At 44.1% G+C, this 72,089-nt stretch overlaps 3 protein-coding genes across 4 annotated transcripts; 2 read left to right on the top strand and 1 right to left on the bottom strand.

Moving 5' to 3' along the window:
* Positions 1–19,040: 19,040 nt before the first annotated feature.
* LOC123447785 (BTB/POZ domain-containing protein NPY4-like) lies at positions 19,041–25,688 on the top strand. 2 transcript variants are annotated; one of them, XM_045124459.1, is made up of 5 exons: positions 19,041–19,257; positions 20,483–20,963; positions 22,853–22,922; positions 23,558–24,742; positions 24,830–25,688. In XM_045124459.1, exons 2-5 carry the CDS (start codon positions 20,902–20,904, stop codon positions 25,412–25,414), a joined length of 1,902 nt encoding a protein of 633 aa, XP_044980394.1. In that variant the 5' UTR covers positions 19,041–19,257; positions 20,483–20,901; the 3' UTR covers positions 25,415–25,688. The 2 variants fall into 2 exon arrangements, with proteins under 2 accessions (XP_044980394.1, XP_044980395.1); XM_045124460.1 differs by lacking the exon at positions 19,041–19,257 and adding an exon at positions 19,549–19,767.
* Positions 25,689–57,984: 32,296 nt separating this feature from the next.
* LOC123451142 (LOB domain-containing protein 37-like) lies at positions 57,985–59,940 on the top strand. Its single transcript, XM_045128149.1, has 2 exons — positions 57,985–58,528; positions 59,302–59,940. Exons 1-2 carry the CDS (start codon positions 58,345–58,347, stop codon positions 59,802–59,804), a joined length of 687 nt encoding a protein of 228 aa, XP_044984084.1. The 5' UTR covers positions 57,985–58,344; the 3' UTR covers positions 59,805–59,940.
* A 5,691-nt stretch (positions 59,941–65,631) lies between these two features.
* On the bottom strand, positions 65,632–67,252 carry LOC123451141 (ethylene-responsive transcription factor ERN1-like). Its single transcript, XM_045128148.1, has one exon. It carries the CDS (start codon positions 67,020–67,022, stop codon positions 65,877–65,879), a length of 1,146 nt encoding a protein of 381 aa, XP_044984083.1. The 5' UTR covers positions 67,023–67,252; the 3' UTR covers positions 65,632–65,876.
* Positions 67,253–72,089: the final 4,837 nt, after the last annotated feature.

The following is a 72,089-nucleotide window of genomic DNA, read 5'->3' as shown; positions in this document are numbered from 1 at the left end:
GTGTTAATTACTCTTTGTAGTTGATACTAGTTGTATTACTTGGCGGAAGATTATATGTTCTGATCCTTGATGCTACTCATTACCTCTGTGGTCATCAATATTATTATGCTTTGTGAGTAGTTACTTTTGTTCCTGAGGACATGGGATAAGTCATTCTATAAGTAGTCATGTGAATTTGGTATTCGTTTGATATTTTGATGTGTTGTATGTTGTTTTTCCTCTAGTGGTGTTATGTGAACGTCGACTACATAACACTTCACAATTATTTGGGCCTAGAGAAAGGCATTGGGAAGTAGTAAGTAGATGATGCGTTGCTAGAGTGACAGAAGCTTAAACCCTAGTTTATGTGTTGCTTCGTAAGGGTTGATTTGGATCCACTAGTTTAATGCTATGGTTAGACTTTGTCTTAATTCTTCTTTCGTAGTTGCGGATGCTTGAGAGAGGGGTTAATCATAAGTGGGATGCTTGTCCAAGTAAGGGCAGTACCCAAGCGTCAGTCCACCCACATATCAAACTATCAAAGTAACGAACGTGAATCATATGAACATGATGAAAACTAGCTTGACAGAATTTCCCATGTGTCCTCGGGAGCGCTTTACCTCCTATAAGACTTTGTCCAGGCTTTTCCCTTGCTACAAAAGGGATTGGGCCACTTTTCAGCACCGTTGTTACTTTTGTCACTTGCTACTTGCTACGAATCATCTTACCACACAACCACTTGTTACCGATAATTTTAGTGCTTGCAGATATTACCTTGTTGAAAACCACTTGTCAGATCCGTCTGCTCCTTGTTGGGTTCGACACTCTTACTTATTGAAAGGACTACGATAGATCCCCTATACTTGTGGGTCATCAAGACTCTTTTCTGGCGCCGTTGCCGGGGAGTGAAGCGCCTTTGGTAAGTGGAATTTGGTAAGGAAACATTTATATAGTGTGCTGAAATTTATTGTCACTTGTCACTATGGAAACTAATCCTTTGAGGGGATTGTTCGGGGTATCTTCACCTTGAACGGAAGCACAAAGAGTTGCTCCTCAACCTGCTGCACCTACTGAAAATATTTGCTATGAATTTCCTTCGGGTATGCTTGAGAAACTGCTGGCTAATCCTTTTACAGGAGATGGAACATCACATCCAGACTTGCATCTAATCTATGTAGATGAAGCTTGTGGTTTATTTAAGCTTGCAGGTTTGCCCGAGGATGAGGTCAAGAAGAAGGTCTTTCCCTTATCTTTCAGGGATAAGGCGTTGACATGGTATAGGCTATGTGATGATACTGGATCATGGAACTACAATCGGTTGAAATTGGAATTTCATCAAAAGTTTTATCCTATGCATTTAGTACATCGTAATCGGAATTATATTTATAATTTTTGGCCTCGTGACAGAGAAATCATAGCTCAAGCTTGGGGGAGGCTTAAATCAATGTTATATTCATGCCCCAACCATGAGCTCTCGAGAGAAATTATCATTCAGAACTTCTATGCGCGTCTTTCTCATGATGATCGCACCATGCTTGACACTTCTTGTACCGATTCTTTTATGAAGAGAGATATTGACTTCAGATGGAATTTATTGGAAATAATTAAACACAACTCTGAAAATTGGGAGCTTGATGAAGGTAAGGAGTCAGGTATGAGTTTCAAGTTTGATTGCGTTAAATCCTTTGTTGAAAAAAATACCTTTTGTGACTTTAGCTCTAAGTATGGACTTGACTCTGAGATAGTAGCTTCATTGTGTGAATCTTTTGTTGCTCATATTGATCTCCCCAAACAGAAGTGGTTTAAATATCATCCTCCCTCCGAAGTCAATGAAGTTAAACCCAATCCAGTTGAAGAGAAAGTCATTGCCTATAAAGATCCTATTGTTCCCAGTGCTTACATTGAGAAACCACCTTTCCCTTTTAGGATAAAGGACCATTCTAAAGCTTCAACTGTGATACGTAGGGTCTACATTAGAACACCAACACCCCGTGAGCAAATTAGAGTTGAACCTAGCATTGCTATTATCAAAGATCTCCTGTCCGACAATGTTGATGGCCATGATATTCACTTCTGTGAAGATGCTGCCAGAATTGCTAAACCACACGCTAGAGACAAACATAGGCCTATTGTTGGCACGCCTGTTGTTTCTGTTAAGATAGGACATCATTGTTATCATGGTTTATGTGACGTGGGTGCTAGTGTTAGTGCAATACCTCAATCCTTATATGATGAAATCAAAGACGAGATTGCACCTGTTGAGATAGAGCATGTTGATGTCGCTATTTAGCTTGCCAATAGAGATATTGTCTGCCCTGTGGGAATTGTTAGGGATGTTGAAGTCTTGTGTGATAAAACGAAGTATCCTGCTGTTTTCCTTGTTCTTGCTACCACACAAGATAGCTTTTGTCCCATCATATTTGGTAGACCTTTTCTCAATACTCTCAATGCTCATATTGACTGTGAGAAGCGAACTGTCACTGTTGGCTTTGAAGGTGTGTCACACGAGTTCAATTTCTCCAAGTTTGGTAGACAACCTCATGAAAAAGAGTTGCCTAGTAAGGATGAAACTATTGCCTTAGCTTCTATTGCCGTGCCTCCTACTGATCCCTTAGAGCAATACTTGCTTGAGCATGAAAATGATATGCATACGGATGAGAGAGATGAGATAGATAGAGTTGCCTTAGAACAATATCCTATCCTTAAGAATAATTTGCCTGTTGAACTGCTTGGGGATCCACCCCCACCAAAGGGTGATCCTGTGTTCGAGCTTAAACAGTTTCCAGATACTCTTAAGTATGCTTATCTTGATGAAAAAGAGATATATCCTGTTATAATTAGTGATAGCCTCTCAGAACATGAAGAAAAGAAGTTACTAAAAACTCTGAGAAAGCACCGTGCTGCTATTGGATATACTCTTGATGATTTTAAGGGCATTAGTCCCACTCTATGCCAGCACAAGATTAAAAATGATCCTGATTCCAAGCCAGTTGCTGATCATCAACGGAGATTAAATCCTAAGATGAAAGAGGTAGTAAGAAAAGAAATACTAAAGCTACTGAAAGCAGGTATTATCTATCCTGTTGCTCATAGTGATTGGGTGAGTCCGGTGCATTACGTCCCTAAGAAGGGAGGCATTACCGTTGTCCCTAATGATAAGGATGAATTGATCCCACAGAGGATTATTACTGGCTATAGGATGGTGATCGATTTTAGGAAATTGAATAAAGCCACTAGGAAAGATCATTACCCTTTGCCTTTTATCGACCAAATGCTAGAAAGACTGTCTAAACACACACACTTCTGCTTCCTAGATGGTTATTCTGGTTTCTCCCAAATACCTGTTGCACAATCTGATCAGGAGAAAACCACTTTCACCTGCCCTTTCGGTACCTTTGCTTATAAACGTATGCCTTTTGGCTTATGTAATGCACCTGCCACCTTTTAAAGATGTATGATGGCTATATTCTCTGACTTTTGTGAAAAGATTGTTGAGGTTTTCATGGATGACTTCTCCGTTTACGGGTCTTCTTTTGATGATTGCCTCAGCAACCTTGATCGAGTCTTGTAGAGATGTAAAGATACCAACCTTGTCTTGAATTGGGAGAAGTGCCACTTTATGGTTAATGAAGGCATCGTCTTAGGACATAAAATTTCTGAAAGAGGTATTGAAGTCGATAAGGCTAAGGTTGATGCAATCGAGAAAATGCCATACCCCACAAATATCAAAGGTATAAGAAGTTTCCTTGGTCATGCTGGTTTCTATAGGAGGTTCATTAAAGACTTCTCTAAGATTTCTAGGCCTCTTACCAACCTCTTGCAAAAGGATATTCCTTTTGTTTTTGACGATGATTGTGAGGAAGCCTTCGAAATACTTAAGAAGGCTTTGATAACTGCGCCTATTGTTCAACCACTTGATTGGAACTTACCTTTTGAAATCATGTGTGATGCTAGTGATTATGCTGTTGGTGTTGTCCTAGGGCAAAGAGTTGATAAGAAGTTGAATGTTATTCACTATGCTAGTAAAACTCTAGACAGTGCCCAAAGAAACTATGCTACTACGGAGAAGGAACTTTTAGCAGTCGTGTTTGCATGTGAAAAGTTCAGGTCTTACATAGTTGATTCCAAAGTCACTATTCACATTGATCACACTGCTATTAAGTACCTCATGGAGAAGAAAGACGCTAAACCTAGACTTATCAGATGGGTTCTCTTGCTACAAGAGTTTGATTTGCACGTTGTCGACAGGAAGGGTGCTGATAACCCCGTAGCAGATAACTTGTCTAGGTTGGAGAACGTTCTTGATGACCCACAACCTATTAATGATAGCTTTCCCGATAAGCAATTGAATGTCATCAATACTTCACATAGTGCACCGTGGTATGCTGATTATGCAAATTATATTGTTGCCAAATATATACCACCTAGTTTCACATACTAGCAAAAGAAGAAATTCTTCTTTGACTCGAGACATAACTTTTGGGATGATCCTCACCTTTATAAGGAAGGAGTAGATGGTGTTATTAGACGTTGTGTACCTGAACATGAACATGGACAGATCCTACAGAAGTGTCACTCTGAGGCCTACAGAGGACACCATGCGGGAGATAGAACTGCACACAAGGTATTGCAATGAGGTTTCTATTGGCCCACTCTCTTCAAGGATGCCCGTAAGTTTGTCTTGTCTTGTGACGAATGTCAAAGAATAGGTAATATCGGTAAACGTCAGGAAATGCCTATGAACTATTCACTTGTCATTGAACCATTTGATGTCTGGGGCTTTGATTATATGGGACCTTTTCCAAAATCCAACGGGTATACTCATATCCTAGTTGTTGTTGATTACGTCACTAAGTGGGTAGAACCTATCCCCACTAGTAGTGCTGATCACAACACCTCTATCAGGATGCTTAAAGAAGTTATTTTCCCTAGATTTGGAGTCCCTAGACATCTAATGACTGACGGTGGTTCACATTTCATTCATGGTGCTTTTCGTAAAATGCTTGCTAAGTATGATATCAACCATAGAATTGCGTCTCCCTATCACCCTCAGTCCAGTGGTCAAATAGAGCTAAGTAATAGAGAGATTAAACTGATTCTGCAAAAGACTGTCAACAGGTCTAGAAAGAATTTGTCTAAGAAGCTCGATGATGCACTGTGGGCTTATAGAATTGCCTATAAGAATCCCATGGGCATGTCCCCGTACAAAATGGTGTACGGTAAAGCATGTCATTTACCTCTTGAGCTAGAGCATAAAGCTTATTGGGCAATCAAAGAGCTCAACTTTGATTTCAAACTTGCTGGTGAGAAGAGGTTATTTGATATTAGCTCGCTTGATGAGTGGAGAACTCAGGCATATGAGAATGCCAGGTTGTTCAAAGAAAAGGTTAAGAGGTGGCATGATAAAAGGATACAAAAGCGTGAGTTCAATGTAGGTGATTATGTCTTGCTATATAATTCTCGTTTAAGATTTTTTGCAGGCAAGCTTCTCTCTAAATGGGAAGGTCCTTACATTGTTGAGGAAGTATATCGTTCCGGTGCTATCAAGATCAACAACACGAAAGGTAATTGTCCGAGAGTGGTAAATGGGCACAGAATCAAGCATTATATCTCAGGTACTCCCATAAATGTTGAAAGCAATATTGTCAATACCATAACTCTGGAGGAATACCTAAGGGATATTTATCAGCCTGTTTCAGACTCCGAAAATGAAGAGGTATGTGTTTCGGTAAGTAAACAGACTCCAAAACTTTTCCAGTAGGAATTTTTCTCTGTTTTGGAATATTTAGAAAAATAGAAAATTTTGAAGTAGTCCGGAAAGCGCACGAGGAGGCGACAAGCCTGCCAGGCGCGGGCCACCCCCCGGCCGCGCCTGGGGGGCTTGTGGCCACCTCGTGTGCCTCCCGGACTCCGTTTTCTTGCAGAGTACTCCTTCTGGTCAGAAAAAAATCATTATATATTCTCCCGAAAGGTCTGACCCTCGTATCACGCAGATTTCCTCTGTTTTCGTTTCAAGTCTGTTTTCTGCAGCAGATTTAGAGCAAGATGTCGTCTCAGGAATCTGTGGGGGAGAACAATCTCCCTCAAGTCTATGGAGAAGTAAATGTTGATCTTAAAAGAATGGAGGTCATGGAGGCCAAGGAAAGAATACCTACAGAAACCAAGGGCAAAACTAAGGAGAAGAATCAGACGTGGGACGAAGCACAATATGTGTTCAACAAGGAACAAGTTGAAGAAGTGGATTTCCTCCAACCCTACCTCCACCTATTTTCTCCATCCTTGATTGAACTCTTGAGGTTTTGTGAAACAACTCGTGCTCACAGTACTTATCTCACTTGCGAAGTTGTTTTGCTGGAGAAACATACCACAGATCTCCAAGGTATGAATCAAAGATTGATGGCCGTCTTGGAATCAAAGGGCAAAACAACTCCACCACCATCACCGCCAAAGGAAGACAACTAAGCATGGGTATGTGCAATCCCCTTGGCTTGTGCCAAGCTTGGGGGAGTTGCCCCGGTATCGTATCACCATCACATCTTTTGCCTTTACCTTTGTTTTAGTTTGTTCCTTTTCAGTTTTCTCTTTCTCTAGTAGAATAAAGGTCTTAGTGTTTTAGGCTTGAGTTTTGCTTTGTGTCACCCCCGATGTATTCGAGCTCGTGAGCCATATAATAAAGAGTGTCTTAGTTAAGGGCCTTGCCTCATGCCATGATCCAAAGGATGAGAAAAGAACAAAAGCATGAAAGATCATGTAATGATCTTATGGGAACTGATGGATTCACATATAAAAACAATGTTGATTGAAACTTGTTGAGGGTAGACAAACGTAGACCTTGGTCATTGTTGCAATTGATAGGAAGTGGTAAAGAAGGAGAGGTTCACATATAAATAGATCATCTTTAACACCATCTATGATTGTGAACACTCACTAAACTATTACATGTTTAGAAGTAAATGTTGGACAAGGAAGACAACATAATGAATTGTGTTTGCTTGGTTTTGAACAATGTTATATGATTAGAGATCCCTTAGCATGTGACGATTGCTTCCACCTCATATTAGCCAAAACTCCCGCACCAAGTAGAGATACTACTTCTGCATCCATAAACCTTCAACCCAGTTTTGCTATGAGAGTCCACCATACCTACCTATGGATTGAATAAGATCCCTCAAGTAAGTTGTCATCGGTGCAGGCAATAAAAATTGCTCCCTAATATGTATGATCTATTAGTGTGTGGAAAATAAGCTTTGTACGAACCTGTGATGAGGAAGACATAAAAGCGACAGACTACATAATGAAGTTCTTTATCACACGAGGCAATATAAAGTGACGTTCGTCCACACTAATAGGACACACATCCAAACCTCAAAAGCGCATGACAACCTCTGCTTCCCTGTGCGAAGGTCCTATCTTGTACCTTTACTTTTTGCCCTTGAAAGAGTCATGCTGATCTTCACCAATTCCTTATTTCGCCTTTATCTTGGCTAACGTCATATGCTTGGGAAAGGTCTATATTCATATGTCAACTTGGAAGTAAGTATTCATGAATTATTATTGTTGACATTACCCTTGAGGTAAATGGTTGGGAGGCGAAACTATAAGCCCCTATCTTTCTCTGTGTCCAGCTGAAACTTTGATCTCATGAGTACCACGTGAGTTGTAGCAATTGTAGAGAACGAAAGGATGATTGAGTATGTGGATTTTCTTTACAAGCTCTTATTTGACTCTTTCCAATGTTGTGATAAATTGCAATTGCTTCAATGACTAAAGGCTATCGGTTGTTAATTCTCGGTAAGGTTCTTGATCCATGCTTTACTTTGTGAAGGAATTGTCACTTTAGCATAAGAGATGATATGATGATATTGTTGTTCTGACAATGATCATGATGCCTGCATGTTCGTATCTTGTTTTGTCGACACCTCTCTCTCTAAACATGTGTGCATATTTATTGATCTCGGCTTTCGCTTGAGGACAAACGAGGTCTAAGCTTCGGGGAGTCGATACGTCCATTTTGCATCATGCTTTCATGTTGATATTTATCGCTTTTTGGGCTGTTATTATACTTCATGGTACAATACTTATGCCTTTTTCTCTTATTGTGCAAGGTTTAGATGAAGAGGGAGAATGCCGGCAGCTGGAATTCTGGCCTGAAAAAGGAGCAAGTTTGAGATACCTATTCTGCGCAACTCCAAAAGCCGTGAAAATCAACGTGGATTTTTTTTGGGATTTATAAAACATACTGGGCCGAAGAAGTGCCTGAGGGGCGCCAGCAGGAGGCCACAAGCCTGCTAGGCACGGCCCCCCTGGCCGCGCCTAGGGGGCTTGTGGGCTCCCACTTGGCCCTCTGGCTCCCCCCTTTTTCTACAAGAAGGGTTTCGGTCTGGAAAAAATCAAGAGGAGGCTTTTCGGAGGATTCGCCGCCGCCACGAGGCGAAACTTGAGCAGAACCAATCTAGAGCTCTGGCAGGACGATCCTGCCGAGGAAACTTCCCTCGCAGAGGGGGAAATCGTCGCCATCGTCATCACTAACACTCCTCTCATCGGAGGGGACTCAGCACCATCAACATCTTCATCAGCACCATCTCATCTCCAAACCCTAGTTCATCTCTTCTAACCAATCTCCATCTCGCGACTCCGATTGGTACTTGTAAGGTTGCTAGTAGTGTTAATTACTCTTTGTAGTTGATGCTAGTTGGATTACTTGGTGGAAGATTATATGTTCAGATCCTTGATGCTACTCATTACCTCTCTGGTCATGAATATGATTATGCTTTGTGAGTAGTTACTTTTGTTCCTGACGACATGGGATAAGTCATGCTATAAGTAGTCATGTGAATTTGGTATTCGTTCGATATTTTGATGCGTTGTATGTTGTTTTTCCTCTAGTGGTGTTATGTGAACGTCGACTACATAACACTTCACCATTATTTGGGCCTAGAGGAAGGCATTGGGAAGTAGTAAGTAGATGATGGGTTGCTAGAGTGACAGAAGCTTAAACCCTAGTTTATGTGTTGCTTCGTAAGGGGCTGATTTGGATCCACCAGTTTAATGCTATGGTTAGACTTTGTCTTAATTCTTCTTTCGTAGTTGCGGATGCTTGCGAGAGGGGTTAATCATAAGTGGGATGCTTGTCCAAGTAAGGGCAGTACCCAAGCGCCGATCCACCCACATATCAAACTATCAAAGTAACGAACGCGAATCATATGAACATGATGAAAACTAGCTTGACAGAATTTCCCATGTGTCCTCGGGAGCGCTTTACCTCCTATAAGACTTTGTCCAGGCTTGTCCCTTGCTACAAAAGGGATAGGGCCACTTTGCTGCACCGTTGTTACTTTTGTCACTTGCTACTTGCTATGAATCATCTTACCACACAACCACTTGTTACCGATAATTTCAGTGCTTGCAGATATTACCTTGCTGAAAACCACTTGTCAGATCCTTTTGCTCCTCGTTGGATTCGACACTCTTAATTATCGAAAGGACTATGATAGATACCCTATACTTGTGGGTCATCAGGACAATGCTCTAATAATGACGATCATCACACTTTTATTTACTCACAGCTCAAAGCTTAGAACGATGATGACTCTATAGGAAATGCCCCCGACAGTGTACCGGGATGTGCAACGATCTAGCTTGGCGTATGACGTTGAAACATCTCGCTAGCTATCTTACGATCATGCAATGACAACATGATAGTGACGGCACAAGTCATGAGACGGAACGGTGGGAGTTACATGGCAATATATCTCGGAATGGCTATGAAAATGCCATAGTAGGTAGGTATGGTGGCTGTTTTGAGGAAGGCATATGGTGGGTTTGTGTACCGGCGAAAATTGCGCGGCACTAGAGTGCCTAGCAATGGTGGAAGGTGAAAGTGCATCTATACCATGGACTCACATTAGTCATGAAGAACTCACATACTTGTTGCGAAAGTTTTTATTAGTAATCGAAACAAAGTGCTAAACGCATACTCCTAGGGGAAGGGTTGGTAGGTGTTAACCATCGCGCGATCCCGACCGCAACACAAAGGATGACAATCAATAGATCAATTATGCTCCGACTTCCTGACATAGCGGTTCACCATACGTGCATGTTACGGGAATCACTAACTTAAACACAAGTATTTCTAGATTCACAACACCCTACTAACATAACTCTTAATATTACCAAATCCATGTCTCAAAAGTAATTGAGAGGAATTAAACTTTTTTTTCTACTCAATGCACATGAAGATGGAGGTTTTTCTATCCTCTTTGGGAACCTATCACCTTTGGGACTACTTTCGTAGCACAAACCAACTACCAAGTCACGCACCGCCGTGCTCTAAAAGATCTAAGTGAAGCACATAGAGCAAAATTATCTAGCTCAAAAGATATAAGTGAAGCACGATGAGCATTCTAGCAAATCCATGATGAGTGCATGTCTCTCTCAAAAGGTGTGCAGCAAGGGTGATTGTGACACAACAAAAAGAAAAGACTCCTACGATACAAGACGCTCCAAGCAAAACACATATCATGTGGTGAATAAAAATATAGTTCCAAGTAATGTTACCGATGGATTGAAGACGAAAGAGGGGATGCCTTCCCGGGGCATCCCCAAGCTTAGGCTTTTTGGTGTCCTTGAATTTGGCTTGGTATGCCTTGGGCATCCCGAAGCTTGAGCTCTTTCCACTCTTTATCCCTTTGTCCATGAGAACATCACCCAAAATTTGAAAACTTCACAACACAAAACTTAAATAGAAACTCGTGATATCATTAGCACAAGAAAACAAACTACCACCTCTTTAGGTACTGTAGCAAACTTTAATTCTATTCATATTGGTGTTATATTACTATATTCTCACTTTTACATGGCTAGTACCCCCGATACTATCCATAGTTTCATCAAAACAAGCAACCAACTCAATAAGAACATAATCTGTCAAAAACAAACCAGTCTGTAGCAATCTGTATACTTCACATACTTCTGGTACCTCAAAAATTCTGAACAATTATGACTGCCTGGGCAAAAGGCATATCAACCAGCAGCAAAAAGAATCAACTCAAAATCTCTTTCTGCATAAAAATGAAAAATAATCTCGTGAGCGAAAAGTTTCTGTCTTTTTCCAGCAGGATTAAACAACCATCACCAAGACTAGTCATAAAGGTTTTGCTTGGCTCAAACACAAAAAGAAACACAAAAGACACAATCATAACAGAATTATGATGGTTTGGATGCAACAAAACAGAAAGAAAAAGATAAATTCATTGGTTGCCTCCCAACAAGCGCTATTGTTTAACGCCCTTAGCTAGGCATAAGGCGACAGAATCACGTATCGTCGTCTTTGGTGCTCAAACCATAAGTAGCCCTCATCATGGATTCATAAGGCAATATTATTTTCTTTCTAGGAAAATTCTCCATGCCCTTCTTTAAAGGAAATTGAAATCTAATATTCCCTTCCTTCATATCGATGATAGCACCGATAGTCCTTAGGAAAGGTCTACCAAGAATGATAGGGCATGTAGGATTGCAATCAATGTCAAGCACAATGAAATCCACGGGTACATAGTTCCTATTTGCAATAATAAGAACATCATTTATCCTTCCCATGGGTTTCTTGACAGCAGAATCCGCAAGAGGCAAATTAAGAGAACACTCCTCAATCTCATTAAAACCCAGAACATCACATAAAGACTTTGGAAGCACGGAAACACTAGCACCCAAATCACACAAAGCATTGCATTCATAGTTTTTTATTTTGATTTTGATAGTAGGTTCCCACTCATCATGAAGATTTCTAGTGATAGAGACTTCCAATTCAAGTTTCTCTTCAAGAGATTTTATCATAGCATCGACGATATGAACGGTAAAGGCCTTGTTTTGGCTATAAGTGTGTGGAGAGTTTAGCATGGATTGCATCAAGGAAATGCATTCAATCAAGGAGCAACTATCATAATTGAATTCCTTAAAATCCAAAGTAGTAGTTTCATTACTACTCAAGGTTTTAATATCTCCTACTCCACTTTCAATGCTTTTATCATCAAGATGGATGGACTCCGAATCATTGGGGCGTTTTTCAACCAAAGTGGATTCATATCCAGCCCCATCATCATTAGGTTTGACACAATAAAACAAAGATTCAATGGGAGTCACACCAAGCACTTTAAGATCTTCATGATTCTTATCACGAGAACACGCCTTTTTAAGCCATTCATGTCTAGCACGAATTTGGGCGGTTCTTTCTTTGCTCTCACTCATGTAAACACGCATAGCTTTCAAAGTTTCATCCATATTGATCTTGGGAGGAGCACATCTAACTTTCAAAGCATCGATATCACTACACATTCTATGAACGCTCCTAGCCAAATCGTCAATTTTGAGTAGTTTTTCCTCTATGGACGCATTGAAAATCTTTTGCGAGTTGATAAACTCTTTGATATTACTCTCTAGATCAGATGGTAATCTATTGTAATTTCCATGAGTATTGTTGTAGGAGTTGCCAAAGTTATTAGAGGGGTTACTAGGAAAAGGCCTAGGAACATAGTTTCCTCTAAAAGCATTGTTGTTGCCAAAATTATTCCTACCAACAAAATTAACGTCCAAGCTAGCGTTGCTACTCTCAATCAAAGAAGACAAGGGCATATCATTAGGATCTAAAGGAGCACTTCTACTAGCAACCAAATTCATTAACTCATCCATCTTAGCACTCAACGAGTTAATTTCTTCTATAGCGTGTACCTTCTTACTAGCAGGTGACCTTTCAGTGTGCCAGTGAGAGTAGTTCATCATGATATTGTCTAGGAGTTTTGTGGCTTCTCCTAACGTAATTTCCATGAACGTTCCACCTGAGGCGGAGTCCAAGATATTTCTAGAAGCGAAATTCAAGCCAGCGTAAAAGATTTGTATAATCATCCACATACTCAAGCCATGAGCGGGACAATTTCTAATCATCAATTTCATTCTCTCCCAAGATTGTGCAACATGTTCATGATCAAGTTGCTTAAAATTCGTGATATCATTACGGAGAGAGATAATCTTAGCCGGCGGAAAATACTTGGATATATAAGCATCTTTGCACTTGTTCCAAGAATCAATACTATTTTTGGGCAAAGACAAAAACCAAGTTCTTGCTCGATCTCGCAACGAGAAAGGAAAAAAGCTTAAATTTAATCACATCATTATCCACATCTTTCTTCTTTTTCATATCGCAAAGCTCAATGAAGGTATTAAGATGGGATGCAGCATCTTCACTAGGAAGGCCGGAGAATTGCTCTTTCATAACAAGATTCACCAAAGCAGCATTGATTGCGTATGACTCCGCACTAGTGGCGGGAGCAATCAGAGTACTAATAAAATCATTATTATTAGTATTCGAGAAGTCACAAAGTTTGGTGTTTTCAGTCATGGTGACTTCAGCAAGCAAGCAAGCACACAAGTGAACAGAAAGCAAGCGAGAGAAAAGGGAAAACGAAGAAAAGGGCAAATATTTTTGTAAATTTTTGTTTTTCAGAAGTGGGGGAGAGGAAAACGAGAGGCAAAAAAGTAAATGCAAGAGATGAGTTTGAGACACTTACTTGGATGAGTTCTTGACTTGACCCTCCCCAGCAACGGCGCCAGAAATTCTTCTGCTACGGCGACAGAAATCCTTCTGTCGTCTCTTGAGCTTGCGTTGGTTTTTCCCTTGAAGAGGAAAGGGCAATGCAGCACAGGAGCAGTAAGTATTTCCCTCAGTTTGAGAACCAAGGTATCAATCCAGTAGGAGAATCGCGCCAAGTCCAGAGTACCTGCACAAACACAAAAGAGCTTGCACCCAACGCTATAAAGGGGTTGTCAATCCCTTCAAGATTGATTGCAAAGTGAGATCTGAAGGCGGAAAGTGCAACGAAGTAAAATTGTAAGACTGAAAATATGGTGTGAAGTAGACCCGGGGGGCATAGTGTTCACTAGAGGCTTCTCTCAAAGTAGCAAATAATACGGTGGGTGAACAAATTAGTGTCGAGCAATTGATAGAACCGCGCAAAGTCATGACGATATCTAAGGCAATTATCATACATATAGGCATCATGTCCGAGACAAGTAGACCAATACTTTCTGCATCTACTAGTATTACTCCACACATCTACCGCTATCCAGCATGCATCTAGTGTATTGAGTTCATGACGAACAGAGTAACGCTTTAAGCAAGATGACATGATGTAGAGGGATAAACTCAAACCAATGATGAAAACCTCATCTTTTTACCCTTGATGGCAACAACATGATGCGTGCCTCGCTACCCCTTCTGTCACTGGGTGAGGTCACCGCACGGTATGAACCCAAAACCAAGCACTTCTCCCATTGCAAGAATCATAGATCAAGTTGGCCAAACAAAACCCACAACTCGAAGAGAATTACAAGGATATGAAATCATGCATAAGAGAGATGAGAAGAAACTCAAATAAGATTCATAGATAATCTGATCATAAATCCACAATTCATCGGATCTCGACAAACACACCGCAAAAGAAGATTACATCGGATAGATCTCCATGAAGATCATGGAGAACTTTGTATTGAAGATCCAAGAGAGAGAAGAAGCCATATAGCTACTAGCTATGGACCCGAAGGTCTATGGTGAACTACTCACGCATCATCGGAGAGGTCATGGTGTTGATGAAGAAGCCCTCCGTATCCGAATCCTCCATCCGGCAGGGCACCAGAACGTGCCCCAGATGGGATCTTGCGGAGACAGAAGCTTGCGGCGGCGAAAAAGTATTTTCGTTGATCTCTCTCGTAGTTCTGGATTTTTTCTGGATTTATAGGCGGAAGAGGTAGGGCAGACGTGCCACAGGGGGCCCACAAGCCTGCTAGGCGCGGGCCCCCCTGGTCGTGCCTAGGGGCTTGTGGGGTCCCCTGCTGGCCCCTGCCTTGGTTCTCAAGTCTGACGCGTATCTTCTGTTCTAGAAAAAATCTTTTCAGAAGTTTTATTCTGTTTGGACACCGTTTAAAATCCTCCTCTGAAAAGGATAAAAAACATGGAAAGCAGGAACTGACACTTGGCACTGAGTTAATAAGTTCGTCCCAAAAAAGATAAAAAAAGGCATACAAAACATCCAAAGTTTGACAAGATAATAGCATGGAACCATCAAAAATTATAGATACGTTGGAGACGTATCACCTATTATCGCATTTCCATAGCCATTCCGAGATATTTTGCCATGCAAATTCCATCATCACTTCACATGACTAGTTCGTTCATCATCATATTGCTTTGCATGATCATACAGAGCTGACATAGTATTTGTGGCAAAGCAACCATTCATCATAGCATTTGTGGCAAAGCCATCAAATTCTATATGATGAATACATGTCATGCTAGATCATTGCACATCCTGGTACACTGTGAGAGGCATTCATATTGGAGTCATGTTGCTTCATCATATCGAGTTATCCATGAGTTGTAAGTTAATGGAAGTGTGATGATCATCATTATTAGAGTATTGTCCCAGTGAGGAAATAAGGATGGGGAGGCCAAATGAGCCCACCATAATAAAAATGAGAGAAAAGAGAGAGAAGGGACTTTGCTACTATCCGTTACAACACGTGTGCCTCAAAGTGGCACCATGTTCAGCATGTAGAGAGTCTCATCTTATATAATTCATATGCTAGTGGGAATCAAACAAATTATAAACTTGACTTGTTTATTCCAATGACGGGCTTCCTCAAAGGCCCAAGGTCTTCATGAGCAAGGAAGTTGGATGCACGCCTCACTTAGCTTCAGTGGATCTTTCATACACTTATAGCTCTAGTGCATCATTTGCATGGCAATCCCTACTCCATGTACCAATATCTACCAATGGGTATCTCCATAACTTGTTGGTACGCCTAGGTTAAACTATCTTCTCCACTTTTCAACCCCTTTGAAACCTACCACCTTACTCTATTCCACTTATATGCTATGTCTAATGGTTCACGCTCATGTACTGCGTGAAGAATAAAAAATTGATGCATATTGAAAAAGTACGGTCCAATTTCCTGACTTGGGCACCGTGGTGCTTGACATTTGTAGTTATGTGGTGAAGATGGAGCCATGCCTTGCTAATATAATAAAGATGGAAAGAGTTGAAACAATCTTTGAGGATCGTACACTTTGAAAAATTAATCATTTTGTTGCTTATACTTATAAATGTTGTTGTGTTAATATTTGTTAATTCATCGTTTCTCAATGAGCATACATGCATAAGAATACATCATGGATAGGATGTCACATCAAAAATTCTGTTTTTATCATTTACCTACTTGAGGACGAGCAGGAATTAAGCTTGGGGATGCTTGATACGTCTCCAACGTATCTATAATTTTTGGTTGTTCCATGCTATTATGTTATCATTTTTGAACACTTTTTAGGCACTTATCTACCAATTTCTATTATTTTTGAGCACTAACCTATTGACCCAGTGCCTAGTGCGAGTTGCTGTTTTCTGCATGTTTTCAACTTTTCAGGTTCCAGTACCAAATGAAGCCCAATTGACCTGAAACTTTTTGTGAATTTTTTCTGGACCAAAACAAGACCGTGGAGCATCGGAAGAAGGCCGGCACGCACACAAGGCCCCCAGAAGCCATCAGGGTGGGCATCATGGCTTGTGGCTGCCTCGTGGCTCTCTCGACCCCGTTATCTGGCTTATAAATTCCTATTTACCCAAAAACCTTCAAAGGAGATCCCGAAACACTTTTTACATCGCGCAAGTCTCCGTTTCAATGGGAGGCCATCTAGAGCTCCATTCTAGCACTTTGTCGTCGGGGGGATCGATCATGGGGGGCTTCTTTGTCAACCTTGTTACCCTCATGATGATGTGTGAGTAGTTTACCATAGACCTACGAGTCCATAGCAGTACCTAGATGGCATCATCTCTCTCTTTGATCTTCAATACAATGATCATCGCATCTTCGCTTTGATCCATATGATGTAACTCTTTTGTCTTAGAACATCTGCAATCGTATGCCCCATATCTTCCACAAACGCCCAGACGGCCCGCTCGGTCACTACCGAGATAGAATTTTCCCACCAAAACTGACCTGGCAAACGCTTTCCAAACACCCAATATGATCCTCATCCCCATACCCAACCCATATATGGGACAGATATGGGGACACTCGGACGCGTTCGGCATGTCGGATTCGACCCACTATGGACCACCCTGACTCCACATGTATTTGTCCCTAACCACATCCTAGACCAAACCCCAGTCACTCTACTTCGCCCCAAGCTCATGTCCGATGATCTTTGGCCTTCTCTGGCATGGTGGGCAATGGATCTAACTCTGAGATTTGCCGATCTGTGAACCTATACCTTGGCCCATGCAGGGACGAGTAGGAGTTGGTCATCCAGCTTGCACTTCGCTGGTCTTAGGAGGAAATCCCAGCTCCACATTTGTTGTCGCTCCGCCATGAATCCATTCCATCTGTGCAAATGGCGTTTGGATCTAGCGGTGCCGGTGACTCTTGGCGCATGATCATGACCTTATTGGACGCATGACCATTTGTCGGCGCCGCAACCTTTGCGGGGTGCCTCATCCTCGCTGCTTCGGGCACTGAGTCGCAGGTCAATGTTGAAAATCATCACAACCCGACCACTACGGAGGATCATCGTGCCCGTCGTATGAGTAAAAAGGCGCAACAACACGCGTCATCCCTCGAGACCGAGGCCGCGAAGGCAGAGTCACATACTACCTTGGACAGGAATGAGGAATTCCTCAGTGCACGTATCCTCGTGAAGCGGCAAAGGAGGGCGGTGCACATCCTCGCAATGAAGTATATATGAGTGATCGGTGCCATGGTGGGAATGCCCCTTCCCCAAGAGGACAAGGAGGAGGGATGTGAAGGATCTGACAACTCTGGTAATGTGCAGATCCGCCTCAATCCATTGTGCGCCTTCGATCGCTACTTCTACAACGAAGACGACAGGGGCAAGGGTGGCCATGAATGAACTTCCTCCATTTTTGTATCATTTGTAGTTAGTAGATGATGGCATGAAAGACACACATGGTAATGTATCACCTTCGTGTAAGTATCCCAATAGTAATTGTCCCAACAAAGAGTGGAGGATAGTATTTATGAGTAACGTTGATGTCACGCACAAGTTGTCATAGCTCTTATATGAAGTAACTGTTTGTGATTCCGTAGAAGTTGTTAGGGTTCCAAGAGTCAAACCAGAATAACCAATGAATCTTACCACTCACCTGCATCTCCCATGCCTAGGGAAAATTACTCACAAATCGAGAGAGAATAACCAATCATCCTAGAGAATAAACTCATGAAAAGCGCATCGATAATACCATGGAGATCCAAAATAAGATGAATCGTTAAACAAGTCTAAGTCTCCAGATCAGTATGAAAAGAGTTTACACTTCGATCTTACAACTTGAAATTCCTCTTAGAATAATGAAGGTGAAATGAATATGGAGATGGAAGAACAAAACTAGAAGGATCCCTGATGGTTCTTCTTCTCCGGATCTCTTCTCTCTCTATTCTCGATGATGTGGCGACGGCTAGGTTTCCTTTCATATGTGCTTTTTACTATAAAATAATGAAAAGACAGGGTTTCTTCTCTCTCGAAGGATCAATGTTCGAAATAACCGAGAAATAACGAAAACCCGATGAAAACCAAATGAAAATTGCTTGTAAATAATCATTATTTCTTGAACCATTAGAAGAACATGTCAATTTTTGGCAGTTGTGTACTACTACGTGTGTAGGTTTAATGTTGTATGACAAAAGTGAGTTTAAGTATTTGGTTTGAGAGACATGTATGTGGACGCGGACTTCTATAGCGTGACCGAGTACCGATTCCCAGACTTATAGAGACCTGGATTTGCCCAGTCTAGTTGGAGACAGTCTTACTCCCTTGAAATGAGCAACACTCCCCCAGCACACAAAATAAGGCTACATAAAAAGTCATCAAAACAAAAAGGACAAGGAGAAAAAACAGGAATATAAACACAGGGGCCAGCAAGTACTAGGGGGAGAAAGGGAGGGGCCGGCAAGGGAACATCTAGAGGGGCAGAACAGTCCATCCGCACAGCCCATGAACTAGGCTTTGCCACCCCACCCCGGCACCCCCACCAGTGTTTCCCAAGATAAAAAACCAAATCCATTAGAGCAGCAACATCAGAAGCAGAGCAGCAAGCTCGGAGGCCTCCCAAGCTCTCAGCTCGCTCCGCAAGAAAAGACACTACCACCAGCGGCGGCAGATCGGCGCCAAGAAACATAAGCCTTGCGGTTGATCGCAACCGCCCACCTCACAACTTCTGTAAGGTAATTACAAGCCCCTACCAGTTCTTCTTTCCCCCCTTCCAACAAGGTTTGGATTTTCTTTTCCTCTCCCTATCGTGAGTTGAGCAAGCTCGACGACGCTGCGCCATTTTCCCGTCCAATAGTAAGATGAGATGGTGTATTATTGGAGCGCTTATTTCTCCGTTACTCCGATAGGTTGGAGGAGTGTATCTAGTAGTGGTGGTGGTGGTTCGGTAGGAATGTTTCTTGGTGTTGGTTTGGTCGTTTCCCCTGTCCTAAAAAGCTGCCTTTTCTTCTGCGCTTTTCTGTTGGTTTCTGCCAACCAAGGCCGTTTCTTTCCATCCCCTCCCCTCCCCTCCCCTTCCCTCTGATGAGAAGAACAAGAAGAGGCTGCGTATATCCTCCTCTCTGGGTTCACTGTCTAGGGCCTTCAAGATCGGACGGAGCCACATCCTCTTCCCCTCTCCGCCGCCAGGCGTCTCCGCCCAACAAAGATCTTCGTCGCCCTTCGCCGACTGATTTCTTTTGCGGGTGACGGATCCCTAACTCGTTTGGGTTGATTTATTTGATGCCAGCGATCTAATCCATGCGTTTAGTCTCTCCAATCCGCCCATTATGTCTGTCGCGGATTTATTTGCAGACTGTTTTCTAAAAGGTTTTTCTAAGGGTTCTGTTGATCATCATTTCCCTTTGTTAGGCACCACTGAACTGAACTTCGTTCCTTGTTAACTGAAAGTAAATCATAAATTTCTTCCTTTTTCTCTTCCTTTTCTGTAGCACGAGATAGAGTGCACTTTTTGTTGAGATATGTGCCATTTATTTGTAAATCCCGGTATTACAGTTTTTGTGGTCAGAGTTTATAATCCCATGTCCCATTTTTATATATTTTGGATTTATTGTAAGGTCTTTCCTCCTTGTGCTAAAATTACCTAGAAAAAATTGACCATGTCAACTTCTTTATGCGCATTTCGATCTTGTTGCCAACCAAGAGGAGAAGAAACCCCCTCCAAACCAGTGGTCTACGGATTGCAATTCAATAATCACTGTTTGACTGCCTACATGTGCCACACCCTTAAATTATTCTCATCTTGCAACCTGTCTGTGCCATCCATGTTGCTTGCTTGTGATTTTAACCAAGATAAGATTCCTCCCATCACTGGTGCTTGTTCCCATGGTCTCCCAACATTGCATCACCGATTATTCCCGCTGTCCCCTCACCCCAAGATGCTGCCCTTGTGCTCTGCAGGCGCTGCCGCTCCCTCTCCGTGTGCGATCCAGCTTGGACGAGGAGGAGTCCTTGTTGCCGTTGTGCTCTCTTGGACCCAGATCTTGATGCAACTGCCGGCTAGTTTACTGATCTAGAGGGAGCTCTGCTTGGGCTCTTGACCTGATTTGATTTGGTGGGGGCTCTGCCGCGGTTCAAAGGGGGACAGTTGGGCGTGGATCTTTATCACCAGTTGTTAGGCTTGTCCTTTCACATGGCAGTGGCCACCGGTTTGGTGCTTTGTTGATGGGTTAAGTGTTGCGGGTTTGTTGAGGCGTTTCTTCTTGGCTCCCATTCGGTGGTGACTGGTGAGGTGAGGTGGAGGACCAAGGGAAAGGAGAAGAGCCAGAGAGGACGAAAAACGGGGACGAGATTTGCAGGTTGTTTTTCGGCGTCGCACAATGAAGCATATGAAGCTTGGGTCGAAGCCGGATGTCTTCCAGACAGAAGGCAGCAATATCAGGTTAGTTAATTCGTCTCTGTTCTTGGTCAGAGTTTCTTCGCATCCTGTTAACATTTTTACTTTATCTTGTGCTTGGTCTGTATATCGTTGTTCTTCTTCTACTCCAGTTTAGTAGTGCCAGTCCTGTCTGACGACGGCAAGTAATTTTGTGGTTTAAATTGTGAGATCTGTTCAATTAAGAGAGATTTGGCCTTTGTATGCATCTTCGTTCTGCATTTTGCCAGAATCGAGGGGATCTTCTTTTGATTGTTTCTTGAAATGAATTCCAAATAAATGAAGTCGCTAAAGGGGGCCAATCATACTGGTTACTGGTCATATGCGATCAGCAATTAATTAGCTCTGTGGTGAGGAATACTGCCCTTGATCTGTACTCTCCTGGGCTCCATTTCTTAGACAGGAAGTGGTGACATTTCTTTGATTTCAGTTACTAGTATGAGTTTGGGAATCTGCACAAAACGTCCAATCATTCTGAAGTATTGACATTACTGCTATAAATTTACATTATGAAACATTTTATATTTGAATAAAACCAGTGGCGAATCTTGGAAGAAAATGAGGGGGGGGGGGCTCAAAGTTAATTGTGTGTATAAAAAGTCAAAAACTCTCATTTTTTGGGTCCAAATAAGGTGAAAAAATATATATAATAATAGTAAATTTTCTTTTCCGATTTTAGAGGCGCCCCCCCCCCCCCTGCTAGATTCGCCACTGAATAAAACTACATAAGTACATATCTATATAATATGTACAACTATTATATTTGTTTCATGTTTAGCAACTAAATTTTAAAAGATACACCATACGGATTGGATTGCTTTCTCATTGCACAAAATTGGTTGCCTAGCATGCCTCCTAACTGATGCATCGTATCTTGACATTCAGATGGCTAACTATCCAACTGCTGTTCTTTATAGGTTAATTTTTCCTTGATTCCTGCTAGTGGCATATGTTCTTAAGCTCCTCTGTACTTTGAGGGCATGTGCAGATTTAATGATTGCAATGCTTTTCTTAGTTTGTTTAGTGTTCATTCTTTATAAGTGAGCTAGTTATTGACCTTGTGGTCCATCGTGTAGATTGAATTCTTGGAGCTCAATTAAGTTTTCTTTGCCTTGCTATGTCCAATTTATTTAATCATTGGTCCTGCGCCAGTTCAGTTAGTTATATTACTTGTCATACACAATGCTACTAGATGTGAAGTTGCTTTCCACACCTTTCTCCAGTGTTGCCTGTTGTACTTTGCTTAGGTAAATGGTCTATCACTCGCTGTCTTACTTTTAGCTGATTCAGTGGGTTGGGATTTTGATTCATTTTTCATTTGAGTTTACTTTGCCATCTTTGTGATCTGTAACCAATTGTTTGTGTGCAACATATGTGATGATCTTTAAAAACTTATTGTGGGCCCACTTTTATGAACTGTGCCATTTCCACAGTGTGTGATCTGGTAATCTGCCAATATCCTCACAATTGTCACCTTTGTCATTCTCTTGTAAATTGTAATGACGTGAGTGTTCGTGTCCTGACTTTATATACTGTTCACTGAATAATGACTTGTCATCACTACCATCTGCCCCTTGTATTATTCATGCCTAGGTAATAGGCTAGTTGCGTAGTACAGCTATGACATGTGTACATACACATAAAAACACGGGAGCAGGAAGGTACTGGGAAAATGTAAAAACAGGCATATATCGATATATGCGGCCTGGAATACTTTCATTACCACTTTTAGATCTGTTGTGGTTATGCAAAGACCGTCAATAACAATGTTGCACCTGTTTTATTTGAAAATTGACCTGTATTTTTTTTGGCATCTCATCTGTTTATATACTATGCTTTGCCTCTATTTATACTAAATAGCTTTGATGCTAATGTTGTGTTAACATGCTTTTCAGGTTTGTTGCAACAGAGCTGGCAACAGACATCGTTATCTCCATAGGAGATGTCAAGTTTTATCTTCACAAGGTATCAACTTCTTATCTGTATAAACTGTTGCTCTCATGCTGTGACATTGCAGTGACATTTTGAGAAGAATTCATAATACTAATATTGGCTATTAAGCATGAACTAATTGCTAAGGCTCTTTATGAGAGCTGTTAAAGAATTATTTTACCAGAATTGCTACAGATTTATATGACTAGCCTTTGGTGTAGAACACCTAATTATAAGGTACACAAAGGTTGATAAGATGACCCCTTTTTGTTCATTATGCTTTATCGATTGGAGCATTACATCCTTTGTTATTCGTGAGTGCACATACACTCCTTCATTAAGCACATTCCAGAATTTGGTGGGTCTTCTACAGTGCACAGTTCTATCATTTACGAATGATTGCTTCAACCTTGAAATTGCCTAATGGCAAAAGAGAAAAAAGGAAACATGGAAGTGCTTTCAAGCTTTGGAAGTGTTAGCTGTCTATGTTTAGCAATTACTCCTACCATATACTTTTGTATTGTAAATTTGCAACTGAAGGAACTGTTTATACATGTCCTTTATGCAGTATAATAGACTAGAGCTTAATAAGTTAGCATCTGTTTTTTTCCTAGTGCAGCTTTACTTTATTATATCTAAAATATTTGAGCTGTGCACATTATTTGTAGTTCCCTCTTTTGTCAAAGAGTTCACGATTGCAAAGATTGGTAGCTTCAAGTAACGAGGAAAGCAATGATGAAGTGAATATATCTGACATTCCTGGTGGTGCTTCTGCATTTGAAATTTGTGCCAAGTTTTGCTACGGCATGATTGTAACACTCAATGCATACAATGTTCTTGCTGCTCGTTGCGCAGCTGAGTACCTAGAAATGTTTGAGACCATTGACAAAGGAAATCTTATCTACAAAATTGACGTGTTCTTGACATCGAGCATTTTTCGCACCTGGAAAGACTCGATCATAGTTCTGCAAAGTACAAAGTCGTTGCTGCCATGGTCTGAGAATTTGAAGGTAATCAACCACTGCATTGATTCTATTGCATCGAAGGCGTCAATTGATCCGTCAGAGGTTGAGTGGTCATACACCTACAACAGAAAAAAGCTCCAATCTGAGAATGGTGTTGATTCTCACTGGAATGGAGTCAGGATGCAACAGATGGTCCCTAAGGACTGGTGGGTTGAGGACCTTTCTGAACTTGAAATGGATTTGTACAAGCGTGTGCTCCTAACAATCAAGGCAAAGGGAAGAACACCTGCTGTAGTTATTGGAGAAGCACTAAGAGCCTATGCATTCCGACGATTGTTTGGTTCCCTTGAAGATGCTGTGAGCAATGGAATTGATTGCACAAAACGTCGTGCAGTTCTCGAAAGCATTGTATTTCTGCTGCCCACTGAAAAAGGTTCAGTGTCATGTGGTTTTCTTCTCAAGTTACTAAATGCTGCATGCTTGCTGGAATCTGGAGAGTCTTATCGTAATAACTTGGTAAAGAGAATAGGCACCCAGCTGGATGGTGCTTCAGTTACGGACCTTCTTATACCAGCAACCAGTGCCGAAACCGGTGTGTATAATGTCGACCTGATCATAGCAATAGTAGAGCAGTTCATGTCACATCACAGTGATAATGGTAAAATGACTTTTCAAGATGATGATGAAATTGTGGAAGTCGAGAAGTTTGCTTCTGTTTCCAGCACGTCAAAGCTGACGGTTGCAAAGCTGATCGATGAATATCTTGGCGAGATCGCTAAAGACCCTAACCTGCCTGTTCTGAAGTTCATTGCACTTGCTGAAATGGTGTCTGCATTGTCCCGACAAATGCATGACGGACTATACCATGCCATCGACATGTATCTAAAGGTAATAATTTTCACATACATCTTCTGTTTCCAGTTAGTATATCTGCTGTTGGGAGTTTGGAACTTACACTCAATTCCATGCTTGCAGGAACACCCCAGCCTATCAAAGAGCGAAAAGAAGAGATTATGTGGATTGATGGACTGCAAGAAGCTGTCACAGGAGGCCTGCATGCACGCGGTGCAGAATGAACGGCTTCCTCTGCGTGTGGTTGTGCAAGTTCTCTTCTTTGAGCAAGTCCGGGCATCAGCCGCTTCTACCAGGAGTGACTCTGGAGCCGACCTTTCATCCGCTGCTCACTCGCTTCTTCCCAGAGAGAATGGCAACTCTTATGGCAGCTCCAGGTCAGCCGCCACAACAACCACGGAAGAGGAAGGTAGTGGAGTCCCTACATCCAGCGACATCAACTCTTTCAGGTCGATGAGGCTCGCCAACAACTGCGGTGGTAGCGAGAGGAGCAGTGCCAGCAGCGACATCAACAAGAATGGCGAAGAGAAAAGCACCACCGGCAAGGCGAAAGTGATGCTGATGCCGAAGATACTAAGCAAGCTCTGGTCTGGGAAAACGAACATCGGCGAGAACAGCAGCTCGGACACGTCGGAGAGCCCCGGGTCCGCCAACCCGGAGGAGGTGAAGTCTACACCGTCACGGAACACGAGGCATTCGACGTCCTAGTGACTGGTGCTAACAGTATCACAGCACACCTAGTTTTTCGCTATCCTTGCTTTGATTTTTTTTTTCATTTTTTGCTTTACACGAGAGTAGCAATCTTAAATTGTGGAATACTACTGACTGCCCTGTCGCCGATGATGTTTTTGTAGCATTTCATGCTAGTAACTGGTGTAGCCCGTAGAGGTCTGGTCATTGGTGTTCAGGAACACATTTCAAGAGATAAAAACTGTAATTGTTTTTTGTTTTCCGTGGCAATATAAAGGAAGCTTATTTTGGAGGAGGCAGAGTGGCAGAGTAGAATCCTCTTGACAAAGATTCAGTTCGTACATACTGGCTGGCAACTGTGAATTATCTGTTGATGAAGCCATCGGAATTTAGGCGGAACATTGGTTACCTCTGTTTTTCTGAAGGTGCAAATCTAGCCATACACATCGCTTTGGATTGTTGGCTCGTCCTATCAGCTCTGAGTAGTGCACGATGAAGAAAAGTTGCACTCTTATCCGCCGCGAAAACTGCTCCAGACTGTATCACACTACAAATCTATACCTTCATGAAATAGTAAGAGGTGAGTACGAAAATGTCAGGAAGCTGAGAATTAACAATACTGCAGAATATGATCCACTATTTTTTTATGCCTGCCATTGGATTAGATTGGTCATTTTAACACAAACGGTAGGAGAGAATGCAAAAAAAGCAAGTGTAAGAACATCTACAACCAAACCCTAAACATCCGGGCGGACAGCCCGTCCTGACTGAAAAACGCCGCCCAACAAGCACAAATATTATGTGTCACTCGTTGTGAGCATTAAGTCTGCGATCACTCACTAGCGTAAGAGACGGGCCGGCTCATTAGTGAGCGAGCCTTTACCACGGTTTTGAGAAAACCTTGTAGAAGGTTTCTGATTTTTCTTTTCTTTTGTTGTTCTATCTGTTTTTCGTTTATCTTTTTTTGTGTTTTCTCTTTTTGTTTATTTTTCTAACATGATTCAAAAGTTTAAAAATTGTTCACATTTTTTAAAAAATTCTATAAATTTCAAAATTGTTCATAATTTCAAATCTTTTTAAAAAAGTATTCACAATTTCTAGAAATGTTCATAAATTTTAAAAATTGTTCGAGAACATGTTACGAATTCATAAACATTTTTCAAAGTTGCGAATATTTTTAAACAATTTTTTCTTGTATTCATGAACAAAAAATCACAAAACATTTTAAAAACTTGAGGAATTCTTTCAAATTCATAATTTTTATTAATTCAAAATGAAAGACTCAAAAAAAGTTGCCTGCCCTCACTCTCACCCGCTGGAGGATACACACGTGCACGACCAAGGCCCACGTAGCAGGTGTCGGCCCGAGCAACGTGAAGCTTTTCTTCAACAAGCTTTTCTCGCTCAACCGGATCGCCCCCCTCCCCGCACCCAAAAGATAGTCTATACGTTCGGGCTGTCTGACACACCTCAAACCATATGTGGAGCGGATTAGGGACAGCCGTGTTCGCCACATTGGACAGACGTGCGAGACTCACAAGAAAATCCATTGGTCTCTCAAGGATATCACAGGTTTGGTGAGACGAGATTCATGCCTTCGCTCCTAGCGAGCCATTGTAGGGGCCATATCCGACAATTTTAACCCGAACGACGAGGGTAAACCATAGCCACATCCATTTCCCTCTGATCGGCGTCACCACCACATCCCCTTTCCGCTTCGCCTTTTGCTCCGATCTTGTTGTTCGGCATGATCTGGCAAAAGATCACCTATTACAAAAGGCTCACGCCCAAGCGTCGGGCGGAGATCTCATGGGAGAAGCGCGACATTGTGGAATGGCACACCGCAAGCCTTGCGGAGGAGAAGGGTGGGGCAAAGGAGGATGCGAGGAAGGAGGCGTCAAGCATGAATGTTGAGCACTTGGACCCGACGAATTTGACATGGAGGAGGTGGATGTAGAGTTCCACCTTGTCCAAGTCGGCGATATGGAGGCGAAGCACGTCACGACGGAGGAGTTGTTATAGCGGGAGCACCTCATGATGAAGGAGTTGTTGGAGGCGGACCAAGCGGGCTATCCTAGCCTCACGACTCAAAAACCAAGCCAACCATGACTGCACTAGTCCGCAGCAGGAGGTGGCGTTGAACAGTCACCTTATCCACCTTCGCGGAGTGAGGTGGGAGTAGATCTTCGCGAATGAGGACGAGGAAGAGGAGGCATCGTACACTCGCATTGCCTCCAATGATCACGAGACCGACGACTCTGGCAAGGGGATCATCGACATCTCCTCATATGAGTAGGAAGTGTAGTTTTCGTTTAATCTTTGTATGAAGTACTTATGCTATAATCTACATAGGCAGTTGAATGAAATTGAGGGTTCCAAAAATGAAGTCGCGGTTGCGGACATGACAAATGAGGGGGCGGACTGCTTTTGTCCTCGTCCGCAGAGATGGGGTCAGATTTATACATTGTGTCGCAGATGTTCAAAAGCATCTATAATTGGATTGGGATAATTTGATCCCTTATATATGTACGGACGTTGTGAGGCATGTTTGCTTCAAACTCTCATTTGTCTGTGCATGCAGACATGTCCATCATCTGTTTTTCTATGTTCAGACACATGCATATGATTGGTTGGGATAAAGAAAAAATAAAAGGAAAAGAAAGTGGTCTAGGGTGGGTCAAATCATGGATGACTACTGTCTGAATGCCCTTATATCCTTCTCAGATATAATGGCTCCCAAACAGACCGGCTATATAAGAAAAAATTAAGAGGTTTGGATGAATGGCTTTTCTCCCTCTTACCTGAACAGTAATTGGACCGTCTTCGCTTGACGTGGATTTAAGAAGTTCGATTGTAAATGCTTTAAGACGACCACCTTTTGTTCTTCTTTCTCTTTCATTGTCATTTTAGTCGTGTCACACTACGACTGCGCGACCGTGCGGTGAGGCAGCGAACAACATCCTATGCTGAAGCCGCGTGCGTGCATCTTGTTTACTTTGTGGTGCTAAAGCTCTGTCGGCGGCGTATCGCAATTCATGCTGGCCCATTACTGTATAACTCAGCAGCGTCGAGAGGCGGTCGAGGGTCAGGCCGCCCCTCTCCTTGTATAAGCGCGGGCCGACCTGGCTCGTCGGTGTGACCCCGGAAACCAAAGCTGCCAACTCACAGACACTGGAGTCAACGAGAGGGAATCCAGTTCCTTTGATATAGTTTAGCCCGATGCGAGTCTTTTGTGATTTTTTTCGGATCTGATTTTTTTCTACCGTCATCTGTTGTGACGGTAGGCATCAACGCAAGACCCCGTTGACCCGATCCTTATCGTCACAGAGGATGACGGTAGAGTACAGATGCCTACCGTCACAACAGATAATGTTAGAAAAAAAATCAGATCCAGTTTTTTTTTTTTCCGTAAACGGTGTTAGATGGGCTAAAGTTAGAAAAGAAATAAAACCGTGAATTTGGCCTATGATTCAGCAGCGTCATCTTCGAGAGGCGATCGAGGGCCAGGCCGCCCAGCACCCTGCGGCCCGGCCTGGCCCGCCGCTGTGACCCCGGAAACCAAAGCTACACTGGAGTCAACGAGCGGGAATCCAGTTCCTTTGCGGCTCGCTCGCTCGCGCGGTCCATTTGCCACGCTCCCTCCCCTTGTAGCGAGCGCCCCACGTCCACATATAGCAAAAAACCGTGTGCCCACTCGCTCGCACAGTCACACGAGACGTGACCGATCATGCATGCAGCTGCTGACCCGACCCGACCCGATCGAGCTGGCCCTCCCACCCCATTTCCATCGCCCGACGGCGCACGTCACGCCGCACCCGGTCGACCAGCAACAGGAACACACACACACACACACTTTCCAAGCTAAAGGCATCGGAGCGAATTAACAAAGGGCGGGCCCGCCACCCGCCCCCACCGCAGAGGAAAATGGACAGCCGAAAGGAAAAGCCCGTGCATATAAAAAAAAAACCAGCCAGTTGCGGCTCGATCGGCCAGATACGCGGGAGCGTGAGAGGGAGGGAGGAGCCACGATCCCGGAGGGAATGGGAATGTACGGGTGGGTGAATGAATGAAGCCGGGTTCGAAGGGCCGGGCTTCGATGGGTGGATGGAGCCGGGGTTGGTTTTGCCGGGGATGTTGGAGGAGCAAGAGGCGGTCGTGGAGCGGCGGCCTCGGCCCTTGGCGCCACCCAAAGGGCAGGGGCCCCAGGGGACGTAGCTTTCGTCGCTGCAGACTCTCTTTTCTGCTTTGCCCTCCCGTAGCCGAGCTTTGTTCCTATCCACAGCCCCCTCTCCTCCCTTGGCTTAAATTAATCAGACGTCCGACTTGAACTCCACTGCTGCCTGGATCCTCTGCCTCCTCCCCCACCCAGCGAGCCGTGCGATGCATGCGTGTTTCGGTTAGGACGAAGCGTGCAATGCCACCTGGATGAAATGATACCGTATCGTAACTCAGCGTTAATTGCCCAAACCGATTTTGGGAGGTAGCAGCAGCATACGGCACGCGTACATTGGTGTCGATAGGAGAACGGTGAAATGATACACCTTGATGTGGTTTCTTTCATGTTTGACACATCAAATTAATTTTGTTCCTCGTATGACACTTTCATCCATTTTAGGCACTGACGGAGTTAAGCATGAGGTGAAAAGACCATTTTGACCCCCAATGCATTGTGTAACTATCTTGGATGTACTAAAAATGCAATTAGTTCACTCATGTTTTAAGGATTCTCAACAAATGCTACGGATGTATATGTATGCTTCAATATTTTGTTCCTTAGGTAAATTGTTTTGTGCGTGTAAAAGACGTACAAAACATTCGTAGAACTTGTATAGTTATACTTATACGATCAATATAATACTTTTTTTTCGAATAAGTACAATAACATATACTTTTCGACGTCATGCAGATATTTTTCAATGCAACATAGCTCGCATGACCGAGTATTTTCCGACAAGATGCATCGTACGAGCTACTCGCGAGTGATTACTTTCCGGCCGCCGGACTCACAACCTTTCCCGATTGGCCGGCTGCCCGTGAAACACGTAGGCGACTCCCCATAATAGATTAGATCGTGTCAATATCAATTCTTTTTATTCCAAGACGAAGATTGAATCACTTAGCCAACATCAAGGAGCTATTGACACTTCGTTCAATACCCCGCACCTCCATCCTCCCATCTTTCTTTGCATTTGTTTTCTCTCCTGCCTCCGTCGCCACCCCACCATCCCGGCAACACCGGCTATACCCTTGCAGGAACTCAACGACATCGTTTCCTCCAACCCTACACCCTGCTCCATGCCGCTTCTCCACCCCCACCATTTCATGCCTCTGCTCCATCCGTCGCACATGTATCATCAACGCCTATGATACTCACCATGCCCGGCTGAGAAGACCTCGATGACGCCTAGAGGGGGGGGGGTAATAGGCTATTTAAAAACTTCTTCGGATTTGGCTTGAACCTAATGCGGAAATAAACTAAGAGGGTACTTGTCAAGCACAAATCCTAAATGCACTAGGCACTACAACATGTATCAACAACACGATCTACCAAGATGGACACAATACAGTTACTGACAAGCACAAGTAAGTTACACAAACTTACTTGAGCTATATCACACGACAAGTAGGTGAACAACACAAGATACTAGATCACACTATATCAACACAATATATCAAGGGCTGCAAGTATGAACGTGTGAATATAGAGGGGTATGCTTGAATGATTAATCTTGTACAAGAAATAGCCAACACAATATAATGAGCACAACCAATATGCAATGTATGTATGCTCAAATAACACAAGTAAACCACAAGTGAGGAGTTAGGGTTAAGGATAACCAAGGTCACTGAGACGAAGATGTATCCCGATGTTCACTTCCTTGGAGGGAAGCTAGTCACCGTTAGAGAGGTGGATGTTACCACGAAGGCACACCAACGCCACGAAGGCTCACCCTATTCTCCTTTTGAGATAACAACAAAACAGTGGAGATGTGGTCTGAGCAGAAAGTGATGATGTAGTTTGAGCAAGTTCATCACAAAACCTGTGATCCCCTCTTAATAGTGTGGGATCCCTAAGGACTCAAGAATCATAAAAGAGTACTGATGATCCATACTTGAGTGTATACTTTTATTCGCTGATCATCACTCTGCACAACTAACGTCAAAGGAACTGATACCTTTGAGTTAGCCCTTTCACCTGAGCTTGATGTTGTTGTTCCTTCTTGGCTCAAGTTGAAAGCAAGACATGATGAAGTCTTCAAGTAGCTTTCCCATTGAAAGTGCGTTATATCGACTAGAGGGGGGGTGAATAGGAGATTTTTAGAATTTCATCACTGAGGAAATTCCTTTTGAGGAAATTCCTCACTGATGACTAACTTACAGCGGAAACAGTTAAGGATCAGTCGTGCAATCGTTCACAACAGCAGTATTACAGAGTGAAGATTATGAAAACAGATTGCACAGTAAGCAGGCACGCAGAATACAGATGATGATTAACTCAAGTGAAGAATTTGGGGTTGAGGAAATTCAGAGAAAGTATTTAGCAAATTCTTCAAACAGTCACAGTGAATGTCATCAACACATAATACAGAGAATGTAAAGAATTGAGGAATTAGAACCCGATTCTTGGTGAAGACTGTTGTTGATGACCCAGTTCCAACTGCTGTGACAGTTGTACATCTGGTTTGGAGCGGCTTGGTATTGAAACCAAAGGACACCCAGTCCCGGGACACACAGTCCCTACCGTATTCTCCTTGAGCTAAGGACACACAGTCATCGCCCAACACTCGTGGTAAGTCTTCAGGGCAGACTTCCAAACCCTCACAAACTCGGTCACCCGGCTATCCACAATTGACTGCTGGATTGCTCTAGACCATGACGCCTAACCGTCTGGAGGATGCACAGTCCTCAAAGGTAAAAGGCTTCAGTCCCACACAGGAACAACTTCTTCAGTGATGCTCAATCACTAGGTTTGGTTTGTGGTTTCGGTGGGTGGTGTATTTCCTCACTGATGATTTACTCTCGAAAGCTCTGAGGAATTTGGGTTGCTCTTATGACAAGTGTCGGTTTCTAACAGAGCAGCCAACCGGCTAGTGGTTGTGGGGGCGGCTATTTATAGACTGGGAGCATCCCGACATGATTTGACATTAATGCCCTTAAATAATATGACCGTTGGAGTGGATAAGATCAGTGACTTGGCGTGGCTTATCGAAACGGTCGGGACTCTCAACTGTGAGAGTCCTCATGTCACTCATATTCCTCACTTGAGGCTTTTGGTAGGATTTGGCTTGGGTTGAGCATCATGAGGAAATTCATTCCATAGCGTTACTTTGACCCCCTTTAACAGTACGGTGTTCCTATTCATCAAATGCGAAGAAAGTAAAACAGAAAACGTAAATCTTCACGCTTCAATTTCTTCAGAACGATTTTCTTCAGGAACCACCGATCTTCTCAATATCAATATCTTCATGAGGAATATCAGTTTCATCGCAAATTCTTCGCGATTCATTTCTTCAGCTTCAGACCAATTTCTTCAACTAAAGACATATATTTTTAGGGGTCGATATTCTTCAAATATCTCAAACTCCTCAATGACTTATAGATCCTGTGTACACTTAAAAACACATTAGATACTTAACCTATAAGTCTTCAAACCACCAAAATCACTAAGGGGCACTAGATGCACTTACAATCTCCCCCTTTTTGGTGGTTGATGACAATTAGGTTAAGTCTTCAACAGGGATAAAAAATATGAAGTGTAAATACTCATTTGAGGAATTTGAAAACAAGATTCACAGAGACTCCCCCTGAAGATGTGCATACCTTGAGGATTTTGCTTTTATAGCATATGCACATTGATGATTTATATCATGGAGATCTCCCCCTGAATCTTGTAAATCATGCATACATATAACATATCATATGAAGAAAATGAAGATGCATGATGGCAAATGGTATCTGACGAATTCCAGCATGCGTGCATTAAAACTTGAGGAATAAGCATGCGAAGAAAAACGTTCAAAAAGCGTCAGAGTACCATCGGGCTTAAGTTACAACTCATTATATAAAAACTTCAGAAGAGCCAAGAGTTTGTAACTTAAATATAGTTCATAAGCCCCACAAATAAATCCCGTTTGAAGACTAACTCTCAAGTTTCTCCCCCTTTGTCATGAAGTGACAAAAAGGGACAAACTGAGGACTAACGCCCGTGAAGACTTCATTTCTTGGCGGTTGATGAAGATCCTTGGCGCTTCTTGGGTGTAGTCTTCTTCCTTGGGCCTGTTGCGGTGTCGAGTTGTTCCTCATCAGATTCGGCGGTGCGGAAGGACGAGAAGGAGCTGTCTTCAAGATCTGGCACAGGAATGGGCCTGAACTTCTTCTTGGGAGGCCACGACCAGTCAAAGTCTTGCTCAAAGTTCAATTCTTCAAGCTCAGTCTGGGTCTTCAGATGTGCAAGGGTAGCCCAGGTGCGATCAAAAACCGCATGCAGATAGTGATGATTAAGCTTCACACTGTTCTGTGTCTCAGTGAGGGTTTTCACAATGGCACCAAACTGGCGTTTGACCCATTTGTGGTTGTGATCGACCTTCTGATGAAGACTGAGAAGAAGCTCTCTGGTGTTTAGCACGCGAGGAAGAACAGGGCTTGGTGGACGAGTCTCAGTATCGTCCCATGAGGAATATGCATCTGGCTCTTTAAATTGACCATCAAGAGGCCTGCTTCCTTCATCAATTACAGACTTTCCTTTTCCCTCAATGGGCTCGAAAGTCTTCTTGTTGACTCGGATAGGAGGCATATAACCAACATGGTTCTGGAAATCTGCGTGGAAGTTGATGCCTGTCCTTGTCCTGAGGAATCTCATGATCCATGGTGCATAGATTTTGTGATCATAGGGGCACATTGCATTGTCAGCCAAAGTCCTCAAGAAGAAATCATGGATATTCATGGGAATACCGTGAATGATGTTGAAGAGGATATTCTTCATGAGGCCGACAACATCTTCGTCATCGTCATGACCTTTGATTGGCGCGAGCACACTGCAGAGAATGCGATAGACGGACCGGGGTGTGTACTTGAGCTCATGGACGAGGAATGTGGTTCTTGAGGGTTTTCCAGCAGCCAAAGGCTTCATGAGGACTTCCATCATTCCATTTGGCAGCTCTCGCTCACCATAAAGCTTCACTGCCCCTTCTGAAGGAATTGGTACGGGCAGTTCTCTGAGGAGTTCAGACGCTGGAGCCTTGTAGTGAGTATTTTGGGTCATCCAGTCGAACACCCAAGTGTTGATGTCATCAGCATTGCCCAAGATGTGCAGAGTTGAATAGAACTGAAGAATTAGCTCACTATTCCAATCTGATATGTCGGAGCACATAGGGAGCAAACCTGCATCATGTAGTACACTGAGGACTGGTTCCATGCAGGGAATCTCTTCAAGTTCATCATGAGGAATGTGCCTGTGCTGGAATATCTTGTTGCGGCCACAGAGCACAGAAGCATAGTAGTTCATCTGAGTCCTTGTCCAAAACTTCAGATGCCTCATTTGAGGCTTGTCATAAGGATTCTCTCCGATGAAATACATGCGTTCCTCAAAGAAATTCTCTTTCTGAAACTTTGGCCGTTTTGAGAATGGCAGACGCTGAACTGGATTGAGAATGTGCTGAGGAATGGGAGGGGAAACAACCATGGCAGTTTCTGGGCTGAGCACAATGAATTCATTGTCAAGGGCGGGAACATTTTCTTTAGCAGTTTCCTCAGGATGAGGAATTTCTTGTTCTGGCTGAGCATCAGGCTGAGGAATTTCTTCATCCTTCTCAGCTTGAGAGTTTGGTCAACCCGTTCAGTGGGAGGAGCCTGCTCAGACTGGACATTTTCTTCAGCTTGATTTTCATCAGCTGACTTTGTGGCAGAAGCAGATTCATCAGCTGCTGTAGCTGAAGCTTGAGTAGTCTCTTTCTGAGGAATATGAGGTTGAGGATTGTCATCAATTTGTATTTCCTCATCAGTATGCTCCTCAGAGGCAGCATCCTTGATTTCCTCATCTGCCCTTGTAGTGTGGTCACCAATGACGACCATTTCATATGAGGGTGCAACATTAAGAGGCACCGGGTCCAGAGGGGCAGATTCTTCAGTTTCCTTGAGGCGTTTTGCCTCAATCTTTTCTTCTGCTGAGGAAGCTTTTCTCTTCTTTGCTTCCTTCTCAGCAGCTCTTGTCTTTTTCGCGTCTGATGCAGACGGGATCAATTTCTTCACCTTTGAAGCTTTTGGTGAAGGTGTTTTCTCAACAGATTCTTCAGCTGGCTGTGAGGAACCAGCTGGAACAGAGTCATCAGCCTGCTTTGATGAAGCAGCTGGATCAAGAGCAGTTTCATCAGGGGTTGCAGTGTCATCAGGAGCGGTCTCGGTGATGATTTCTTCAATAGCGGGCTCATCAGCACGGCGCTCTTGGTGTTGTTCCTCAGCTTGAGGAATTTCCTCCTCATCAGGAGATGCATCTTCTGGCTGTTCAACCAGGGGCTGAGGAGTTGGTGCTGGTGGGGGGTGACGTCTGTTGTAGTCATCAACAGCACTAGTGGCTAGCTTGATGAAATTGCGTTTGATGCTTGTGCGGTCTGACAGTTTCTCGCACTTGTCAGTCAAGACTTGCAGCTCTGCCTGGGTGGACACCAATGCTTCAGGCGTCAGCTTGAGAACATTTTGCCTGAGGAATTTCTCCTTTCTGGCCTTTGCAATCTTTGCCTGCTTGGCCTTCTGTTCCTTCCACTTGGCTTCGTTTATGAAGGTAGCCACCATGTGGCTGACACCAGGAGGAAGTTTCAAATCATCAATGGGTGTGTTTGGGTCTTCATACCACACATTGATGAAGTCGAGGAGGACCTTGGGGTCCATCGCCAGAGGAATAGCACTGCCTGATGCTTGTGCTACCCTTTCTTGCTTGTTCCTGATGATGGCTTCCAGAGTTTCATCATCATATTCTTCACTTCCCTCTGATGCAGACGGGACTGTGATGATTTTGCTGGGGCTGGGCAGAGGTGCAGGTTCAGTTGTTGTCAAAGTCTTCAAAAGAGGTGTTGAAGACTTTGTCTCCGAGCTAGTTGCAGCTGGGAGTGAGGAGCTGGAGCTGGCAGTCGTAGTCTTCACGACTTTCTTCTGTATTGGCTTTGGAGGTGGAGCTGAGGACTTTGGTGTAGATGCGATTGGTGCTAAGGGTTTTGGCGCTGATGGTTTTGGTACCGAGGGTTTTGGAGCTGAGGGCTTGGTGACAGAAGTCTGTGCAAACTTCTCTTGAGGTTTTGAAGCTTTTGGCTTTGTTGGCACAAACTTTGGTTGAGGAATCTCGGAGCCTGAGGTTTCTGCTGCTGAGGAATGAGCAGCACCGGAGGCAGCAGCTGAGGATTCATGAAATTTCTTCACTGTTGTTTCTGCTTGCTTCTTGAGCTTGGCCAGATGCCTTTCTTTTTCATCTCGGTAGTCATCAAGTGTCATAAGACTTGAGGGATGAGCTACTTGATGATCCTCAAGTGGGGCCCTTCTGCCAGGAGGCTTCAAGGCGAATTTCTTCGCATATTTTGGAGTCACAAACCTGTACTCCTTCCACTCCTTTGCCCATCTGCGTTCAATTTTCTGCAGCCTAATCTTTCTTTTAGGCATAGTTTCAGGTTCATCATCAGGCGTGCAATAGTCCAGGTATATGTCATCAGGAATATCAACAGTTGTGTTCTGCTCCAGTTTCTTTCCTCCCTTCTGTTTCCTTTCTTCCTCCATTTTCTTCAGACGAGGAACTTTCTGAGGATTTTGAACTCTTGAGGATTCTGATGAGCCTTGAAGAGTTTCTTCCAGAAACGCTGCAAATGAGTTAATGTGATGAGAACCGAGAGATTCATCAGCTGACATGTGTGTACCTGTGAACAGAGTATAGTTGCGAGGAATTTGGAGAGGTCATATGCGTTCTCAGATTTGAAGAAAATGGAAAAGTTTGACAGTTTGAGGAATATAACCAGTGGTTGAGGAATTTGCTTGAGCATTCTGTTCTTGGGTTCCAGAGTTGTACAGATCCGAAAATTCGCACAATTGAGGAATCTCGTGAAAATCTTAGATGCTAAGCTAGTTCATCAATGATTGTGGTGATGAATAGTGTTTGAGGAATCATGTGCGCATCGTATCTTGAGGAAAAACAGATTTCACATGGGAGAGGTAAAATTTTAGATCTAATCTGTTGTAAAAATGGGATATAATTACCCTGGAAGGTGCGAACGAAAAACACAAAAAGGTGGTGTTGGAGAGGCTCTTCGGTCAAGTGTCCAATGCACCCTAACTTGGTAGCAGAGGACGTCTACGGCGGCGGCGGACGTAGATGTTCCGACTCCGGCGTGATCCTGGCGGCGAGAAGGTTGAGGCAGTGAAGCTCTTCCTTGCCGACGACAAGACTATTAGCGGTGGCGCTAGGGTTCGGTGTGCTGTGGCAGGAGAGCGATGAGGCGAAGAAGATGATACCGAGGGGGATAAGGACATATTTATAGCCTGAAAGTTACTGTTTGGCGCGAAAGTTTCGGACCGAATAGCCCTTGCCTCTACGTCTCCGCAGGACACGTGTAGCTCCCGTACGATGTGGTGGAGATAGTGGAGATCGTGGTTATCCGATCGTGGGAAGTGGGGGTTCAGTTACTGTTCCTTTGAAGAAAACAATTTTTGAGGATTGAGGATTTTTTGTTACAAAATCATCAGCTGACAAGGATGCAGTGAGGATTTTGAACAAAGTTTCAAGTAGAACGCATATGAAGAATTGAATAGACTGGGTAAGTGTAGCATAGAGAGAAAGTGGGGTCCGGTCACATTCACTTAGCAGAAACATCAATCTTGAAGAATTAGCAATAAGTGAATGCTGTTGAGGACTAGAAATCACAATCTACCTAGGCAAATGAAAGTCATCAAGTATTTTTGAAGATTTTGTAATAGATCCTCACAATGAAGAACAGTTGTTTTGAAGAAAAATGCATTGTGAGGAAATTGATCATTTGAAGAAAATCAACTTGAGGAATTTCACATTGGGCGGTGGCGTTGCCCACCATATAAGAATGTTGATTACAGACGCCGCGTACAATTGTCGTAGGGCCCTGAGAATCAATTTCTTCGTTAATTTCTTCACATTCAGAGTGTCTTTCTTCATCGGTTGAATAAAATCGTTTCATCATGTGTTGCACATCTAAGTCATCAACTTTGCATAAGTGTGAGGATGTGTGCATGTTTTTACAAAACATTTGAAGATTCTAAGATATTTAGCTCACACCGCAACTTGCAAAACCTTTTCTCATCCAAGGGCTTAGTGAAGATATCAGCCAGTTGATCATCAGTTTTCACATGGTCGATGAGGATATTGCCCTTGAGGACATGGTCCCGAAGAAAATGATGACGTATCTGGATGTGCTTGGTCTTCGAGTGCTGTACTGGGTTATAGGCAATCTTGATAGCACTCTCATTGTCACAGTAGAGAGGCACATTCTTCATGTTGATGCCGTAGTCCTTGAGGGTTTGCTTCATCCATAGTAATTGAGCACAGCAAGAACCAGCAGCAATGTACTCAGCTTCGGCAGTGGAGAGTGATACGCAGTTCTGCTTCTTTGAGGACCAGCAAACCAGTGATCTTTCGAGGAAATGGCATGTGCCACACGTTGACTTGCGATCCACACGGTCACCAGCATAGTCTGAATCAGAATACCCTACCAGATGAAGATTTGAGCCCTTGGGATACCATAATCCTAGTGTTGGTGTGTGAGCTAGGTATCGAAGAATATGTTTCACAGCCTTATGGTGTGATTCCTTCGGTTTTGCTTGAAAACGTGCACACATGCAAACACTAAGCATTATGTCTGGCCTAGATGCACATAGATACAATAAAGAGCCAATCATAGAATGGTATACCTGCTGATCGAAATCTTTACATTTTCATCAGTGCTGAGGTGACCGTTGGTAGGCATTGGAGTCTTGGCACCTTTGCATTCATGCATGTCGAATTTCCTCAGAACATCCTTGAGGTATTTCTCCTGTGATATGAAGATTCCATTGCTTTGTTGACGAATTTGAAGACCTAAGAAGAATTTCAGCTCCCCCATCATAGACATCTGATATTCTTCACTCATCATATGGGCAAATTCATCACTGTATCTTTTGTCAGTACACCCAAATATGATATCATCAACATATATTTGACATACAAACAGTTCATTATCATAAGATTTTGTGAAAAGAGTTGGATCGAGTGAACCAGGTTTGAAGCCTTTCTTCATGAGGAATTCCTTCAATGTATCATACCATGCCCGAGGGGCTTGCTTGAGGCCATACAGAGCCTTTTTGAGTCTGAAGACTTTGTCTGGATTCTTTGGATCCTCAAAACCTCGGGGCTGAGCAACATATACTTCTTCCTCAAGCTTACCATTGAGGAATGCACTTTTCACATCCATTTGATATAAGATGATGTTATGATGATTAGCATAAGCAAGTAGGATTCGAATAGCTTCAAGTCTAGCAACAGGTGCAAAAGTTTCATCGAAATCTATTCCTTCAACCTGGGTGTAGCCTTGGGCTACAAGTCGTGCCTTGTTCCTCACCACTTGACCGTCCTCATCTTGCTTGTTTCGGAAAATCCACTTGGTGCCGATTATGTTATGCTTGCGAGGATCTGGTCGTTTGACGAGCTCCCATACGTCATTCAGCTTGAATTGAAGAAGTTCGTCTTGCATGGCTTGGATCCACTCCGGTTCCAGAAAAGCCTCAGCTACTTTTGAGGGTTCTGTGATAGATACAAAAGAAAAATGCCCACAAAAGTTAACTAAGTGTGAAGCTTTTGAGCGAGTGAGAGGACCTGGCGCGTTGATGTCGTTGAGGATTTTGTCAAGTTCAACTTCATTTGCAATCCTCGGATGAGTTGGTTGAGGATTTTGTCTGGGCTGAGGAAGTGGTGCTGTTGCAATTTCCTCAGGAGCATCTTCTTGACTTTCATCAGCGATGGGGATTGTTTCTTCACCAATTTCCTCAGTGGGGACAATGTCTTCAGTAGGCTTAAGCTTTATTGCTTCCTCACGAGACATCTTATCTGGATCAGAAGGCAATTGCTCTCTTTGCGAGCCATTAGTTTCATCGAACCGCACATCTACAGTCTCAACAACTTTGTTGTGATAGTTGTTGAAGACTCTGTAGGTGTGCGAGTCCTTTCCATAACCGAGCATAAAACCTTCATGTGCCTTAGGTGCAAATTTTGAGCTATGATGAGGATCTCTAATCCAGCATTTTGCACCGAAGACTTTGAAATAACTTACATTGGGTTTCTTGTCAGTGAGGAGTTCATATGAGGTTTTCTTGAGGAATTTGTGAAGATATACCCTGTTGATGATATGACATGCAGTGTTGATTGCTTCAGGCCAGAAGCGACGAGGAGTCTGATATTCTTCAAGCATAGTTCTTGCCATTTCAACGAGAGTCCTGTTCTTTCTTTCGACGACACCATTCTGGTGAGGAGTATAAGGAGCAGACAATTCGTGAGTAATACCAAGTTCATCAAGATAATCATCAAGACCAGTGTTTTTGAACTCGGTTCCATTATCACTCCTAATATGTTTGATTTTGATGCCGAAGTTTGTCGAGGCCCTTGAAGAAAATCGTTTGAAGATTTCCTGCACTTCAGTTTTATACACTATGATATGCACCCAAGTGTATCTGGAATAATCATCAACTATGACAAAGCCATATAGAGATGCTGCATTGGTTAGTGTTGCATAGTGTGTAGGTCCAAATAAATCCATATGAAGCAATTCAAATGGACGTGTAGTGGTCATGATGGTTTTGGAGGGATGCTTGGATCTGGTCATTTTCCCAGATTCACAAGCACCGCAGAGATGATCCTTGAGGAATTTGACTGATTCGATGCCAATGACATGCTTCTTCTTTGCAAGTGTGTGCAAATTCCTCATGCCTGCATGACCTAGTCTTCTGTGCCACAGCCATCCTTCTGAGGTTTTTGCTAGTAAGCAAGTGGGTGGTTGAGGACCTGTAGAGAAGTCAACAATGTACAAATCCCCTCTTCTTACACCTTCGAAGACTTTGGATCTGTCAGATTCCATGATGACTACACATCTATATCTACCAAAGATAACAATCATATCAAGATCACAAAGCATCGAGACTGACATGAGGTTAAAACCAAGGGATTCAACAAGCATCACTTTGTCCATATGCCTATCCTTGGAAATAGCTACTTTGCCAAGTCCCAATACCTTGCTTTTACCTTTATCAGCATATGTGATTTGCTTCAGAGGTGATGGACTTAGTGGCATATTCATCAGTAGTCTTTTATCACCAGTCATGTGATGTGTGCAGCCACTATCGAGAACCCACTCAGTATTTTTGGGTTTGTCATCCTGCAGATGAATTAGTACAGCTTACCATCTCATATGCTTCAAGTTTGAAGAATATGATACTAATTTCATCATATCAGAAATGTAAGAACGTGTGAAATATTTCTATTTCATCAGTCATTAGCTTGCGTCCTATCAAGCATTTCCTCACGTCTCCAGCAAATTCTTCAGATGATGATTTTCATCTGGAGACCTGACCTGCAGAAGTGATTAGTTTGATTTCTTCACCACCCACATTTGAAGGGGTGGCAAAGCGTTCATCATCCTGCGAGCACCATATGAAAAAGGTGGCATTGACGCTAATGCACTTTTCTTAACAGTAGGGGGGTTAAAGTACTCATATGAGTAGGCAGAGAACTGGTTTGAGGATTTATGAACATAATGATTTGAAGAATAGCGCTCATAATCATATTCCATGTAGTTTCCCTGCATGTTAGACGCATAAGCACGGGTATGAGCATGGTTTTGACCAGTTGAGGATTTTGATCCTCTTGAAGACTTTAGTCCTCCTGAGGAATTTGATCTGGGGTTCAGATTCTTCAGAGGTGATGTCATGAGGACATTTACTTGAAGATTTTCAAGACAACTTTTGGGAACCCAGATTTTCCTCAGAGGAGGGCCATTCCTGCAGTTAGTTCCAACATATCGAGCAAATACTTCACCAGATTGATTTTTGAACAGTTTATAGTTGGAATCAAATGACTCATCCGAGGAATAGGATAATTCACATGAGAAGCCAGTTAGATTAGATGGATCAAAAGGAGGCCCAGTAGCAGCAAACCATGAGGTTTTGGGATACTGCTCAGGTTTCCAATAAGATCCATCAGCATTCAATTTCCTCTCAAAGGCAATTCCTTCTTTCCTCGGGTCCCTGTTCAAGATCTGCTTTTTGAGCACATCACAAAGGATTTGATGTCCTTTGAGGCTTTTGTACATGCCTGTCACGTACAATTCCTTCAACCCTGCATTTTCATCAGTGACATTTGTGTTTTCCTCAAGTGAGGAAATAGACACAACAGGTGCAGTTTAAGAATTTGTAGCAGTGGTAGCATTTGAAGATTCTGGTGAAGAATTAGCAGTTTCTCGATCAATGCATTTAAGACATGGAGGAATAAATTCAACTTGACTAGCGCTGATCTGTTGAGCTAGTAATGAATCATTTTCCATACGAAGATCATCATAAGACATCCTCAGCTTCTCAAGATCAAGCTTCCTTTGAAGAAATTCGTAGGAAAGCTTCTCATGATCAGTGAGGAGTGTATCATAACGATCCTGAAGAATATCAAATCTAGACTGAAGATTTTTCATGTCATCAGCGAGGATTTGATTAAGATTCATTTCATCATTCAACAGATCATCACTTTTGTCTAGCAGTTTTTAAAGTTTTTCCAGAGCAGTTTGTTGTTTAGTGGCAATGATGGCAAGTTTACTGTAACTGGGTTTTTTGTAATCATCATGTTCACAGTCACTTGAATCAGAGGAGGAGGCATTATGTGATACCTTTGAACCTTTTGCCATGAAGCAATATGTTGGCGCGAAGTCATCAGCATAGTAATCAGTAAGGATGGTGCACTCATTTTCTTCAAGATTGAAGATTGACTTGCTCACGAAATTGGTTGCTAGTGCAAGACTAGCCTGTCCGGATTCTGAATCTTCTCCAGAGCCTTCTTCATCATCACATTCTTCTGATTCTGCCTCGGAATCCATTTCCTTGCCAATATGTGCCCGAGCCTTTCTGAAGCTAGTCTTCTTGTGTGAGGAGGACTTTGAAGATGAGGATTTTGAAGATTTCTTCTTCTTCTTTGAGTCATCAGAACTGTCATCCTTGTATTTCTTCTTCTTTGATTCCTTTCCCCAGCGAGGACAATCAGCAATGTAATGACCTGATTTCTTGCACTTGTGACAGGTCCGTTTCTTGTAGTCCTCAGATGCAGATTCTTATTTCCTCATGTCTCTTCTTGATGATTTACCGAACTGGCCTCATCGTGTAAATCTCTGGAATTTCCTCACAAGCATTGCAAGTTCCTGACCGAATTCTTCAGGGTCACAACTGCTGTCATATGTGTCTTCTTCTTCAGATGAGGAAATTGCTCTTGCCTTCAGTGCACGTGGTCTGGAATAGCTTTGTCCATATAGATCTCTCTTTTCTTCTAGTTGGAATTCATGAGTATTTAGCCTTTCGAGGATATCAGCAGGATCTAGCATCTTGTAGTCTGGTCTTTCTTGAATCATCAGAACTAAAGTGTCAAATGAAGAATCCAAAGATCTGAGCAGTTTCTTCACAACTTCGTGATCAGTGATGTCTCGAGCTCCCAGTGCTTGTAGTTCATTTGATATGTCAGTGAGGCGATCAAAGGTGTCTTGGCAGCTTTCATTGTCATGTCTCTTGAAGAGATTGAAGAGATTGCGAAGAATATCAACACGAGAGTCGCGTTGGGTTGATACTCCTTCATTTACCTTGCACAGTCTCTCCCAGATCAGTGTTGCAGAGCCTAAGGCACTTACTCTTCCAAACTGGCCAGGGCTCAGATGACCACAGATGATGTTCTTCGCTTGAGAATCGAGTTGCTTGAATTACTTCACATCAGCTGCAGTGACACTAGAAGAAATGATGGGGACACCATTTTCCACAATATACGAGAGATCATTGTCTATAGCTTGTAGATGCATTTGCATTTTGTTCTTCCAGAAGGGAAAATTCTTTCCCTCGTAGGTAGGACATGTTGCAGTCACCTTAAACATGCCTGCAGTCGACATAACTAAAACTCCAGGTGGTTAAACCAAAATCACACAGAACAAGGGAGTACCTTGCTCTGATACCAATTGAAAGTGCGTTATATCGACTAGAGGGGGGGGGGTGAATAGGAGATTTTTAGAATTTCATCACTGAGGAAATTCCTTTTGAGGAAATTCCTCACTGATGACTAACTTACAGCGGAAACAGTTAAGGATCAGTCGTGCAATCGTTCACAACAGCAGTATTACAGAGTGAAGATTATGAAAACAGATTGCACAGTAAGCAGGCACGCAGAATACAGATGATGATTAACTCAAGTGAAGAATTTGGGGTTGAGGAAATTCAGAGAAAGTATTTAGCAAATTCTTCAAACAGTCACAGTGAATGTCATCAACACATAATACAGAGAATGTAAAGAGTTGAGGAATTAGAACCCGATTCTTGGTGAAGACTGTTGTTGATGACCCAGTTCCAACTGCTGTGACAGTTGTACATCTGGTTTGGAGCGGCTTGGTATTGAAACCAAAGGACACCCAGTCCCGGGACACACAGTCCCTACCGTATTCTCCTTGAGCTAAGGACACACAGTCATCGCCCAACACTCGTGGTAAGTCTTCAGGGCAGACTTCCAAACCCTCACAAACTCGGTCACCCGGCTATCCACAATTGACTGCTGGATTGCTCTAGACCATGACGCCTAACCATCTGGAGGATGCACAGTCCTCAAAGGTAAAAGGCTTCAGTCCCACACAGGAACAACTTCTTCAGTGATGCTCAATCACTAGGTTTGGTTTGTGGTTTCGGTGGGTGGTGTATTTCCTCACTGATGATTTACTCTCGAAAGCTCTGAGGAATTTGGGTTGCTCTTATGACAAGTGTCGGTTTCTAACAGAGCAGCCAACCGGCTAGTGGTTGTGGGGGCGGCTATTTATAGACTGGGAGCATCCCGACATGATTTGACATTAATGCCCTTAAATAATATGACCGTTGGAGTGGATAAGATCAGTGACTTGGCGTGGCTTATCGAAACGGTCGGGACTCTCAACTGTGAGAGTCCTCATGTCACTCATATTCCTCACTTGAGGCTTTTGGTAGGATTTGGCTTGGGTTGAGCATCATGAGGAAATTCATTCCATAGCGTTACTTTGACCCCCTTTAACAGTACGGTGTTCCTATTCATCAAATGCGAAGAAAGTAAAACAGAAAACGTAAATCTTCACGCTTCAATTTCTTCAGAACGATTTTCTTCAGGAACCACCGATCTTCTCAATATCAATATCTTCATGAGGAATATCAGTTTCATCGCAAATTCTTCGCGATTCATTTCTTCAGCTTCAGACCAATTTCTTCAACTAAAGACATATATTTTTAGGGGTCGATATTCTTCAAATATCTCAAACTCCTCAATGACTTATAGATCCTGTGTACACTTAAAAACACATTAGATACTTAACCTATAAGTCTTCAAACCACCAAAATCACTAAGGGGCACTAGATGCACTTACACCCATACACAATACGGAAAGCCTAGCTTATGTATTCATCTTCATTTGTCCACCATGTGAACATCCACAAGAATCAAGCGTGTAGTGCTCAGGAATGCTTATCTTGATTTTGTCCTTGTTAGCACATGAGGTTATCCTTATCAACACATGATCATTGACAATAGTTTCAATGATATATTCGTGCTGATCCACTTGAACTTGCACACCACAATCTTGATGACGATCACCACTTGACGTCATCCTTCATGGGTTGTATGAGATCTTCCTTTTGACGCAAGCCCAATGGAAGCACACCTAACCCCCACATAGGAGTCTCACAAAGACCATGGGTTAGTACACAAACACGTAATGGACAATGCTTACCATACCATGGGATCACTTGATCCCTCTCGGTACATCTTATACGCTTTGTGTGTTGATCATCTTGATTTACTCTTTGTCTGAGATCTTGATCGACCTAGTGTTTCTATGACCATTCTTTGGATAATACCTTGAATAACATCTTGGTCATCATATAAACTCCTTGAACCCAACAGATGGACTTTAAGAAGTGCCTATGGACAAATCCTATAAATATAACTCAAGGCAACCATTAGTCCATAGGAATTGTCATCAATTACCAAAACCACATATGGAGATATATGCTCTAACACCGGCAACTGTTCAGTGAAATGCACGTGCTAATTTTTATTGTCCCCCTGCTTCTTTGAAGAAATGGATTCAAATGCGGATTACATATATGAGCAGTTTGTTGAGTCGTTCGGTGAGAAGGACTACACGAATGAGACATTGATGATGTGAGCGGTCCTTGCACACGTGGAGTGTGCAGATGAGCATTTCAAGGGATCGGTTAAGGGCCATCCAGTGCTCAATCGCAACATGGCACATGACCATTTTGGCTACTTTGCCCGTATGCCCTATTCAGCGACAACTTTTGTCGCTGCTTTTCGATGCAAAAAATGTATTTGATTTTTTCTACCATGGCATCCATTCTTTGATGACTACTTCATCTTGAAGAAGGATGATGTGGGACAAATCATGTTCTCTAGTTACCTGAAGTGCACAGGACGCACTACAAATATTTGCATATGGCACGAGCGTTGATTCGTGGGACGAATACCTACAGATGCCCGAAAGCACATGTCGAGATGTCATGGTAAAATTTGTTACCGTTGTGGTCTCGGTATTTGGACCCAATACCTCAAAGAATCAAATGTGACACACACCAAGAGGATCTAGGTAAGCAAGAAGGTGGCGAGGATTATTCGGATCTCTTGACTGCATGCATTGGAGAGATTGAAGAACTGCCCAAAATCTCTATAAGGGCAATATCAGGGTCATGTTAAGAAGCCCACCATCATCTTCTTTGATATTTCCGGGCCTCACAATGACATCAATATGATGTAGCAATAGGTTGATTGAAGGAAAAAGTCCTCATTGCCAATATACTATTAGTGGACATGAATATAATATGGGCTACTATATAGTTGACGGTATCTAACCTGAGTGGGCTACCTTTTTCAAGATCATCTCTCAACCATTTGTCCTGAAAAAGTCTCACTTTGCCCCAAAACAAGAATCGGCTAGAAAGAAAGTTGAGAGGGCATTTAGAGTTATGCAGTCTTCGTGGACCTGCTAAACAATGGGATCTGAAGGACTTGTGGAAGGTGATGACATGTTATGTGATCATGAACAATATGGCCGTCGAGGATAAGGGTGAAGAGTTCCCATATGTGTTGAATTTGAGAACGTGGGTGATCCTATCAAACTTCTTAACCAGAATCCGGCCACATTTGATGAGCTTCTTCAAATACATCAATAAATTCCACATCAAACAACTCATGATCAATTGAAACAAGAATTGATTTAATATTTGTGGGGGGTTAAAAAGGACAACATTATTGGATTGTACTACCTCCGTCCCAAAATAAATGACTCAACTTTGTATTAAAGTTAATATAAAGTTAAGTTATTTTTAAGTCACTTATTTTAAGACGGAAGGAGTAATAACTAAGTTAGAATTACTACTGCATTTGAATATTTTTTAGATAAGCTGAAACTAGATATGCGACTATTTAAGCTTGCAGATATACGCGGGTTTTAAAAATAATTTGAAATGGATGTATGCGGTCAGTTTTGGATGACCGACCGTATCTATGAAATTGAAACTTTCCTTCTACCCACGTGCAAATATGATGCACGGTTTGTGGGTAAGAGCAAGTACAATAGTATAGCCAACTGTTGGCTATAAGCCATTGTCATGTCATCTATAGCCCACCTTATAGCCAACATGTACAATAGTTCATTGCAAAAGTGTACTATTTTTATTATATAGCCCACCTTTCATACTCACAAAAGGCCTAGGAGCACGTGCTAGAGCTGTCTCTTAGCTAACAGCCCGCTTACCTTCTCTCTCCTCTTCTCTTTCCTATAACTAAACAAAAACATACTCCCTCCGTCCTGAAATAACTGTCTCAACTTTACACTAGGTCTAATACAAAGTTGTACTAAACTTAAGACACTTATTTTGAAACGGAGGGAGTATTAGTTTATTTCTTATAGTCAGCTGACTCATGTCTATTGTACTTGATCTAATCGTCGGAGATGGCACTCGGCGGGAGGTGCACAGACACACACACGTTTGGAAATATGCCCTAGAGGCAATAATAAAATGGTTATTATCATATTTCCTTGTTCATGATAATCGTCTATTGTTCATGCTATAATTGTATTAAAAGGAAACAGTAATACATGTATGAATAAATAGATCACAATGTTTCCCTAGCAAGCCTCTAGTTGGCTAGCTCGTTAGTCAATAGATGATCATGGTTTCCTGATCATGGGCATTAGATGTCATTGATAACGGGATCACATCATTGGGAGAATGATGTGATGGACAAGACCCAATCCTAAGCCTAGCACTAGATCGTATTGTTCGTATGCTAATGCTTTTCTAATGTCAAGTATCTTTTCCTTCGACCGTGAGATTGTGCAACTCCCGGATACCGTAGGAGTGCTTTGGGTGTATCAAACGTCACAACTTAACTGGGTGACTATAAAGGTGCACTACTCGTACCTCCAAAAGTGTCTGTTGGGTTGGTACGAATCGAGATCGGGATTTGTCACTCCGTGTGACGGAGAGGTATCTCTGGACCCACTCGGTAGAACATCATCATGAGCTCAATGTGACTAAGGAGTTAGTCACACGATGACGTGCTACGGAACGAGTAAATAGACTTACCGGTAATGAGATTGAACAAGGTATAGGTATACCGACGATCGAATCTCGGGCAAGTTCTATACCGACAGACAAAGGGAATCGTATACGGGATTGATTGAATCCTTGACATCGTGGTTCATCCGATGAGATCATCGTGGAGCAAGTGGGAGTCACCATGGGTATCCACACCCCGCTGATGGTTATTGGCCAGAGAGGTGTCTCGGTCATGTCTGCCTGTCTCCCGAACCCGTAGGGTCTACACACTTAAGGTTCGATGACGCTAGGGTTATAGGGAATTATTATACGAGGTTAGCGAAAGTTGTTCGGAGTCCCAGATGAGATCCCGGACGTCATGAGGAGCTCCGGAATGGTCCGGAGATAAAGATTGATATATAGGACGGATGGTTTCGGATACCGGAAGTGTTTCGGGCATCACCGGTAACGTACCGGGACCACCGGGACCACCGGAGGTGGCCCCGGGGGACCACCGAAGGGGGGCAACGACCCCGGGAGGTAAGGTGGGCCAAGTGGGGTGGGAACCAGCCCCTAGGTGGGCTGGTGCGCCTCCCCACTCAGCCCATTGCGCAAGGGAGAGAAAAGGGGGGCAAACCCTAAGCCAGGTGGGCCTAAGGCCCACCAGTTGGTGCGCCACCCCCTCCTCCCCCTTCTGGCCGCCGCACCTCCCATTTGGGGGGGCTGCCGCACCCCCTAGGGTGGGAACCCTAGGGGTGGCAACCCCTCTCCCCTCCCCCTATATATAGTGGGCACTTTTGGCCATTGGGGACCAGACTTTTCCCTCTCCCTCGGCGCAGCCCTGCTCTTCTTTCTCCTCCTCTCTGCCGGTGCTTGGCGAAGCCCTGCCGGGAGACCTCGTCTCTCCATCGACACCACGCCGTCGTGCTGCTGGAGTTCTTCCCCAACCTCTCCCTCCTCCTTGCTGGATCAAGGTGCGGGAGACGTCACTGGGCTGCACGTGTGTTGAACGCGGAGGTGCCGTAGTTCGGCACTAGATCGGAATCGCTGCGAGTACGACTCCATCAACCGCGTTCTAGCAACGCTTCCGCTTAGCGATCTTCAAAGGTATGAAGATGCTCTTACCCCTCTCTCGTTGCTGGTCTCTCCATAGGAAGATCTGAATATGCGTAGAATTTTTTTGAATTTATGCTACGTTACCCAACAGTGGCATCCGAGCCAGGTTTTCTATGCGTAGATTCTATGCACGAGTAGAACACAAAAGTTGTGGGCGATGATTTGTCAATTTGCTTGCCGCTACTAGTCTTATTCTTTTCCGGCGGTGTTGTGGGATGAAGCGGCCCGGACCGACTTTACACGTACGCTTACGTGAGACTGGTTCCACCGACAGACATGCACACCATGCATAAAGGTGGCTAGCGGGTGTCTGTCTCTCCTACTCTAGTCGGATTGGATTTGATGAAAAGGGTCCTTATGAAGGGTAAATAGCTTTGGCATATCATCGTTGTGGCTGTCACATAGGTAAGAAGGCGTTCTTGCTAGAAACCCAAATCAGCCACGTAAAACTTGCAACAACAATTAGAGGACGTCTAACTTGTTTTTGCAGGGTTTGACATGTGATGTGATATGGCCAAAGTTGTGATGTTGCATGTATGATGTATAAGATGATCATGTTATTGTAATAGGTTTCACGACTTGCATGTCGATGAGTATGACAACCGGCAGGAGCCATATGAGTTGTCTTAATTTATTGTATGAGATGCAACGCCATGTGCTTACTACTTTTACTACATTGCTAACGGTTAGCTATAGTAGTAGTGATAGTAGTAGTTGGCGTGACGACTTCACGGAGACACGATGATGGAGATCATGGTGTCATGCCGTGACGATGATGATCATGCGATGCCTGAAGATGGAGATCGAAAGAGCAAAGATGATAATGGCCATATCAGGTCACTATATGATTGCATTGTGATGTTTATCATGTTTTACATCTTATTGCTTAGAACGACGGTAGCATAATAAGATGATCCCTCTTAAAATTTCGAGAACGTATTCCCCTAAGTGTGCACCGTTGCGAAGGTTCGTTGTCTCGAAGCACCACGTGATGATCGGGTGTGATAGATTCTAACGTTCGCATACAACGGGTGTAAGCCAGATTTACACACGCGAAACACCTAGGTTGACTCGACGAGCTTAGCATGTACAGACATGACCTCGAATACAAGAGACCGAAATGTCGAACATGAGTCGTATGGTTGAATACGATCAGCATGCAGTTGCTCACCATGGTGACTAGTCCGTCTCACGTGATGATCGGACACGGGTTAGTCAACATGGATCATGTATCACTTAGATGACTAGAGGGATGTCGATTTAAGTGGGAGTTCATACTTAATTTGATTAAATGAACTTAATTGTCATGAACTTAGTCTAAAAGTTTTCTTTATAAATTTTGTAGATGTCCAACGTCAACCTCAATTTCAACGCATTCCTAGAGAAAAACAAGCTGAAAGATGATGGTAGCAACTATGCGGACTGGGTTCGCAATTTGAAGCTCATCCTTGAAGCAGCTAAAAAGGATTATGTCCTTGATGCGCCGCTAGGTGACCCTCCCGCTCCCGCAGCAGCCCAGGAGATTCTGAACGTCTGGCAAACGCGAAGTGATGACTACTCTCTAGTTAGGTGTGGCATGTTATACAGTTTAGAAACGGGGCTCCAAAGGCGTTTTGAGCAACACGGGGCATATGAGATGTTCCAGGAGCTGAAGCTAGTTTTTCAAGCTCATGCCCGTGTCGAGAGATATGAAGTCTCCGACAAGTTCTTTAGCTGTAAGATGGAGGAGAACAGTTCTGTCAGTGAGCACATACTCAAAATGTCTGGGTTACACGGTCGTCTGACTTCACTTGGAGTCGAACTTCCGGATGATGCTATAATTGACAGAATCCTCCAGTCTCTCCCACCAAGCTACAAAGGCTTTGTGCTTAACTATAACATGCAAGGGATGGAGAAGACCATTCCCGAGATGTACTCGATGCTCAAGTCTGCAGAAGTAGAAATCAAGAAAGAGCATCAAGTGTTGATGGTCAACAAGACCACTAGTTTCAAGAAAGGCAAGGGTAAGAAGAACTTCAAGAAAGACCGCAAAGTTGCTGCCGCGCCCGGTAAGCCAGATGCTGGGAAGAAGAAAAAGAATGGACCCAAGCCTGAGACTGAGTGCTTCTATTGCAAGGGAAAAGGTCACTGGAAGCGGAACTGCCCCAAATACTTAGCGGACAAGAAGGCCGGCAACGTTAAAGGTATATGTGATATACATGTTATTGATGTGTACCTTACCAGCGCTCGTAGTAGCTCCTGGGTATTTGATACCGGTGTTGTTGCTCACATTTGCAACTCAAAGCAGGAACTGCGGAATAAGCGGAGACTGGCCAAGGACGAGGTGACAATGCGCGTCGGGAATGGTTCAAAGGTCGATGTGATCGCCGTCGGCACGCTACCTCTACGTCTACCATCGGGATTAGTTTTAAACCTTAATAATTGTTATTTAGTACCAGCTTTAAGCATGAACATTGTATCAGGGTCTTGCTTAATGCGAGACGACTACTCATTTAAGTCAGAGAATAATGGTTGTTCTATTTATATGAGTGATATGTTTTATGGTCATGCTCCGCTGGTGAATGGTTTATTCTTGATGAATCTCGATCATGATGTTACACATATTCATAGTGTGAGTACCAAAAGATGTAAAGTTGATAATGACAGTCCCGCATACTTGTGGCACTGCCGCCTTGGTCATATCGGCGTTAAGCGCATGAAGAAGCTCCATATTGATGGACTATTAGAGTCTCTTGACTTTGAATCATTTGACACATGCGAACCGTGCCTCATGGGCAAGATGACTAAGACTCCATTCTCAGGAATAATGGAGAGAGCAACCGACTTATTGGAAATAATACATACTGATGTGTGTGGTCCAATGAACGTTGAAGCTCGCGGTGGTTATCGTTATGTTCTCACTCTCACCGATGATTTGAGTAGGTATGGGTATATCTACTTGATGAAGCACAAATCTGAGACGTTTGAAAAGTTCAAAGAATTTCAGAGTGAGGTTGAGAATCAACGTGACAGAAAAATTAAATGTCTACGATCTGATCGTGGAGGAGAACATTTGAGTCACGAGTTTGGCACACACCTAAGGAAGTGTGGAATCGTTTCACAACTGACGCCGCCTGGCACACCGCAACGCAACGGAGTGTCTGAACGTCGTAATCGCACTTTATTGGATATGGTACGATCTATGATGTCTCTTACCGACTTACCGCTATCATTTTGGGGATACGCATTAGAAACTGCAGCATTCACTTTAAATAGGGCACCGTCTAAATCCGTTGAGACGACACCGTATGAACTATGGTTTGGCAAGAAACCTAAGTTGTCGTTTCTTAAAGTTTGGGGCTGCGATGCTTATGTGAAGAAACTTCAACCAGAAAAGCTCGAACCCAAAGCGGAGAAATGTGTATTCATAGGATACCCTAAGGAAACTATTGGGTATACCTTCTATCTTAGATCCGAAGGTAAAACCTTTGTTGCCAAGAACGGATCCTTTCTAGAGAAAGAGTTTCTCTTGAAAGAAGTAAGTGGGAGGAAGGTAGAACTTTATGAGGTAATTACACCCCCTCTCGAACAGGATAGTAGCGCAGCGCGGGAAGTTGTTCCCGTGACGCCTACACCGACTGAAGAGGAAGTTAATGATGATGATCATGAAGCTTCGGATCAAGTTACTACTGAACCGCGAAGGTCCACAAGGGCACGCTCCGCACCAGAGTGGTACGACAACCCTGTGATGGAAATCATGTTGTTAGACAACGGTGAACCTTCGAACTATGAAGAAGCGATGGCGGGCCCGGATTCCAACAAATGGCTTGAGGCTATGAAATCCGAGATAGGATCCATGTATGAGAACAAAGTATGGACTTTGGTGGACTTGCCCGATGACCGGCGAGCCATAGAAAATAAATGGATCTTCAAGAAGAAGACTGATGCAAACGGTAATGTAACCGTTTACAAAGCTCGACTTGTCGCAAAGGGTTTTCGACAAATTCAAGGAGTTGACTACGAAGAGACTTTCTCTCCCGTAGCGAAGCTGAAATCAGTCCGAATCATGTTAGCAATTGCTGCCTTTTATGATTATGAAATTTGGCAAATGGACGTCAAAACAGCATTCCTTAACGGGAACCTTAAGGAAGAGTTGTATATGATGCAACCAGAAGGTTTTGTCGACCCTAAGGGTGCTAACAAAGTGTGCAAGCTCCAGCGCTCCATCTATGGGCTGGTGCAAGCATCTCGGAGTTGGAACATTCGCTTTAATGAGGTGATTAAAGCGTTTGGGTTCATACAGGTTTACGGAGAAGCCTCTCTGTACAAGAAAGTGAGTGGGAGCTCTGTAGCTTTCCTCATACTGTATGTGGATGACATATTATTGATGGGGAATAATATAGAGATGTTGGAGAGCATAAAGGCCTATTTGAACAAGAGTTTTTCAATGAATGACCTTGGAGAAGCTGCATACATATTAGGCATCAAGATCTATAGAGATAGATCGAGACGCCTCATAGGTCTTTCGCGAAGTACATACCTTGACAAGATATTGAAGAAGTTCAATATGGAAAACTCAAAGAAAGGGTTCTTGCCAGTTTTGCAAGGTATGAGATTGAGTAAGACTCAGTCGCCGACCACGGCAGCAGATAGAGAGAAGATGAGTTATGTCCCCTACGCTTCAGCCGTGGGCTCTCTAATGTATGCCATGCTGTGTACCTGACCTGATATAAACCTTGCCATAAGTTTGGTAGGGAGGTACCAAAGTGATCCCGGTATGGAACACTGGACATCGGTCAAGAATATCCTTAAGTACCTGAAAAGGACTAAGGAAATGTTTCTGGTTTATGGAGGTGACGAAGAGCTCGTCGTAAAGGGTTACATCGACGCTAGCTTCGACACAGATCCGGATGACTCTAAGTCACAGACCGGATACGTATATGTGTTGAATGGTGGGGCAGTGAGCTGGTGGAGCAGCAAGCAAGAAGTCGTGGCAGCTTCTACATGTGAAGCGGAGTACATAGCTGCTTCAGAAGCAGCTCATGAAGGAATTTGGATGAAGGAGCTCCTCACCGACCTTGGAGTGGTTCCAAGCGCGTCGGGTCCAATGACACTCTTCTGTGATAACACTGGGGCCATTGCCATAGCCAAGGAGCCCAGGTTTCACCGGAAGACGAAGCACATCAAACGCCGCTACAACTCCATCCAAGACCATGTCCAGAGTGGAGTGATAGATATTTGTAAAGTACACACGGATCTGAATATTGCAAACCCGTTGACTAAACCTCTTCCACGAGCTAAACATGATCAACACCATAATGCTATGGGTGTTCGATACATCACAATGTAACTAGATTATTGACTCTAGTGCAAGTGGGAGACTGTTGGAAATATGCCCTAGAGGCAATAATAAAATGGTTATTATCATATTTCCTTGTTCATGATAATCGTCTATTGTTCATGCTATAATTGTATTAACAGGAAACAGTAATACATGTGTGAATAAATAGATCACAATGTGTCCCTAGCAAGCCTCTAGTTGGCTAGCTCGTTAGTCAATAGATGATCATGGTTTCCTGATCATGGGCATTAGATGTCATTGATAACGGGATCACATCATTGGGAGAATGATGTGATGGACAAGACCCAATCCTAAGCCTAGCACTAGATCGTATTGTTCGTATGCTAATGCTTTTCTAATGTCAAGTATCTTTTCCTTCGACCGTGATATTGTGCAAATCCCGGATACCGTAGGAGTGCTTTGGGTGTATCAAACGTCACAACGTAACTGGGTGACTATAAAGGTGCACTACGGGTACCTCCGAAAGTGTCTGTTGGGTTGGTACGAATCGAGATCGGGATTTGTCACTCCGTGTGACGGAGAGGTATCTCTGGGCCCACTCGGTAGAACATCATCATGAGCTCAATGTGACTAAGGAGTTAGTCACACGATGACGTGCTACGGAACGAGTAAGGAGACTTACCGATAACGAGATTGAACAAGGTATAGGTATACCGACGATCGAATCTCGGGCAAGTTCTATACCGACAGACAAAGGGAATCGTATACGGGATTGATTGAATCCTTGACATCGTGGTTCATCCGATGAGATCATCGTGGAGCAAGTGGGAGCCACCATGGGTATCCAGACCCCGCTGATGGTTATTGGCGAGAGAGGTGCCTCGGTCATGTGTGCCTGTCTCCCGAACCCGTAGGGTCTACACACTTAAGGTTCGATGACGCTAGGGTTATAGGGAATTATTATACGAGGTTACCGAAAGTTGTTCGGAGTCCTGGATGAGATCCCGGACGTCACGAGGAGCTCCGAAATGGTTCGGGGATAAAGATTGATATATAGGACGGTTGGTTTCGGATACCGGAAGTGTTTCGGGCATCACCGGTAACGTACCGGGACCACCGGGACCACCGGAGGTGGCCCCGGGGGACCACCGAAGGGGGCAACGACCCCGGGAGGTAAGGTGGGCCAAGTGGGGGTGGGAACCAGCCCCTAGGTGGGCTGGTGCGCCCCCCACTCGGCCCATTGCGCAAGGGAGAGAAAGGGGGGGGCAAACCCTAAGCCAGGTGGGCATAAGGCCCACTAGTTGGTGCGCCACCCCCTCCTCCCCCTTCTGGCCGCCGCACCTCCCATCTGGGGGGGCTGCCGCACCCCGTAGGGTGGGAACCCTAGGGGTGGCAACCCCTCTCCCCTCCCCCTATATATAGTGGGCACTTTTGGCCATTGGGGACCAAACTTTTCCCTCTCCCTCGGCGCAGCCCTGCTCTTCTTTCTCCTCCTCTCTGCCGGTGCTTGGCGAAGCCCTGTCGGGAGACCTCGTCTCTCCATCGACACCACGCCGTCGTGCTGCTGGAGTTCTTCCCCAACCTCTCCCTCCTCCTTGCTGGATCAAGGTGCGGGAGACGTCGCCGGGCTGCACGTGTGCTGAACGCGGAGGTTTCGTAGTTTGGCACTAGATCGGAATCGCTGCGAGTACGACTCCATCAACCGCGTTCTAGCAACGCTTCCGCTTAGCGATCTTCAAAGGTATGAAGATGCTCTTACCCCTCTCTTGTTGCTGGTCTCTCCATACGAAGATCTGAATATGCGTAGGAAAATTTTGAATTTATGCTACGTTACCCAACAGGTTCGTTGGTAAGAGCAAGTACAATAGTATAGCCAGCTGTTGGCTATAAGCCATTGTCATGTCATCTATAGCCCATCTTATAGCCGCACGTGCTAGAGCTGTCTCTTAGCTAACAGCCCGCTTACCTTCTCTCTCCTCTTCTCTTTCCTCTAACTAAACAAAAACATACTCCCTCCGTCCTAAAATAACTGTCTCAACTTTACACTAGGTCTAATACAAAGTTATACTAAACTTAAGACACTTATTTTAGAACGGAGGGAGTATTAGTTTATTTCTTATAGTCAGGTCTATTGTACTTGATCTAATCGTCGGAGATGGCACTCGGCGGGAGGTGCACACACACACACACGTTTGGTGCAGCGAAGTAGTACTACAGTGGGTCATCGTCCGCAGTTCGAGCATGTGGGCACATGGCTAGCAAAGCGGTCGGCATGCGTAGAAGATCCCGTGGAAGCGAAAGACTGTTGCGGACCGAGGCCATCGCGGCAACACGAGGGCGCCAACCGCCCAATGTCATTGGAACCCCGCAGCACCAACCAAATATTTCTCCTCCTCGAGCCCGCGGCCCCCATTTTTGCATTTGCACAGGACGGCAAAGGAAGCATCGCCGTACCCCGTCTCCTCTATATAAGCCCCCCGCCAGTCTCCGCTCTCCTCTGCTACTACTCCCTACCACTCCCCCTCTCCGCCGCATACCGATACCGACCGACGTCCAGTCCAGTCCAGCCCAGCGAGATCCACACCGCGGACTCCGCCAGCGCCCAACCACCACCGCGCAACTCCGACGTACGGCGGCGGATTCAGCGATCAGCGAGTGCCGTTGGTCGATCCGTCGGGCGGGGTTGAGGTGAGGCGAGGCGAGGCGAGCTGAGATGAGCTGCAACGGGTGCCGGGTGCTGCGCAAGGGGTGCAGCGACGCCTGCGTGCTGCGGCCCAGCATCGAGTGGATCGACGGCGCCCAGCCGCAGGCCAACGCCACCGTCTTCGTCGCCAAGTTCTTCGGCCGCGCCGGCCTCGTCGCCTCCCTCGCCGCCGTCCCGCTCCACCACCGCCCAGGTACTTGCCATCTGCTACCTTAGTTTTAACTTGAAAAGGCATGCAATTGTTCATCATCTAGGAGTAGTGGTAGATATTTGGAAGGGCAGATGGGGCTGTCAAAGAACGCGGAAAACACAAAACAGCTCTTCAAGCTACGCGAGGGCCGGCCGGCGTTGTTGATCGCATTAGCAGTGATTAGTTTAGTGTAACCTAATCTAATCTTATCTTACCTTACCTCTGCTAGCTATACCTTTTACCTCGGTGATCAGTACAACCTAGCCAGCCAGCCACCTGTACGAAAAGTTAAAAGCCCATCGCCTTGGTTTCGTCTCGATGAACAATGTTAGTATGTTACTACGTACCCTGCCAGGCAGGGTGATTTATGATTATTTTATGCGTTCTTTTGGACGGTACGCGGCCTTCCGACGCGCCCATGGGTCAGACTAGCTCGCTCCCTCCCTCGCTAAAGGAGAGAATCTTTTTAGCCACGCCCCCCAATTGCACTTTGCCAAACACAAATCCTTAGTTAAAGAGTACTGAGAGATATGCTAATTAATCATGACGATTGCCTTCCGACCTCTGTCGAGAGGTCAATTCATATCTTTTGCCCCTTCGGCGCTGAACCATCCACCCATGCCACACTCGTAGTATAATTCTTGAATTTCTAGAAACTTCTGTTCATAAATAACCCTAGTACTCATACACTCGTATAACACTTCGTAGCTTTTTCTAATCCATTCACATGCTAATTAAGACTGAGTGACGATTAACGTTGCGTGTTATTGGTGCAGCTTTGTTCCGGTCGCTGCTGTACGAGGCGTGCGGACGGACGATCAACCCGGTGAGCGGCGCCATCGGGCTCATGTGGACCAGCAACTGGGACCTCTGCCAGGCCGCGGCCGACGCCGTGCTGCGCGGCGACTCCCTGCGCTCGCTCTCCGCCGTGCCGGCCGCCTTCACGGACCGCGACATGGCCGGGCTCTACGGCAGCGTCGGCACCAACACCGGCAGCTCCTCCTCCCTCCACTCCTCGCCGGAGAACTCCACCTCCGCGCCCGCCGGGAAGCGGAGCAAGAACTACTGCGGCGCCGCAGCGGGGCAGCAGGTGAAGCTGCCGGGGCCGGTGCTGCCGTCGTGCGAGCTGGACCTCTGCCTGACGCCCTTGTCGTCGCCGCTGGCCGGCGGGAGGCGAGGCGGCGCGTCGGACGAGTACTCCACCACCACGTGCTGCGAGGAAGCCAGCGGCGACGCGGCTGAGGCCGGGGCGCCCGCGCTGCTCAACCTCTTCAACTGAGAGGCTCGTTGTAAAACTGTAATTTGTGCAGTTCGTGTGGGTGGGTGGGTGGTGGTGGTTAATTAGTTGCATCTGTGTTAGTCAATGAAGCTTTTTGGGACGTGCAACTTGGTTTACAAATGTTCTAGCGCTGTTATTTTTTTTGCATGAGTCGGCTAACAAGTCGTTTCCCTATAGTTCTAAAACAAAGATGGAGTGATCGGTGGTGAGACATGCACGTATCATGTTGTGCTTGCTTAGTTGCAGATACTTGCCGTGAAGTGCAGGCATGGCCGAACACGTAACGCGTCGCGACAGAGGGTCTTCGCAGGGCGATTGAAAATGTTAACCCCATGCCAAATATTGGATAGTGTAATTTGGTTAAAGAAATGACAGTATTAACAAAAATCAGGACATTAGGAAATGTTTATGCATTCCAGAAATATATGTGTAAAATTTTAAATATATATATTGTACAATGTAAAAACACTTGTGAATTAAAAAAATGTTTCATACCATCCAAAAATCCGTTTGTGACATTTTTCTAAAATGTTTATACAATGTAAAGAATGTTGGCATAGTTTTGAGAAAATGATTTGTATCATTCGGAAAAATGTATTCAACATGTAATTCGATTTTTAAACACGTATTCAAATAATTGTTCAAAAACATTTATTAAAAGATATTCATGTATTTTAATGGTATGAAATGTGTATAAAAAATCACAATACATACGAGAAAATGGACATCAGCAAAAAGTATATTTGAATAAATGTTAATAATTTATTTGAAAAAGTTAAATTTTATATCTAAAATGTTTTCGGAAATTACGTTTGGTGGTCGAGCTCCATGAAGGCCTTTAAATTTGAAATTCAAATTTCATAAAAAATCATATTTTTATATTTCAAAAAATTCTGAAAACAAATGTAGGGATAAGTGAAGGCGTAACACACATGTGTGTAAATTTCTAGAAAAAAATACATTGAAATGAGGGCTGTGCAAAAAAGACAAATCTAAGGCTTTTTTTACACATGACATTATTCATCGTTTGAGGTCATGAATTTGTTTTTTTTGTGCAGATCGTATTTCAAGGTATTTCATCCTATTGTTTTACACACATATACATAACATCCTTCTTTACTTGCATATTATTTTCAGATTTTTTTGAAATCAAAAAGTTTAAGTTTTGAATTATTCAAAAATTTCGGCCTTCATGAAGGCCGAGCTCCAAACGTCCGCACTTAAATGTTTTTAGATATATACATAAATGTACAGTGTGTACGAATTATGCAGAAATGTGTTTAAAAAATGTAAAACGAAAAAAGAGAGAGAAACAAACCGCCGACCGTCGTCCAACCCTCGCGTCGCCCGCCCCGGGCGACTCGGGGGGGGGGGGGGGGGGGGGGGGACCCAGCCGTCACCGGCCAGCCACCCCTCCTTTGGCATACCCCCACGTTGTCGTCGTTGGAGGTCCGGCCGGCAAGGCCGCACGAGGCCCTCGGATGGTGGCGCCGGGGCAGTTCGCCCCTCTCTCCCATGCCAACCTACCCTTTTGACTCACCCCGCCCCCGGATCTGCTCCTGGCAACGTCGGTGGCCCCCACCGGCGGTGGAGGCATCCTGCCCCGGCGGCTCCCCGGTGGCGTCTTCCTCAGCCTGCTGCTGTCGTGGGTGGCCTCTCGCCAGCTCCTCGCGCGTCGTCCTCGTCCGCCCCGACTGGATCTAGGGCCTTCCCCACCCGGTTGTGGTGCTCCCCGTCCAGCCCGTCGTGGTGGCCAAGCGCCCCCTTCTCGCTGCGCCCCACCCCGCCCACACCCCCTCCCTCCTCTCTGGTCGGCTTCGTGTCAGCCCTTCTTCGAAGGTGGCCTGGAGGTACCTGGTTGTGCCTGACGGTCGTTATTTCCTGTAGCGTGTTGGCCGAGAGTTTGGCTGCGTGCGAGCCTTCTTCACCATCCAACCCCCGCAAGGGCGACTTTAACCCGACGACCATTAGACCTGCGTCACCTTCCAGCGCCTATGGTCGATTGGCGTGGCTTCGGATCCGGCACACCCGGGAGCTGCACTATTTCCGGCTCCTATGGCTCGCTCGCTCCTTGGCATCTCTGCCCCTAACACCCTGCGGGTGATCTTGCTGGCCGTCCATCCCGGTGCATCTTTCAGTCCGACACTCCCTAGGAGCCGCGTCCCCTTCCAGCTCCTTTGGTGCTTCAGTGCCCCTGTTGCTCCGGTCCGAATGGCCAGGATCAGCCCTCCCATTCAAATCCTGGTTTGTCTGGGGCTCCGACCGCCGTCGCATCCGCGTTGGCACCCATTCCGCGTAGTCACGCAACCTTGCCCTCCTCCAAAGCTCGCCTGTACGGCAATGACCGGTCCCTCCTTTGACATCGGGCGTGACTCCTCTTCCCGTAGTCGTAGTTTCGGCCTATGCCCGACTTCTTCTCTAACTTGTGCTCCGACGGCTTGGGATTACTCGAAATTTGATCAGGGCAAAATCCCTGCATTTCATGCTAGGAGTGGCGACACCTGCGGGTGTTGTCCCCTTCTTGGAGGCGCTGTCATGGCTATTATCTGTGCTCCTCTTCGAACATTAGGGGAATCCCTAGGTTCGGTTTTCCGAATCGGACAATGATGATGTCTTGGTGTCATTCTCTTTCGTGAATGCGTTGTCTTGTTTGCTCGCGATGTCCTCGGTGTTGTCTTTGGAGATGTTAGTCATCTAGCTGTTGATCGGATTGTTTCTTTGCTCGAAGAGTTTAGTTGTGTTTTCTATGCTTGGACCGAGTTTCTCGTGTCTCTCTGTTTCGTGCACCATGTTCACGCCTCTTGCATCCGTGTCATGTGTTGTATTATTTATTGTACTCTTTCTATCGTCTACTATCAATGAAATGATACGCAAGCTTTGCGTATTCGTGAAAAAAACCCCAAAAAGAAAACCTAAGAAAAAAAGGTGAACACCGAGAAAGAAACCAAGAAACCGAACGAAAAGAAAAAAAGGAAAAATAAAGAGCAGTAGAAAATCGTTGTAAAGTGTATAGAGTGAAAAAATTAATATAGAAACCACAAAAGAATAATTCGCGTCGTTGCTATGTAATGGGCCGGCGCTGTAGTGTTCTCGCCAGATGCGAGCCGGAGCTGGAGGTAAGTCTCGCTACGGGCGAGACATAGTTCTTGCATCTTGGGATTTTCAGTAGCTGGCGACATTTAATAATGGCACCAATTTGATCTCTTTTAGAAAAGACACGAAATAACACCTTAAAACTGAATATTATGAATAAAAATAGTACACAGTCAATCTGAACACCCAGTTCGATCTGGTGGGTTCAGGATCAAACGGCCAACACTTCTTCGATCCTTCTCCTTTTGAGCTTCTTAGTTTCTACTTCCTTCATTTCATAATATAATGCACGCGTTTGTTGAAATTTAAATTTAATCATTAATAATCAACATAAACTACTGTGATGGGAGAAAAAAATATACCATTAAAATCTTCTTACAAATACAAGTTCAATGGTATAATTTTACCTCCGCTGCAGTTGACTACATTGGTTAAATTTATATTGAATTTAAATCTTAAAAAAGTGAACACATTATATTATGAAATGAAGGAAGTATGTTTTTATCTATTTTTGTATTTTGGCCAGTGGATGGCTTCAATACCTAGTTATTTATTCTTTCTGTTTCAAAATAAGTGTCTCAAGTTAAATACAACTTTATACTAGAGTTAATATAAAGTTGTGACACTTATTTTAAAATGAAGAGATAATTTATTTACCTTAGATAATAGACTTTGGTGAGGACGGTGGTTTTTTGCTTGTAGCATCGTTATGGTTTATTTGTTTATCTTCCGTTTCCCTTATTTATTATTTTATTAGTTTATTTATTTTGTAGCTCCGTCCATTGCATATTTGCATGTTAGGTAGTTTTTTCTTCAGCAAGCATGGTAGTAATTTTTACATATTGGAAGTTTTTTCGTAAAAAAAGCAGAGTTTAATTGTTTTACATGTGCCCCCGCAAAAATATATATTTTACATGTATTCCCCTTAGCAAAAACATGTAATTTTGGTGCTCAACTGCTCATATCGTGTAACGTTTAATAATATGAAAAATATAAACTCATTTGTTCACACACTTGACATAGTTTATGTGAATATTTATAATCAAGTTTGTTTCATGGTGAAACAAGGTAATATGTTTTAACAAGCTCTGAAACATGTAAACTGTAACAAGCACGACTGTAATTAAGGTTTTGGAATCACATAAAATAAGTAAATTTAAATTGTGCTAAATGCCGGAGTTTGCATGGTGCAAAAAAATTTTGATACTAAAATGGAAATCGGAAGTGTCTTTTGTGTCGCTCTCTACATGATGCAAAAATCCACTACCTCCACTCTACGATATTTGAAGTTCAGGATTTGTCCTAAGTTTGACTTCTTGTTTTGACCATGTATACATAGAAAAACATATTAAGAAGTCAAACGACCCCATCTAATGGAGAGCTCTCTAATGAAGAGCTTGTGGCTCGAGGTACACGAGGTATCGGGTAGAATGGTTCGATCCCCTTACATGGAAGCGGTCCCGCTCCTTTGCAGTGCCTTGGTCCTCTTCCGCAAAAATATGAGCCGGGAAGGGTGGTCACATGACGACAATTCAAAGGTAGATCTGTGTCCAAGCTTATCCTGACTAAAGGTGATCTCCATCTGATAAAGTAGTCATCCTGACGTGTTGGTGGGCTCGGCGATGACCTCGGTCCTTGCGCGTCGATCTGTCTTGATCTCCTTGCATTAAAGGAGAAATGCTTTGGGACTTGCTTTTGGAAAAAGCACACACCGTTACTTCCTTATCACCAGAATGGAAACTGGTCTTGGTCATGCCCCGTTGTTCTTATCGTGACAACGGAACATCATCCACGTGATGGTCGCGAAGCCCGTGGCTGGCGTTGTACGACCTGCTTCGTGAGGCGGCCTCGCGAGACGATCTGGTGCTTGGCGGCCTTGGCATGGCTTGATTCGAGGGCGAGGGGCCTCGCGAGGCGGCTCCCTCCGAATCGGCCGAGGCAGGGCCATCTTTCATGGACCTGTCCAAGTGTGGTCCTCAGGGCCAACGGCAGACGGGCCGTGGTACCCCAGTTCTTATTGGGCTGACAAAACATATATAATATATAAATGTATTTTATATACAACTAGGAAAAGGGGCCGTGCGTTGCAACGGAAAAAAAAACACCATACACTCTTAATTTATAAAAGAATGGTATATAATCTGAGAATTTGTAGTTACGGCACAAACAAAGATGATTTTATCCTACAAAAGTGCAGTTCAAGATTCCACAGATCTTCTATTTTAACATGGCTTGCATGTAGATTTAGTACCTACAAAGAAACGGGCAAATGACCTTTAATTTCATCTTCAATCCTAATTTTGTTGACGTGTTCATCCCCAATACGGATCAGTATCGGCATGAAAGAAAGACAAATCATGAATTATTTATTAAGATTGCACCCTAGATAATATTTTTATTAAATGTTTAATAGATAAAATAACATCATATTCAAATTGTACATATTTTTCTAATCAAATTTCATATATAATATGTTAAATTTAGAGTTACGATTTAGAAGATATGAATATTTTAAAAAACATTTAATATATACTGCGGGTTTAATGTCAGAAACATCAGGGGTTTACTATAAACTATCATGACGGACTAAGAATATCTATTTCCTTTATTAGTAGGTAAAAGCTAACGAACATTGAAGTTTTAGATGCTGGTGTAATTTTCAGTAGACTTTATTAAATTTAAAGATATTTGACTTAGGACAAACGTATGCCTTAAAAAATGAAAGTGTGGGGGGTTGTTAATTAACACCGAACTGGGAACCAATCGACTGTCAAATTGACAGCCCTTTCTCATTTCAGAAGTGACAGTTTTCCAGTTTGGCTTTCACAAGATTTTAGGGCTCGGGCAGCAAATGCTAAACTGTTCAGTCACGTGGAAAAAATATTAAGAAATACCATTCGTAGTGATTTTAAATCATCACGGAGTGCAACGCTTAAAAACACATGGGAAATTTTCAGGAATTAATTTGTGGGGAAGAAATCATGACATGAAGCAGATGGGAGCCAGATGAAGGGAGCTCCACATCACCACGTCGCTGTCGACGTCATCGGCGCTCGGCGACGAGATCGTCCCCGCCTCCGGCGGACAGCTCGCTACGTCGGACGACGAGCTGCTGTTGCTGCTTGAGCTTTCCTCGTGGCCCCGGCCCTCAACGCGATCTACCACTGCTTCTTGATTTTGTTCCTGCCGCTTCTTCATGCACGCATCCCTCAGACCGGAGAGCGCCAGCTCGTGACCGCCGGCGCCGGAGTTGCCTAGGCGCAGGCGAAGGCACTCGGACACGCCGCTGAGCGCGTAGAGCGAGGCAGAGATCTTCCGTTCGTACTTCATTCTCTTCGTCACCTCGTGGATTGCCGCCGAGTTCTCGCCGCCGCCGCCGCCGTACTCCGTCGTCTCTGTCTCCCCCTCCACCGCCGCCATCATCTCGAACGGTGAGAAAAGCCCCGCGTCGCCGACGTGCCCGGGTGGAGGCGGATGCGCGTCCATGAACCCAAAGTCCAAAGGCGCTTCCTCCTCCTCGGACACATCGTCTTCTTCATCCTCCGCGTGTCGAGAGCAGTGGGGGGAGTCCTCCTCGTATTTCACGACGCCATGCTCGTCGACGTTGGAGTCGTAGCTGAAGAAGTCGTCGACTTGGAAGCTGCTGGCACCGTACTCCTCTTGTTCTTGCTCTTGCCGCTGCTGCTGCTGCCCAAGTGCTTCTTGTGCAGTGGCACTTGCACTGATGTGGTGTTCGTCGCTGATGCTGCGCGCTCTCTTGAGGCGGCGGCGGAGGAGGTTGGTGACCTTGGAGGGGAGAGCCGATGGCGGCGGCGTGTGGTGGTGGAGGTGGCCATGGTTCTCCGTCAACCCTGCCCCGCCGTCCGAGGTGGCTGTGCTGGGCCAGAAGTTGGTGCGGGTGTTGGCGCCGCGGAGGAGGCACGCGGCCTCGTCGTAGGCGCGGGCCGCCTCCTCAGCGGTGTCGAAGGTGCCGAGCCACACCCGGATCTTCTGGATGGTGTCCTTGATCTCGGCCACCCACCGCCCGGACGGCCGCTGCCGCACGCCCACGAAGCGCTTCCGAGCCCGCTGTGCAGCCGCCACGGCGCCGACCGTCGCCGCCCATGGTTCGGACCCTGTCGCCATTGTGACGCTGGCGGTGTCGGGCTGGTGGTGGTCGTCCGAGGCGAGGTCAGCCTCTGTGGGTGGGGGACAACCTGCGCTTCATCGCCATGTAGGAAAAATTAAGGTTTGCTGGCTCCTGTTTCCTGGTTCCTGGTTGTCGATCTGCTGATGTGGTTCGCTAGTATAGGTGCGAGGCTGCTACATTTGAGGATTCGCCGTGTTGGGGTATTTATAAGCTGGAGTCTGTCAAGGAGTGTTAGCTATACTGAAGAAGGGAGGGCAGGAGAAATGGCTTCACGATAATTTGGATTGTTTGGGAGCTGTACAAATGGAAGCCAGTTGAGGACCTTTTTGGCTTGACCAAGTTTTCAGTATCTGGCAGGCCCGGTAGGACTGAACGAGTAAACTATATATATATATATATATAGAAAATACATCCTACCATCCAGGGGTAGTTATCCCACATGTTCAATATACTACCATGCGGGAGTATATATACTAATTTATCATTTTAATTATGTTCATATACTATATATAAGATTTTTTTAAGTGAGTTACATGAAAAAATTACAAATTGACCCATAGTTTTTATTATATTTATGAAATACATATATATTTGTATGTAAAAAAGAGCATACACAAAATATGATACATACTATAAAAAAACAGTATATATACTACCTAAACATGATTATATACTACATACTACACATATATACTCTCCAATTTAATACATACTTCATACAACATACAAAACGCGTGATGGTATATATATATGTAGGTCTTTAAAAAAATTTCAGACTGTATATAAATGTATATAGACATATTTTATAATATAAATTCATTTAATTTAATATCCTGCTTTTCTGTGTGTTAGCCTATATATCGTGAGCCATTTTTTGAGGACTCGGCTTATATTTCTATAAGCCTAGTGCGGACGTAATAACACTCCGCAAAGAAAATGCTCTCGGCTTGTAGCATTATGTAAGCCGAATGGTCCTAAAATGCCCTCGGCTTATATGAGGTACACGGCTTTTACACAAAAAAGCTCTCGGCTTATAGCGCATACTCTTCAAAGATATTTGCCACGTATCTACAACGGAGGTAGTTGACGGCGCCGTCATGGAGTAGCCTATAAGTCTTGTCCACTGCAAGAGCACTAAGCTTACATGGAATGTAAATCGTGTGCCCTTTGAGAGCACCCGGCTAACATTTTCACAGATTTTTTGCAAGCCTATTTTTAATGCAAACAAGTTTTAAAATGATTTCCCTTCTTTCTCACACATTTTCTCCCGACTAGTTTTCATGGGTCTTATTTTTTATGCCCTTAATTTCCCAATCTCTCTTTATTTATCATTAATTTAATATTTTGATGGCCTAGTACTCTTCCAAACCCCGAGTGTACCCATATTAGGATCACATGTAAAAGGACAAGTTGTTGCCACCCTTATTCATGCTACTATATGAATGCCTTTGTTGGTGGTGATACGTCTTCAACGTATCTATAATTTTTGATGATTCTTTGTATGCCTTTTATATTTTTTTGGGACTAACTTATTAACTCAGTGCCAAGTGCCAGTTCCTATTTTTTCCGTGTTTTTGACCCTTTTCAGATGAGGATTTTAAATGGTGTTCAAACGGAATAAAACTTTCGATTTTTTTTTTCGGAACAGAAGATACGCACGGGACGTTAGAACCAAGGCAGAAGCCACCAGGGGACGCCACAAGCCCCCTAGGCGCGGCCAGGGGGGCCCCGCGCCTAGCAGGCTTGTGCCCCCCATTGGCTCGTCTGCCCTACCTCTTCCGCCTATAAATTCCTGAAAAATCCAAAACTGCACGAGAGATCCACGAAAATACTTTTCCGCCGCCGCAAGCTTCTGTCTCCGCAAGATCGCATCTGGGGCATGTTCTGGTGCTCCGTCGGAGGGGGGATTCGGATACAGAGGGCTTCTTCATCAACACCACGACCTCTCCGATGATGCGTGAGTAGTTCACCATAGACCTTCGGGTCCATAGCTAGTAGCTAGATAGCTTCTTCTCTCTCTTCGATCTTCAATACAAAGTTCTCCATGATCTTCATGGAGATCTATCCGATGTAATCTTCTTTTGCGGTGTGTTTGTCGAGATCCGATGAATTGTGGATTTATGATCAGAGTATCTATGAATCTTATTTGAGTTTCTTCTGATCTCTTATATGCATGATTTCATATCCTTGTAATTCTCTTCGAGTTGTGGGTTTTGTTTGGCCAACTTGATCTATGATTCTTGCAATGGGAGAAGTGCTTGGTTTTGGGTTCATACCGTGCGGTGACCTCACCCAGTGACAGGGTAGCGAGGCACGCATCGTGTTGTTTCCATCAAGTGTAAAAAGATGGGATTTTCATCATTGATTTGAGTTTATCCCTCTACATCATGTCATCTTGCTTAAGGCGTTACTCTGTTCGTCATGAACTCAATACACTAGATGCATGCTGGATAGCGGTCGATGTGTGGAGTAATAGTAGTAGATGCAGACAGTAGCGGTCTACTTGTCTCGGACGTGATGCCTATATGTATGATCATTGCCTTGATATTGTCATGACTTTGCGCGGTTCTATCAATTGCTCGACAGTGAACACTATGGCCCCGGGTCTACTTCACACCATATTTTCAGCCTTTCACTTTTACTTCGTTGCACTTTCCGCCTTCAGATCTCACTTTGCAATCAATCTTGAACGGATTGACAACCCCTTTATAGCGTTGGGTGCAAGCTCGTTTGTGTTGGCGCAGGTACTCTAGACACTTGGCTTGATTCTCCTACTGGATTGATACCTTGGTTCTCAAACTGAGGGGAATACTTACTGCTCCTGTGCTGCATCACCCTTTCCTCTTCAAGGGAAAAACCAACGCAAGCTCAAGAGCCAGCAGTGGGTAAGTCTAAGAATATGTATCCCTGGTTTTTTGGCCAAAAACAAAACTTGCATCACAAACACGAGAGTTCCATTGATAGGTCTAGGGTTTAGGGCTTGGCATGTCGAGAAAGTCGAGAGAGGTTTAGTGGCTGAAAATGCACTTGTCTCACAAACGCGACAATCCCGCGGGAAGGTTATGCATCTATAGTGCCGGTGTCGCACTTAGTGCCGCCAAAAAGGAATATTGTGAAGGCATGTGCTCAAACAAGACCTCACATGTCTCCATGACCTACCTTAAGACAAACAAAGAGAAATTCACCCCGCTAGAACCCCTTTCGAGTCAGGTCAAAGACGTAGATCGTGGAGGGCTATGGATCGGGAATCTTCAAAAACCACACGAGAGAGTGTAGGAAAAGCACACCCACGTGCATGCCCCAAATATATGCATGACATGGGGGTTCGATGGTTAAATACCCAATGCACAACTTCTATGAGGCAGTTGCTTCACGAACGCGACAATCCCGCAGGAAGGTCTGCACCTACAGTGTTAGTGCCAAATTTAGCGGCGCTGGGAGGAAATCTTGTGAAGTCATGTGCTCAAACAAGGTGCTGCATGTCACCATGGTCTGCCTTAAGACAAACCAGAGGAATTCATCCCCTGTCAAAACCCTCTCAAGTCCGGTTAAAGACGTAGATTGTGAGGGCCTCGCAGACCGGTTAATCTCCGAAGACCGTGCGCGGGAGGGTAGGTAGAGCAACCCTCCTGCATATGACCCATATATATGTATTAGAGGGTGGTTCCATAGTTAAATATCCAACGTATAACTTCTATGCGACACTTGCCACGACAGCCCTGCATGAAGTTTACACCTACAGTGCTCGTGCCACACTTAGCGCCGTCTGGAGGGTATCTTGTGAAGGCATATTCTCAAACAAGGTTCGACGTGTCACCATGGCCTACCTTAACACAAACCAAGAGAAATTCATCTCGGTCAAACCCCTCTCAAGTCTAGTCAAAGACGTAGACCGCGAGGGCCCTACAAATCGGGGAAACTTCGAAGACCGCGTGAGGGAGGGTATGAAGAGAACACCCACATGCATATGGCCTGGATATATGTATGGAAGGGTGGTGCAATGGCTAAATATGCAATGCACAACTTTGGCGAGGCACTTGCCTCACAAATGCGACAATCCCGCACGAAGGTTCTGCACTTATAGTGTTGGTGTTGCACTTAGCTCTGCTCAGAGTGAATTTTGTGAAAATACATGTGCTCAAACATGGTATGACATGTCACCATGACCTTACTTAAAACAAACCAAGAGGATCTCACCCCGAACAAACCCCTTGATGTCCCACAAGCGTATGGGATCGCATGAGTTTTTGAGGGTAGAGTATTCAACCCAAATTTATTGATTCGACTCAAGGGGAAGCGAAAGAATATTCTCAAGTATTAGCATTTGAGTTGTCAATTCAACCACACCTGAAAGATTAGTGTCTGCAAGGAAAGTACCAGTAGCAAGGTAGTATCATAGCAACGTTGCTAGGAAAAGCCTTGCTGACAGGATGTAAGTGCCGCTTACCTAGACCCGCAACGGCGCCAACAAAGTCTTGCAACAAGTAACAATGGAGTAGTAAGGAACAGTAGCAGCAGCAGCAGCAAAGTAACAAGTAACAGCAATAGTGACAGCAGCAGCAAAGTGACAACAGTAGCAACAGAGTGGCCCAATCCCTTTGGTAGCAAGGGACAAGCGTGGACAAAGTAACGTAGCGAGAACCAGTAGTAAAAGACTCGTAGGCAGTGGATTGGTGATGGATGAGTATGACGGATGTGATTCATCATGTAACAGCTATAACACGGAGAGATATGTAACTAGCTCCCATTCATCAATCTAATGTAGGCATGTATTCCGTATGTAGTCATACATGCCTAGGGAAAAGAACTTGCATGACATCTATTATCCATCCCTCCCGTGGCAGCGGGGACCTAATGGAAACTACGGGATATTAAGGTTCTCCTTTTAATAAAGAACCGGACCAACGCATTAACATGCGGTGAATACATGAACTCCTCATACTATGGTCTTCTCCGGGAGTGGTTCCGGCTATTGTCACTCAGGGGTTGCCGGGTCATAACACATAGTAGGTGACTACAACTTGCACGATAGGATCTAAAACACACATATATTGGCGACAACA

The sequence above is a fragment of the Hordeum vulgare genome, chromosome 4H (genome assembly GCF_904849725.1).
Source record: "Hordeum vulgare subsp. vulgare chromosome 4H, MorexV3_pseudomolecules_assembly, whole genome shotgun sequence".
Taxonomy (NCBI): domain Eukaryota; kingdom Viridiplantae; phylum Streptophyta; class Magnoliopsida; order Poales; family Poaceae; genus Hordeum; species Hordeum vulgare.
The sequence above is the reverse complement of the archived record's forward strand: the minus strand, read 5'-3'. Positions and strand labels throughout refer to the sequence as shown.

Excerpts from the sequence above, each read along its gene's own strand:
- LOC123447785 (XM_045124459.1), top strand. The coding sequence starts at position 20,902 with ATGAAGCATATGAAGCTTGGGTCGAAGCCGGATGTCTTCCAGACAGAA. Across the intron at positions 20,964-22,852 it reads ACAGAAGGCAGCAATATCAG|GTTTGTTGCAACAGAGCTGG; the intron begins GTTAGTTAATTC and ends CATGCTTTTCAG. Across the intron at positions 24,743-24,829 it reads CCATCGACATGTATCTAAAG|GAACACCCCAGCCTATCAAA; the intron begins GTAATAATTTTC and ends CCATGCTTGCAG.
- LOC123451141 (XM_045128148.1), bottom strand. The coding sequence starts at position 67,022 with ATGGCGACAGGGTCCGAACCATGGGCGGCGACGGTCGGCGCCGTGGCG.
- LOC123451142 (XM_045128149.1), top strand. The coding sequence starts at position 58,345 with ATGAGCTGCAACGGGTGCCGGGTGCTGCGCAAGGGGTGCAGCGACGCC. Across the intron at positions 58,529-59,301 it reads CCCGCTCCACCACCGCCCAG|CTTTGTTCCGGTCGCTGCTG; the intron begins GTACTTGCCATC and ends TTATTGGTGCAG.